The sequence below is a fragment of the Pygocentrus nattereri genome, chromosome 2, assembly GCF_015220715.1.
Source record: "Pygocentrus nattereri isolate fPygNat1 chromosome 2, fPygNat1.pri, whole genome shotgun sequence".
Taxonomy (NCBI): domain Eukaryota; kingdom Metazoa; phylum Chordata; class Actinopteri; order Characiformes; family Serrasalmidae; genus Pygocentrus; species Pygocentrus nattereri.
This window is the reverse complement of record NC_051212.1, coordinates 8,052,701-8,124,541: the sequence shown is the minus strand read 5'-3', so window position 1 is coordinate 8,124,541 and position 71,841 is coordinate 8,052,701. Positions and strand designations below refer to the sequence as shown.

General features: G+C 43.7%; 3 protein-coding genes across 3 annotated transcripts; 1 reads left to right on the top strand and 2 right to left on the bottom strand.

Moving 5' to 3' along the window:
- Positions 1-11,044: 11,044 nt before the first annotated feature.
- On the bottom strand, positions 11,045-17,621 carry LOC108441961 (gastrula zinc finger protein XlCGF7.1-like). The gene is made up of 2 exons (XM_017721760.2): positions 17,531-17,621; positions 11,045-12,648 (listed from the first exon to the last, which is right to left on the bottom strand). The coding sequence occupies exon 2, from the start codon at positions 12,524-12,526 to the stop codon at positions 11,636-11,638; it is 891 nt and encodes a 296-aa protein (XP_017577249.1). The 5' UTR covers positions 12,527-12,648; positions 17,531-17,621; the 3' UTR covers positions 11,045-11,635.
- A 3,531-nt stretch (positions 17,622-21,152) lies between these two features.
- LOC108441962 (gastrula zinc finger protein XlCGF26.1-like) lies at positions 21,153-45,476 on the bottom strand. Its single transcript, XM_037534157.1, has 3 exons — positions 45,319-45,476; positions 40,282-40,957; positions 21,153-22,620 (listed from the first exon to the last, which is right to left on the bottom strand). Exons 2-3 carry the CDS (start codon positions 40,851-40,853, stop codon positions 21,756-21,758), a joined length of 1,437 nt encoding a protein of 478 aa, XP_037390054.1. The 5' UTR covers positions 40,854-40,957; positions 45,319-45,476; the 3' UTR covers positions 21,153-21,755.
- A 523-nt stretch (positions 45,477-45,999) lies between these two features.
- On the top strand, positions 46,000-65,030 carry nom1 (nucleolar protein with MIF4G domain 1). The gene is made up of 12 exons (XM_017721762.2): positions 46,000-47,240; positions 48,760-48,872; positions 50,404-50,541; positions 52,356-52,413; positions 52,635-52,961; positions 54,537-54,647; positions 56,342-56,512; positions 57,237-57,358; positions 59,486-59,618; positions 61,599-61,730; positions 62,080-62,189; positions 63,811-65,030. Exons 1-12 carry the CDS (start codon positions 46,167-46,169, stop codon positions 63,986-63,988), a joined length of 2,667 nt encoding a protein of 888 aa, XP_017577251.1. The 5' UTR covers positions 46,000-46,166; the 3' UTR covers positions 63,989-65,030.
- Positions 65,031-71,841: the final 6,811 nt, after the last annotated feature.

The window sequence follows — 71,841 nt, the reverse complement described above, 5'->3', positions numbered from 1 at the left end:
GGAAATGGAGTGGCAATTACAATAACTACCAACTCTGCTGCCATTAAGCTACTGTAAATTTACAGAGTCATTTTACAATGTAGATAAAACTAAAAGATTAGGCCATTAAAGACAATGTCAAAGAATGGTACAAGATGAGGATGAGGTTGATGCTGTGTCTTTAGAATATACATTGGAAGGACTTAGATCTCTGTTGATGAACTTGTCCCACAAGGAAAGTGGGCTTGTAGCTAAGAAATCCAAAACAGAAAAAGCTTGAAGAAAAAGAACATTATTTTGTTATAGGAGAACAATGTCATTTCCATAATGTGTGTCTTCTTCCTCTGAGCTGAATGGTGAATGATGGGATTACTGAAGAAGGCTGAGGAGGATTAGGGATGCAGAGGCATGAGCAGAACAATAGGGGCTACTGTACAGAAATAAACCAAACCTGCTTTTATGTGGCGTGGGGGTGGGGGGGGTGGGGGCGGAAGCAATCCAAAAATGGAGAGCAGGGAGTGGAGATGGCATGCATTTGGCATGATGGTTGCATCAAGCGGCTTATTTTCACTGAAGAACACGCAATTTATTACATTTAGGGCTTTAAATCTTTGGTCTGGAATTGTGGGCCTTTTTTCAAAGGTAGGTTTGTATTACAGCAAAGACAGATTTATGTCTTTGATTAGGGAGCTGCATTATAAGTTCATCTTCACACGAAGAAAAAAATAAAGGTTCTCAATGCCAGTGCTGAGGGCTTGAACATATTTTATTATTAACGTGCCCATATCATGGAAAAATGAATTGTCCTCCTTTTTTACATTAGAGAGTTTATTGTACAATGTAAACACTGTTAAAGTTTCAGTCTCAGGCCAATCAGTCTGCAAAAGCTCCAAAAACTGCCTGTTTTGAATTTCTATTGAATTATCAGTATTCATAATGGTATAGAGGTGCATTAGTGCATATGTACATTTGTGAAGGCACCATTAATGATAAACAATATATACATGTTTTGGCAACTGTGACCATTGGCGGCTCACTCTCACCGGTCCTGTTTTCCCGAGCCGTCAGGTTCAAAGGCAGCTCTCCTAGGCTTTGACAACAGCTTTGAGAACAAAACCCAGGTCCACATGCTGGGGACAGCTGGCGGGAACATGGCTCCAGCTCACCTAGACGAAGCCGGCCCCATAAAAAGTGCCGGCAGAGGATCAGCCGGTGAGTGGTTGCCATTCCAGCGGCAGTGGCTAAACTAATGCCTCTTGGTTTCTTTCCCTTTTTTCATTCTCTCTCTCTTTCAACCTTCCTCGGGAACTGAACCTGCCGGGCTCCCTAGGCAGACCCGCCGGAGACTGAACCGCTGCCCCCTGCTGCAGCAGTAAAGACAGAGCTGGCTGCATGTAAACAGACTGAATGGCCTCCCTGTAGGGATCCTTGATTTGATTTATTTTTTTGAGAGAGTATAATAAAGAATTAACAACCATTTGTCACTGTGAAATTAAACCTCTGCATTTAACCCATCCGTGCAGTGAAACACCCACATACATGCACGCTAGTGAACACACACACTAGGGGGCAGTGAGCACACTTGCCCAGAGCAGTGGGCAGCCCTATCCACAGCACCCGGGGAGCAATTGGGGGTTAGGTGCCTCGCTCAAGGGTACTTTAGTCATGGACTGTCAGGGAATTGAACTGGCAACCTTCCAGTCACAGGGCTGGTTCCCTAACCTCCAGCCCATGACTGCCCCCAGGCCAATTGGCCCAGTGCCGCCCTGATCTGAATTTTTCTGTGAACTCGTGTTGTCCCTCTTGGCAAACGCCCCACACAACATATGCTGCCATCCAGACAACGTCTTTTTCAGGGAAGGCCTTGATTATTTCAGCAAGACAAGGTAAAACCATGTTCTGCGTGTATTACAACAGCATTGATCCATATTAAAAGAGTCTGGGTCCTAGATTGGCCTGCTTGCAGTCCAAACCTGTCACTACTGAAAACATTTGGCACATTATAAATGAGAAATACGACAAAGGACACCCTGAACTGTCATCAGAGAAACGCTTTGATTTCTTTTTCCTTTTCATTCTTTCCAGGATTTCCTGATCTCTTCAAGATCCATACATAGCTGTCAAATAAATCCATCCATCCATCCATCCATCCATTTTCTATGCCGCTTCTCCGTCAGGGTCGAAAATCCAGCGTTTTAAATTGATTCCTGATGTTCTCTTTGAAGACAGATGGTATTTTCTCCAGTCTGATTGCTTGATTGTGTTTTAACCTTTACTTGGAACTTGCACTTATGAAATTAGTGATCTGTTTCTCAATCAACTCCAGGCCACCTCTTGGTGCGAAGAATGCAGTCTATTTGGATTTGCTCCATCTGATGATGTCCAGGTGTACAGACATCATTTTGGCTGCTTGAGGGACGTAATATTACTCATTGTACTCGCAAAAGTTGACAACTCATTCTCCTGCCTCAAGGTCATGTTGTCCAGCTGCATTTCCCTCCTCCTCGTTTCCCATCTTACATTCCAGTTTAAAATCAGCAACACTACATCTTGATTGCAGGTCTTGTCAATTTCAGCCTCAGTTTGATCATAAAACTGTTTGATTTCTTCATCAATTCTGTTGCTTGTTGGGGCTAATATTAATCGAAAATTACAATTATTTTTCAGCTGGACAGGATTGTGCCACCCTGACTTGACCCACGGGCCAACATCGAGGTTCAGCCATAGCTGAAGGGCCTGAAATCGGATGGATGTTAGTCGATCATTCAGTATTGTATCCAATAACAGTACTGGTGACATCCTTGTTGACAATGAAAGCCACTCCATTTCTTCTCTTTTGTGCAAGTTCTAGGTGGATTGATGGGTAGCACTGTTACCTCACAGCAAGAAGGGCCTGGGTTTGATTTCCCAGCCATGTGACTAGGGTGGAGTTTGCATGTTCTCTTAACCTGCAGTCAGGTTAAGTGGAGATGCTCTATTGCCCCTAGGTGTGTGCGAATGTATGTGTCTGCCCTGTGATGGACTATCAACTGACCAGGGTGTTTCCTCTTCTTCCAGTGTTAACCTTTACTCTGAGCATTCACATCAGAAGTCAGATCCAGGCCATGTCTTTGTAAATTAAATGAAGCTCTTCCATCTCTTGGTGCAAAGAATTTAGTCTATTCCCTCTCGGCAAACTCCATCTGATGATGTCCAGGTGTTCATATGTACATTTTGGTTGTTTGACAATCGCATTAGTCATGAAAAACCCATTGTACTCGCAAAAGTTGATAACTTCGTGTCCTGATTCAAAGCCATGTTGTCCAACTGTGTTTCCTTTCTCCTTGTTTATCACCTTACATGCCAGTCTCCAATCACCAGCAGTGCATCTTGTTTGCAGGTCTTGTCAATTTCAGAGTTTGATCATAAAACATTTCGTCACCATAAAAATTTCATCACTTTTGTCCATGACTATAATGTTGAAGGGTTGTGCATCAAATCTGAGGGACATCAGTCAATCATAGATGACAGGCGCTCAGGTGACAGGAGCTGAGGTGGTACTGTCCAGGTAAAGTCCCCCTATTTTAAAGACCACGTAAATGTACCCTTGAAGGTACAACATTGTTCTTAAGGTCCATTGAGAAGATGCACCAGCTCTGCGTAAGTTCAAATGCAGACTAGTTGTAACATAAGTGTTTACTAAGTTCAGGTTTATGCATTACTAATTCACAACAAGTTGCACCACACAAACTAGTTGGAACGTTGAGCTTAGTAGTTACTAAATATTTACTCCTCCCTCTGAGCTGAGCAGGGCTAAGTGTTGGGGAAACCATCAGAAATCACTTGCAGCTCTAATCAGTGCAGGTTTAAACTCTGATTGCTATTGTGTTGGTCAGCCAGAAACTGTTGTTTAAAAAGCTGCATATGTGTTTTTATCAGGTAAATATTAAAGAATTAACAGAGAGCGGCTGTAGATAATTAGCTTTATTCAGTTTAACCTGAACACATCGTTCTCTTCCATGGTGGATATTGTTTACATTGAAAAAGTCAATGAAAGCCTCTCTATTTTCTCTTTGTTCCTCATGAGCTGGGCAGTGTGGTGGGTAGCAAAGTTGCCTCACAACAAGAAGGACCTGGGTTCAATCTCCAGCCAGGTGACCAGGGTCCTTTCTTTATGGAGTGTGCATGTTCTCCTTGTGTCTGCATGGGTTTCATCCCACAGTCCAAAGACATACAGTCAAGTGAATTGGAGATGCTAACTTGACCCTATGCGTGTGTCTGTGTGTCTGCCGTGTGATAGACTGGTGGCTTGTCCATCTGTTTCCCTTCCAGCCAATGAATGCTGGGATAGGCTACAGCACGGTCCCAACTTTCCTATTCCAGTCCGTTTTAGCTCACTGATCCCAGGGTGTTGATGCGTAGATGATTCATTTCCACCTGCTGCCCAATATAGGTTTAGTCGGGCACTGGTGGTAAGACAGTTGAAACTCCAGGCATCATAGCTCTGTGTAGACTAAGTAAAGGCATAGTCAATCGTTCTTGGTCTTTCCCAATAAAAAGTGATAAAAACAACCAAATGGACCAATTTTGTGCAAAGAATTGAAAACTGTTGACATAAAAGTGCTCCAGTTTAAACATTTCAGATATGAGATTCAGAGTCCTTTAAACTTCAGCAACACTTCAGCCTCAAAATCCTCATCATTGACTCTGGCTCTGTTTGGGGAGAGAATCAGGCCTGAGTAATCTCTCCACTGCTGCAGAGCTGCTGCAGCTCCACAGCAGAGCTAGATTTTTAGGTGAAATAACATAAATAAACTCCTTTACTGTAAAATCATTATAACACAGTTTTCACAATAAATGGGCTGAAACACTGGAGTTAATGTAGAACTGCTAATTCACCCTTTAACGCTGAAGACTGACGCGCTGACTGTTGGACACCATAGCAACACAGATAACGAAAGAGAAAGATTTGAGACGAACATCGATAATTTGGAGATGATCGGACTTATAATCAATCCAGCTGGTTTCCTCATTACGTTTAATCCGCAACAAAAGTCGCTTCTTTTCCTCCAGCTTCTCATTCAAATTCTCTTGTTCCACCTTAAATGGAGCAGGACAATCTGGCACCTCAGGCACCATTTAAGATGGAACGGGACAATTCGAGTAAGAAGCTGGAGGATGAGAAGAGACTTCAGCCTAATTCAGTCTAATGTTGAGAGACGTTTTACAAGAAACTCGAAGAGACGTTTCCTGAGATGCGAGAAAAGCAGCTACAGCTGAGCTAAAGGTTAAAGCAGAGCAAAATAAGTCTGCGTTTATATTTCTCACCTATATTAGCACATTAGCACATACTGAGACATACTTACAGCCAAGTGGGTAAAAATGGACATCAAATGTTGTGGTTTCATTTTTGTTGCAATGGCAAAACGGCTCTTGTTAACATTTCAGTTGCGACTCCTGAGCTAAGCTACTAGTAAGGGGTGATCAGCACGTGACAGTTTGCTCAGGCTGTCCACGGCTCAGTCAGGACTGAACCATCGCCACCAGTCCAGTTACTGATCACGTTCCATGTTGTGTTCATATTTTGCCTGTATTGACTGAAGTCTGTGGCACAATTGTAGTGAAAATTAATGCTACAGCTACTAGCTACAAACTTTTGTAGCTAGCTACTCCCCCGTCCCTGTCTGTAACAAGTCTAATAACAAAACCAGCCTGTTTAGTTCTAGGTGATGAGGAGTGGTTGGTAAACGACGGTTTTGGATCATGACTCCACAGAAAGAAAATAAAACGGGAAAGATTCTTTTGCTGAAGAGTGTGGATCAGAACAGAGGAGCTGAGGTGGTTCACAAAGCTTTCGGAGGCTTTTCGCTGTGTGCATGTCTCCTACACATGGATCTCACCTGTGGAAATGTGGGCAGCGGAACAGTGGGCATTTGCTCACTGAGGCAAAAGAGCAGCAGAGAAGTAAACACAACCTTGCTGGAGGGAGAAAGCGTCCCCTGTTGGTTTGTTTATTTATTTATTTTTTGGAGTTGAACTTTATTTATTTGTGAGACTGTGTGAGGGTCACAGAACATCGCCATGACTACCACCACCATCATGATCAGCATCTTCATCATCAGTGTCATCATAGTGAGCATCACCATGAACACTGATGTCACCATAGCAACTGATGCCCAAGGCACATTGAAATACACTACATTGCCAAAAGTTTTCACTCACCCATCCAAATCATTGAATTCAGGTGTTCCAATCACTTCCATGGCCACAGGTGTATAAAGCCGAGCCCCTAGGCCTGCAGACTGCTTCTACAGACATTAGTGAAAGAATGGGTCGCTCTCAGGAGCTCAGTGAGTTCCAGCGTGGTGCCGTGATCGGACGCCACCTGTGGAACAAGTCCAGTCATGAAATTTCCTCACTACTAAATATTCCACAGTCAACTGTCAGTGAGATTATAACAAAGTGGAAGCGATTGGGAACGACAGCAGCTCAGCCACAAAGTGGTCGGCCACGTAAAATGACAGAGCGGGGTCAGCGGATGCTGAGGGGCATAGTGCGCAGAGGTCACCAACTTTCTGCAGAGTCACTCACTACAGACCTCCAAACTTCATGTGGCCTTCAGATCAGCTCAAGAAAAGCGTACAGAGCTTCATGGAATGGGTTTCCATGGCCGAGCAGCTGCATCCAAGCCTTACATCACCAAGCGCAATGCAAAGTGTGGAATGTAGTGGTGTAAAGTGCCGCCACTGGACTCTAGAGCAGTGGAGACGTGTTCTCTGGAGTGACCAGTCACGCTTCTCCATCTGGAATATCTGATGGACAAGTCTGGGTTTGGCCGTTGCCAGGAGAACGGTACTTGTCTGACTGCACTGTGCCAAGTGTAAAGTTTGGTGGAGGGGGATCATGGTGTAGGGATGTGTTTCAGGAGTTGGACTCGGCCCCTTAGTTCCAGTGAAAGGAACTCTTAATGCTTCATCACCAAGAGATTTTGGGCAATTTGATGCTCCCAACTTTGTGGGAACAGTTTGGGGATGGCCCCCTTCCTGCTCCAACATGACTGCTCACCAGTGCACAAAGCAGGTCCATAAAGACACGGATGAGCCAGTTTGGTGTGGAAGAACTTGACTGGCCTGCACAGAGTCCTGACCTCAACCCGATAGATCACCTTTGGGATGAATTAGAGCGGAGACTGTGAGCCAGGCCTTCTCGTCCAACATCAGTGTCTGACCTCACAAATGCGCTTCTGGAAGAATGGTCAGAAATTCCCATAGACACACTCCTCATCCTTCCCAGCCTTCCCAGAAGAGTTGAAGCTGTTACAGCTGCAAAGGGTGGGCCGACATCATATTAAACCCTATGGATTAAGAATGGGTTGTGACACAAGTTCTTACACGTGTGAAGCCAGACGAGCGAATACTTTTGGAAATATAGTGTATGTAAAATTTGTTTTAAAGTTCTAATTTTGTCTAATTTTCGTCACACAGCTGTTGGATTTCTGATTGTTAGATACTGTATTTGTGTGGTTGCTTTAGTCTCTTGGTTGATCTCTACATCTTTTGTCATAACTTGTGATCATATTTATGTTTATTTAAACTCATTCGTCTGAAAAACAGAGCAAAACACAATTTTCCACGTGTAAAAAATGCCACTGAGTGTGTTGTGAGTGAAGGATACTTGTGAAGGTGTTTGTCTCCCTCTGGTGGAGGTGGAGGATAAACTTTTCTACACTACCACCTCGGGAATAAGTCCCCTACGGTAAAAACCATGTAAATGTACCCATGAAGGTACAACATGGTATTTAAGGTCCAGCTGTGTAAGCTAGTTTAGAAGATAACCTATGTTGTCATTTCCAGAGGAGAAACTGCTGAACTCCTTTGATCATTATCAGTTTTTCCCCCTTTGTCAAGTAGAAAAACAAAATAAAAAGCCAGGAGTGAAGACAGAAATGGTTACACTCTCAGATGTAAAGGTCTGAAACTGTCTCTGGGGTACCATTTAGTCAGGGAACATAACTGAACCGTAATCCACTGAAATGATCTGTTCTAAGCTGTACTGACTCCACTCACCCCGCCTCGCCTCCAGGCTTTCATTCTACTGTTCTGTTTGAAAACATTCAGTTATGAAAAGGTACAAATACCAACTTTTCACCTGGAAAAACTCATTTACGGTTCACAACTGGACCTTCAAACCACTGCTGTATCTCTGAGAGAACATGTACATGGTTTGTACCTGCACAGTACCTTTATTTCTAACAGCATCCTAACTGGAGGTACTAAGTGTCCCACCCCGACGTCGTTTGTTTTTTCTGAGAATGAGAAAAACATGTATTTTGATTAATATTGCAATGTGAAATTTTGATTTATGTTTCTGAACTTTTTAAACAATTTAATAATGTATATATATTTACGTATGCTGTCAAAATATAACATGTGCCATCACTTTTGTTGACACTTAAAAAGTCAACAAAACGTCACTGGACCCGGTTGCCAGTTCTTCAACATAGCTATACACTGATGTTACAGCTCAGTTTCTTCTGATATTTACACCAATCAGGCGTAACATCATGACCACCTCCTTGTTTCTACGCTCATTGTCCAGTTTATCAGCTCCACTTACTGTATAGCTGCTCTCTGTAGTTCTACAGTTACAGACTGTAGTCCATCTGTTTCTCTGATACTCTGTTACCCTGTTCTTCAGTGGTCAGGACCCCCATGGACCCTCACAGAGCAGGTACTATTTGGGTGGTGGATCATTCTCAGCACTGCAGTAACACTGACGTGGTGGTGGTGTGTTAGTGTGTGTTGTGCTGGTATGAGTGGATCAGACACAGCAGTGCTGCTGGAGGTTTTAAACACTGTGTCCACTCACTGTCCACTCTATTAGACACTCCTACCTTGTCGGTCCACCTTGTAGATGTAAAGTCAGAGACGCACAGTTTGTGTCGGTCACCCTCTAGTCCTTCATCAGTGGTCACAGGACGCTGCCCACAGGACGCTGCTGGCTGGATATTTTTGGTTGGTGGACTATTCTCAGTCCAGCAGTGACACTGAGGTGTTTATATACTCCAGCAGTCTGGGAGTCTGGGGGTGCATATCCAACGAGCTGAGCAGTGCAGCATTAAAATGCAGAGCGCTGGAGATCCAATCACAGCCAGGTTCAAATTCATTTTAAAACTCCTACAGCGGTCACTGACGTGGTGGTTTTTTGTGTCCATTATTCCATTATTTAGTGTTTATTAACCCATAATTTTCTGATGTAAAATGCTTAATAAATGTACATGTAATACATTTTTCAACTATGCCTCTTTTTTGTGAAACATTTTTCAGTGCACCTACATAAAATTCACTTTAGTTTCTTTTTACCTCCAAAAGTCTGAAAACGTCAGATGGTGTAACTGTCCAACCATATATTTAGATTCAGGAAACGATCAAAAAATGTAATTTAGTTACATAAAAGTCTAAAAAAAATAACTGGCCATAATTTTCATGTTCAAAATCATTCAAATAAACACCATGTCACAAAATAAGGCAAGTGCTCAACTCGCTGAAAAACAACTGTCCACAAGTTCTTTCTTACTCAAATGTCAGGCAGCGCAACCAAAAACTTTGTGTTCGCAACAAAAAAAGGACTTTCGATTTGACGTTTTTTTCAAAGAGGGGCCAGGATGTTGCATCATAAACAAGACCCCCAAGGACCTTCACAGTGTAACGCCAAGGTCAGAAGCTCTTTTACAAAAATGTGATTTTTGAGTCGTGGTCAGGATGATTTGCCATGTCAGGTGGTCTGAGCTCAGGAGACCCATGAACATGAGTAATTACTATAATGCTGTTTATTTATTTGAAAGAAGTGCAAGTATAAACTCAGATTCAAGGACAAAGGTTTGTACGGGCGTAGAAAGTACATGTCAGTTTAATCTGAAATTAGTCTGAAAAGTCAGGTGGTGCAACCAGTAAGTTTAGTGGTACAACCAGAGACAGCACAGTTTAATAGCAGAAATAAGCCATTAAAAGCTCTGATATCACCAACGATATACACTATATTTCCAAAAGAATTCACTCGTCTGTCTTCACACGCATATGAACTTGAATGACATCCCATTCTTAATCCATAGGGTTTAATTTGATGTCGGCCCACCCTTTGTGGCTATAACAGCTTCAACACTTCTGGGAAGGCTTAGGAGTGTGTTTACGGGAATTTCTAACCGTTCTTCCAGAAGCACATTTGTGAGGTCAGACACTGATGTTGGACGAGAAGGTGTGGCTCACAGTCTCCGCTCTAATTCATCCCAAAGGTTTTCTATCAGGTTGAGGTCAGGATTTTGTGCAGGCCAGTCAAGTTCTTCCACACCAAACTCGCTCATCCATGACTTAATGGACCTGCTTTGTGCACTGGTACGCAGTCATATTGGAAAAAACTGTTCCTACAGAATTGGGAGCATGAAATTGTCCAAAATCTCTTGGTCTGCTGAAGCATTAAGAGTTCCTTTCACTGGAACTAAGGGGCCGAGCCAAACTCCTGAAAAACAACCCCACACCATGATCCCCCCTCCACCAAACTTTACACTCGGCACAATGCAGTCAGACAAGTACCGTCTCCTGGAAACCGCCAAACCCAGACTCATCCATCGGATTTCCGGATGGAGAAGCGTGATTGGTCACTCCAGAGAACACGTCTTGCTGCTCTAGAGTCCAGTGGCGGCGCTTTACACCACTGCATTCCACGCTTTGCATTGCGCTTGGTGATGTAAGGCTTGGATGCAGCTGCTCGGCCATGGAAACCCATTCTATGAAGCTCTCTACGCTGTTCTTGAGCTGATCTGAAGGCCACATGAAGTTTGGAGGTCTGTATTGATTGACTCTGCAGAAAGTCGGTGACAGTTGACTGTGGAATATTTAGTAGTGAGGAAATTTCACGACTGGACTTGTTGCCCAGGTGGCGTCCGATCACGGTACCACGCTGGAATTCACTGAACTCCTGAGAGCGACCCATTTGTGTGTGATTGGAACAGCTGAATTCAATTATTTGGATGGGTGCGTGAAAAGTTTTGGAAATGTATTGTATACAAATACAAACATATAGGCAGATGTAAAAATTTGCATGTCCATTTTAATAAGACTTTTAAAAGTTGTCATTTTTGAAAGATACAAACTGAAAAACACTGAGCTGTCACATTAGATGAGGTAACTTAAAACTAGCATTTGTCTGTTTACATAAGACTGACTAAGCCCGAGTCACGTGCGCCATTGTGTTTTTAGTTCCCCTTCTCTTCTCCCGCTCTTATTTGCATACAGAGCACAAACAGGCTCCAGGGAAATTCTGCAGAGGCGTACTGTAGATCTGACTGTACAACGTATGTGCAGTGCGCAGTCTGCAAGAGCAATGAACAAGTTTTGGAAATGTTGATGATAGATCAACATTTGCTCGACAGATGCTAGGTCGTGGTAGCAGTTGGGAGAGTAGAGAATCCCAGATGCTGTCCCCCGCAACTTCCTCCAGCCCATTCCAGGTGGACCCTGAGCCACTCCCAGGCCAACTTGGAGATATAATCCCTCCAGCGGGCCCTAGGACAACCCCGGGGTCTTGCGTCTCAAATGCAGAAGTGAAAACTGAAGAAGAGCCTTCATATAAGAGTGCTAGCAAAGTGTCTCCTACCTTCGCTTTGAGTCACGCCTTGTGACTACGACACAATAACACACGTCACATCCTTTAGGTCAATCATTTCAAACTCGTTCATTATGCATGTGTGTATCTTTAAATGACGCAAATGCCCGAAGCTCCTCCCACACTCTGGGCAGTCATATGGTTTCTCTGCTGTGTGGATGAGCTGATGTCGTTGGAGAGAACTCCCTTTAGTAAAACTCTCCCCACACTCTGAGCAGCAGTGTGGTTTCTCTTCCGTGTGGACACACTGGTGCATTCGTAGGCGACTCTGCTGAGTAAACCTCTCCCCACACTCTGAACAGCAATGCGGTTCATCTCCTGTGTGGATGCTCTTGTGTGTTTGGAGAGTCCTCTGATGAGGGAAGCTCTCGCCGCACTCGGAGCACTGAAAAGGTTTCTCTCCAGTGTGAATGAGCTGGTGTCGCTGGAGGTGACTGTGCCTGGTAAAACTCGTCCCGCACTCAGAGCAGCAGTACGGCTTCTCTCCCGTGTGAATGAGCTGGTGTCTCTGGAGATGGCTCTGCTGAGTAAAGCTCATCCCGCACTCGGAGCAGTCGTACGGCCTCTCCCCCGTGTGAATGCGCTGGTGTTTCCGGAGATGACACTGTCTCGTAAAACTCTTCCCGCACTCTGAGCAGCAGTACGGCTTCTCTCCCGTGTGGATGAGCTGGTGTCGCTGGAGATGAGTCCGCTGAGTAAAGCTCACCCCACACTCTGAGCAGCAATGCGGCCTCTCTCGAGTGTGAATGAGCTGGTGTCGCTTCAGATGATTATCTCTAGTGAAACTCTTCCCACACTCTGAGCAGTCGTACGGCCTCTCTCTTGGGTGAATGCGCCGGTGTTGCTGGAGCTGATCCTTCTGACCAAAACTCATTCCGCACACTGCGCAGTGGTGGGTTGTCTCCATGCCTGTGTTCTTCTGTGGGACACGTTGGTGTGGAGAGGAACCAGAAGACGTTCACTGAAGCTTCCAAAGTTGGAGATTCTTCTGGACGCTGTGAATTTAAACTGTGTAGAGCTCATTCATTTCTGGAGGAGAAAAAGGAAAACCAAAAATAAATTCAACACTAAACTACTAAACTGCAGAACCCAACAGCACATGCGATTCTTAATACAGATGCTTTAGGATTATATTCCTCTCCTTGTACCCAACCATGGAGCTTTCTGCTGTACAACGCTGTGCAGACCTCACCTACACGCCACTGACCCCCTAATAATAATGCTGCGAAATATTTAATCATAGCCATTGTTATATACACAGATCAGGCATATCATGACCACCTCGTTTCTATGCTCATTGTCCATTTTATCAGCTCTACTTACTCTATAGCCAACTGTCCGCTCTAATAGACACTCCTACCTTGTCATTCCACCTTGTAGATGTAAAGTCAGAGACGACAGCTCATCTGCTGCTGCACAGTTTGTGTTGGTCATCCTCTAGTCCTTCATCAGTGGTCACAGGACGCTGCCCACAGGACGCTGTTGGCTGGATATTCCTGGTTGGTGGACTATTCTCAGTCCAGCAGCGACACTGAGGCGTTTAAAACCTCCAGCAGCACTGCTGTGTCTGATCCACTCAGACCAGCACAACACACACTAACACACCACCACCACGTCAGTGTTACTGCAGTGCTGAGAATGATCCACCACCCAAACAGTACCTGCTCTGTGAGGGTCCATGGGGGTCCTGACCACTGAAGAACAGGGTAACAGAGTATCAGAGAAACAGATGGACTACAGTCTGTAACTGTAGAACTACAGAGTGCAGCTATACAGTAAGTGGAGCTGATAAGATGGACAGTGAGCGTAGAGCCTTTTGCTTTCAGAGAGTTTTTGGATTTTTCTGCTTTGCGACAGCAAATAAACTCTGACTTGACCAACTTTTTGGTCATATTCTGAAATCCACTGGCACTAATGTCACCAAGGACCTTTGCATCTGATCACCATCTCGTCTGTTGTGAATTTCAGACGCCTACAATTCCTGGCACTAGATCCTGTATTTGCATTAAGCGATTACATCTGCAGCTCTCAAACAAAGCCTCCCTGACCTGAGTGAACTTCAGTTTGCCCTGTAGGACATCACAGCTTGATCGAATGCCTAATGGCATTCTCCCTGGACAGAGCAGCTCCTTTATGTATTAGGAAAACTGCTATTAGAAGAACTTTGCACCTTCTCTTCATTGTATCTAAATGAGGCGCTGTTTTAAACTCCTATAACTCGAGTTTAAAAGCTCTTAAAAATGTAACAGCAGTGTTAAAAGCTTTTATGATATCCAGTGTTCAGGAAATGATTGGATTCTTTTCCATTAAAACTGTTTCAGCATTTAGAAACTATGATTTTGCTCAAATGCTCCATATAAACCCATTCATTTTGGACTCGCTGTGGAGCGCCCTCTAGTGTGAGTATCCTGAAAGACATTGCATAGAGCGGGAATTCTCTGGACCTGCTCCCTCTGTAGATATGAAGGGCTCATTCTAAGCTAAAGACAACACAGCGATCCCTAGTTGAAACGATGCACTGATGAAGCAGTGTATTTTAGTTTTGTTTACTATAGTTTTGTTTACTCCTTTCCATTTCTGCTAATACACCCCCCTAAATCTCCACCTCTTATTCTCCAGGGTATATTTTGGTTTGTCCATCTGAATTTTCACAACCAAATCATAAGGCAGATTATTCAGTAACTGCATGAAATAAACTAAAATTATTATTTTATTTATTCATGTATTTTTTATAAAAGCTCCCTCAGATTACAGAACATGTGTTTTATGATCTACACATCACTATATGCTTACAATTCACTGCTGAAAGCCAGAAATCTCCGACGCTCTTTGTGTTATTTTCTAAAAGTGATGTTTCCAGAGCAGATCACTGAAGAGACGCCGTCTGTTTATAGTTTAGAGCCCAGATTTGGGGAAAAACGGCTCGACTTTCAGTAGAAAAACAAAGTTCAGCTTCTTTTATTATAAGGGTTTAAAATGACGTCACCGTCTATTAGACTGGAGAGAAGAGCTACAGCCTCACACGACGCCCAGTTTCTGAATGGAGCTTATGGAAAAGGAACGTTATGAAGAACATGAGGAAGTGCGGTTTGGAACCACCGGTGGTCTCAAGGAGCTGAAGAGGTTAAAGAACTCAAGAAAAAAAATCTGCCAAATTTTCCAGAAATGCGCATATTTTACGGAACGTTAACTGAGTAAGACGCAGGCGGCGGCATTCTGAAACAGCTGAAGCTGATTTAAGAGAGACATTCAGACGTGGCAGTAGTCTAATCTGGTAGTTATGAAGGCAGCTGAAAAACTGCAGGGTTGTCTTGTTTGGATGTCCACCCATCCATCAATTTTCTAAGCCGCTTCTCCCTCAGGGTCGCGGGGGGATGCTGGAGCCTATCCCAGCAGTCATCGTGCAGAAGGCAGGATACATTTACAGCATTTGGCTGACGCTCTTATCCAGAGCAACTTACAATTTGATCATTTTACACAGGTAGACCAAGGTGGTGTTAGGAGTCTTGCCCAAGGACTCTCATTGGTATAGTGTAGGGTGTTTGCCCAGGTAGGGATTGAGCCCCAGTCTGCACTGTAGAAGGCAGAGGTGTTAACCACTACGCCAGTCCATCGCAGGGCAGACAGACAGACAGACAGACACTTACACCCAGGGGCAATTTAGCATGTCCAGTCGGCCTGACTGCATGTCTTTGGACTGTGGGAGGAAACCCCGGTCACCCAGCCAGGGAATCGAACCCAGGCCCTCCTCGCTGTGAGGCAACAGCGCTGCCCACCGTGCCACCCTATTTCTGCTCTATTTGGATGTTTCTCTAGCAGTAAAATGCAGTCTTTGAGAAATACTGAAATTACCGATACTGGACTGACATGATTAACTAGTAGAGTTCAGCATGAGGAAGATTCTGGTTGCACAGGCTTCTATATCTTTACGAATATCCTATTATGTGTAAGTGTCTTTGAATATGGCTGAGCTGGCATGTACAGGGGAGTATAATTAGCATAATAGTGAAACGCGCTGCTGCCAAGGGCTGGGGGAGTCTGGAAATCGCTAATGCTCTGACTATTTGTTAGTCTAGATGCAGTAAAAAGTAGGAATGGTGTAGTTCTTATTGTTTTTTGGTCAGATTAGGACAATATGATAACCAAGCAGTAACAAGAGCCTGATGGTAGTTTGTTTCCAGGATATTCTGAAAACCTCCAGCTTGTTTTTTCACCATCTTCCTTTCATACCATTAGGAAACCAACTAGAATCAGCCATTGGTTACATGGTTCTTTGCTTGGTGAAATGGTTCCCTAGATTAATGGAGAATGGGCTGTAGATGGCTCTATGTAGAACCTCTTTGAAAAGGGTTCTGCTGTTGTTACAAGCTTGACATCCTAACAACAAAACCTTTATCGTTGCTACATAGAACCATCTGCATGTGTAAAGGCAGTGGTTCCATGTAAAATCATGACTTCTTTATGGAACCATTTAATGCTTAAAGGGTTCTTTGCTTGGTGAAATGGTTCTCTAGATTGATGGAGAATGGGCTGTAGATGGCTCTATGTAGAACCTCTTTGGAAAGGGTTCCTCTGTTGTTACAAGCTTGACATCGTAACAACAAAAGAACCCATTTCGGTGCTATACACAACCATCCATCAATCTGAAGAACCACTTGCATGTGTAAAGGGAGTGGTTCTATGTAAAACCATGACTGCTATATGGAACCATTTCATGCTTAAAGGGTTCTTTGCTTGGTGAAATGGTTCTCTAGATTGATGGAGAATGGGCTGTAGATGGTCCAATGTAGGACCTCTTTGAAAAGGGTTCTGCTGTTTTTACAAGCTTGACATCGTAACAACAGAAGAACCCTTTTTGGTGCTATATAGAACCATCCATCAATCTGAAGAACCACTTGCATGTGTAAAGGGAGAGGTTCTATGTAAAACCATGACTGCTATATGGAACCATTTCATGCTTAAAGGGTTCTTCGCTTGGTGAAATAGTTCTCTAGATTAATGGAGAATGTGCTGTAGATGGTTCTTTGTAGAAAAGGTTGTTCTGCTGTTGTTACAAGCTTGACATCGTAACAACAGAAGAACCCATTTTCGGTGCTATACACAACCATCCATCAATCTGAAGAACCATTTCGCCATGCAAAGAACCCTTTAAGCATGAAATGATTCTATATAGAAGTTATGGTTTTATATAGAACCGCTCCCTTAGCACATGCAAATGTTGCTTTGAGTTTTCATGGCTCTAGAACCACTCTCTTTACTAAAGAACCCTTGAAGAACCATCTTTTTACAGAACGTACTTGGAAAAATTAAAATTACTATCCGCAACGTTTATTTTCTACATACAAAAAGTGAAGCAATAGAAGCCATTAAGTGTGTCTGTTGGTTCCTGATGGTTTGTAATGTGTTTTGGCTTTTTTTAATGGGTTGATATCACAGTGTAAAGGATGCTAGCTGGTTTATCAAGTGACCACTGGCAGGTTCTAAATCCATTTGATGGTTTGCTAATGGGATCTAAAGGTGTTCTACAGGAAAGTACTGATGTATATTGGAAACCATTAAGCCAATTGCCTTTAGGAAGGAAAACCATTAGGTTTTAATGGTTTCTAATGGCCCTTCTTCAGTAGGGAGCCTTCGGGAGGGAGGAACTCTGGCAGGTTTGCTCGAACGCAAAACAGCACAGTAACGAACTTCTTCTGGAAAAGATCTTGAACACAAACAGACGCAATAAATGCGTTAGATGCGCAGACGGGCTCGTGGAGAACTGAGCGCTAGAGAAAGGAGAGGAACGCAAACGCAGCACCTTTAGCCTCCTCAGATAATCTGGATTGAGACTCTTCTACACTGGATTATAATCCACAGAACCTGCAGTGGACACTCTGACCAACAGAACACACCACTGTCCTCATTTTACCTCCTCCAGGAGCGCAGCTCCTCTTTATCTCCCCAAACAAACCCTGCAGAAGCGCCTGGACCTCCTGCACAAGCTCGCTCCTCCTTCACTGAGGCTGGAGAAACAGCGCCCCCGCCTGGACAGGAGGCTCCACAGTCTCATCTGGAGCTGCTGCTTTTAATCCCACCTGAAGGAGGGTCTCTGAGCTCTACCATTAGAGCCACTAATCCCACCCATGAGTTTTAAGTACAGGCCATTCTTGGGGGGGAAAAAAAAAAAAAAAAACACACCAGGGAACTGGCTTAATATTTACCATTACAGACCATTAGTTTCCTGTTGGACACCTTTAGATCCATCAGGCCCAAAACAGTGAGTGGTGGGTCATTCTCAGCACTGCAGTAACACTGATGTTGCGCTGGTCTGAGTGGATCAGACCCAGCAGCGCTGCTGGAGGTTTTAAACACTGTGTCCACTCACTGTCCACTCTATTAGACACTCCTATCTTGTCGGTCCACCTTGTAGATGTAAAGTCAGAGACGACAGCTCATCTGCTGCACAGCTTGTGTTGGTCATCCTCTGGTCCTTCATCAGTGGCCACAGGATGCTGTTGGCTGGATGTTCTGGTTGGTGGACTATTCTCAGTCCAGCAGCGACACTGAGGTGTTTAAACTCCAGCAGCACTGCTGCGTTTGATCCACTCAGACCAGCACAACACACACTAACACACCACCACCACATCAGTGTTACTGCAGTGCTGAGAATGATCCACCACCCAAATAGTACCTGCTCTGTGAGGGTCCATGGGGGTCCTGACCACTGAAGAACAGGGTAACAGAGTATCAGAGAAACAGATGGACTACAGTCTGAAACTGTAGAACTACAAAGTGGTCAGTGGAGCTGATAAAATGGACAGTGAGCGTAGAAATGAGGAGGTGGTCATGATGTTACGCCTGATCAGTGTATAGTTGAATCTCTATTACTGACTATGCATTTGCACTATTCACTATGTTAATTCTAAAGAATCAAAAAGACCTCAGACGCCGAGTTCTTGTGGAAAGGAGTGAAAGGTCTTCGCTTTATTTGTGCATCAAGTGGCAAGTGGTGTCCAAAGACCCAAATGCAAAGACAGGTTCAGCACATTCCTGTTCATACATCCTCCGGGGTTATACGACCATCAGCCCACCCCTTCTACAAAGTTCCCCACCATATTAGTCCCAATAATCTTTACCTTTTTTTTGGCTACGCCTAAAACCATCATATCTTTTTGTTGCTGTTGTTTTTTAAACTGGTCTGATCCCAAAGGACACCACATCATCCTCTTACCAGGCTGCCCACTCCTTACAAGGTCATCTTTCACAACTTTCCATAGGAGTTCACTACAGTTAGAACTGTCATGCACACAGTCTGTGGCCTATTCCTTCATCCTACACCACCTCTTAGTAAGAGAAACCAGTATGAACTACTGATTATTGATCATCATTGATTAGATGAATATTCAAATTTGCCATCAGTACTGTACATCTTTATGGGGTCATTCCACACCAACCTACCTAACCCACACAGTACAAAATATCCACACAAAATTTACTGCAAGGGTTCTTTACAGAACCCTAAACATTCGAAGGGCTCTTTGCATAAGTAGAGGGTTCTTTGCATAGTGAAAGGGTTCTTAAGATGAATGGAAATTGTGCTGCGGATGGTTCTATATAGGACCTTTTTGAAAAGGGTTCCTCTATTGTTACGATATCAAGCCTGTAACAACAGAACCCTTTGTGTGCTATATAGAACCACATACAGCAGAACACGTTCTGTATCAACCTCAAGAACCATTTCACAATGCAGAGGGCTTTTAAGTGTTAAAGAGCCCTTGAAGAACAATTTTTTTTAAGTGTGTATCTATGAAATATATAAAGAAATGTTAAATGAAAGCCAGTCGAAAGAACAAAATAATAGCTATTTTCAGTAAATTATTATTATTTCATATAAATAGTGATGAATATTAACACCGTCCCATATCTTAAAAAGTGGGGTTTTCCACCCTGAAGCTACATTTAACAAAATCTGTGGTGCTTAACTGTTTATGCAGGACCAAAAGACTTGCAGATGTGATAGAAAAATATTAACACTGATCAGAATATAAGACTAGTGGAGATGAAAGAATCTTCATATTTACTTATGTGAAAAATCTGATTGCTGCAAAACACTCAGCAACAGCTATTTACATGAACACGTGTTGCAAATTAAACTGAATGTCTTGGATGCTGAGCACGCATTTCAACCCAATCCAACAAAAAATAAGCAACCACTGAGGCTCAGAGTGGACATACAAAGAAGCGAAGAGCCAAACTTCAAGAATTCATAACTAACAAAGTGCTTAGAATACACTGTTAGAAATAAAGGTTCTGTGCGGGTACTTTTTTCGTACAAGGTACAAACAGCGTAAAAGTACCCTCAAAGTTCGAGCAGTGGGTTTAAGGTCCAGTTGTGCACCTTAAATAAATTGTTCTTCATAACCGACTCTTTTAAAACAGAACAATAATGTGAAAGAGTCTCGCCTGGAGACGAGACAGGGTGTGTGGAGTCCTTTCTCTGGCTAAAGGTACTGAGATGTACCCTTGAGGGTCCCACCCCAGTGACAAGAAAGGTACTGCCCCAGTAACGGTTTACGACCTTTTTTGTGGAGCTCTGGGATTATGCAAGGTCCCATGAATTTGGATTGTCAGGAAAATCCAAATGAACGGGACAGAACAGGTAAGTAGGTATGGAATGACCTCACATCTTATTGGGTGACTAATAATATTAATACAAGTTAATACATGTTACACTGTTCTTAACATCAACTTGACGGATGTGAATGCCTAAAGCTCTTCTCGGTCACTCTTAGCAGAACCAACTGTCTGTCTGTTTCTTTGCCGAGCTAAATAACTGCCCATCCTGTGTGGTCTGATGCTGTTGCTTCATCTGCCTGCTGCTCGCCAGCCTTCTGGACCAGTTTGACCACCATGAACCTTCCTGCTGTACAACGCTGTGCAAACCACACCCTCATGGACTAACCCTCGTGATGCTGCTGCTGCACAGACTCGACCTGTTCAGAGCTATTGCTTCACCTAATTTAGAATCATAAGAAAATGAAACAGATCAGATCAAAAGATAAACACCACAAGACAGAGTTTTAACTAAGCGCTGAGTTAGAGACGTTTTTAGGTGCTTCTTAAAAGTGAGCACTGAGCTTGACTGTCTAGTAAAAGGTGAACTGAGCTCCACAGTTTAGAAGCAGGATAACTGAGCGAGTCGCTCTGTTCTCTGTATTTTACTGAAGGTGTTCAGAAGGTCAGTATCTGCAGATCTTAGACCTCGTGCTGAACAATAGACAGACACTCTGTGATGTAAGCGGCGCTTTAAGGTCATGTTGAGCTTTAAAAGCTAGTAGCAGAGCTTTAAAATCTATCCTGAATGATACAGACAGCCAGTGCAGCGCTTTTAAAGTGGGACTGATCTGATCTCTCTGCGTTGTTTTTGTTAGGATGCTGCTGCGTTTTGTACAAGCTGTAAAGAACGTATTGTTTTCTTAGGATGTCCAGTAAGAAGACCATTACAGTGATCAACTCTGCTGTGACAAACGCATGAACAAGTTTCTCTGCGTCGCTCTGAGAGAGAAAAGGCTGAACTTTATTGAAATTTCTCAAATGATAAAAAGCCACTTTAGTGACTTTGTTTACATGCAGATAAAACAGAGCTAAGAGTCTAACATCACACCCAGGTTTCAGGTTTGGTATAGGAAGCTAAAGAGCGAGGTTTCTCATTAAGCAGATTTCTCTGAGTTTCTGTAGCAATAATCAATATTTCCGTTTTTTCGTAGAAAGTTCTTTCTGCAGAAAGTTTTGTGACATCCACTGAGAAATATCAGACACCCAGCTGGTCAGTCTGTCTACAGAGTCTTGATCACCAGACGGAATGGAAATGTTTAAGGGGGTGTCGTCAGCACAGCTATGAAAAATTTGTATTATGTTTCCTAATGACGTCACCTAGAGGAGGAAAGCAAAGGCCTTAAAACTGAACCTTGAGGCACGCCGCAAGAAATGCCAGATCTTTTTGTTGAATGATTTCCCATCGAAACCACGAACTGCCTATTACATGAACTGGTCAAGAGGCCGATCCAGCATCCAAGACGCTTTGTGGCAAGGCCTGTTGTAAAAAGCGCTATATAAATAAACTCTGACTTGACTTGTCACACTCTGAGCAGTAATTATGTCTGTCCCGTGTGAACGTTCTGGTGTCTCTGGAGAGTATAATGTCTAGTAAATGTCTTTCCACACTCTGAGCAGTGATACGGCTTCTCTCGAGCATGAATGTGCCGGCGTTCCCGGAGATTATTCTTTAAAGTACAGCTCTCCTCACACTCCGAATGGCCACAAGGCCTCTCTCCTGTGTGAACGAGCTGGTGCTGTCGGAGGTAACTGTGTCGAGTAAAACTCTCCCCGCACTCTGAGCAGTAATACGGCTTCACTCCTGTGTGGATGCGCGAGTGGTTTTGGAGAGTGCTCTGTTGAGTGAAACTCTTGCCGCACTCTGAACAGCAATACAGCTTCTCTCCGGTGTGAATGCGCTGGTGCCGTCGGAGATGACATTTTCTAGTGAAGTTCATCCCGCACTCCGAACACTGATACGGTTTCTCTCCTGTGTGGACGAGCTGGTGTCGCTGGAGGTGAACCTGCTGAGCAAAACTCCTGCCGCACTCCACGCAGTCGTACGGCCTCTCTCTCGTGTGAATGCGCTGGTGTCGCTTCAGGTTGTTCTCAGTCGTAAAACTCGTCCCGCACTCTGAGCAATAATACGGCCTCTCTCCGGTGTGAACGCGCTGGTGCTGCTTGAGGTTGTTCTCCGTGGTGAAAATCTTCCCGCACTCCGAGCAGTCCCGCAACCTCTCTCCTGTGTGGATGCGCTGGTGTCGTTTAAGAGTGATCTTCAGAGCAAAACTCCTCCCACACTCCGAGCAGCGATGCAGCCTCTCTCTGGTGTGAATGCGTTGGTGTTGTTGGAGGTCACTCTTTGCAGTAAAACTCCTCCCACACTCTGAGCAGTGCTGAGTTTTCTCCATGCTTCCTACTTTCCTGTTAGGCTGTTAAATGAAGCGGCAAGAGGAGGTTTGCTGTAGTGAAACTTCCTTTGGACACTATTTCCTCATATGCTAACCTCTCTGGATTTCAGCAGGCAGACAAATTCCTCGACTCCTCATCACGTTCTTGCGGAGGTAAGTGGGAACTGCAGATGTCTGGAGGAGAAAAAAAAGAGAATGAAAAATTATATTCAACATGTTCAGTCAGTATCGGATAAAACTTGAACTTAATCATGATTAACACGACTTAGCAGACAGAACAAAAACAAACCAATAATAACAATTGGTAGTGTCAAAGTTAACAGGTTAATAATGTGTTAAAGCAATAAATTGGCCACAATATTTTTCATCTACCTATTTGAACCATTTGGAGGTGCACCCTGAAGCACAGCTGACTGGGTGCTTCACAGCTGTGGTCATGACTTGAATTTCTTTCTACAAATATTGCTTTTAAATGGCAAGTTCGATTATGCTTCAAACTCAAAAATATAACTTCAGCTAATACAAAACGGAAGAAAGAAAAAACCAAGAATGGTGGAGAAAAGGTGCCATCTTTTATTAAAGACTAAGGTCCTAAAAACGGAAGCGTTAACCTCAGTTTCCTCGGGTTGCACCTGAAGAACACAAAGAAAATACAAGGTGATTCAAAAGATTCATCTGATTTCAAAGCAATCAGATACCAATTGAAAGTTAAGTGATACTTTTTTAATCCCACAAACGGGGAAATTCCACCTCCGCATTTAACTCATCCATGAAGTGAAACACCACATACACACTAGTGAAGGGGGCAGTGAGGACACTTGCCCGGAGCGGTGGGCAGCCCTATCCACAGTGCCCGGGGAGCAGTTGGGGGTTAGGTGTCTTGCTCAAGGACACCTCAGTCACGGACTGTCGGCGCTGGGGATCGAACCGGCAACCTTCAGGTCACAGGGACAGCTCCCTACTCTCCAGCCCACGACTGCCAAAAGGGGGTCATCTAGTTTTTCCCTTCAGTCTGAGAGGAGATGGAGAGCCCTGAGAAGAAAGTGTAAGAGTGAATTGGTCATCACTATGCAGTGCGATCTTCATCAGCAGTGAACGTCTAACAGCTCAGAGCGTTCGTCTTTGGTTCCACAACACTGGATGATCTCCGAAATCGCACTGAAAGAGCCGTGAGTGCAGCGACACCCGACATGCTCAATGGAGCATGGGATGAATTTGTCTATGGCGTTGATGTTGTCTACAGCTGGAGGAGGTTCATATTGAACATGTATAAAACTACATAAACCTTAAGCTCATTTAAACCATTTACAGTTTAATACCATCTGACATTCTGAAATCAGATGAATCTTTCTGAATCACCCTGTACATCAGTTTTTATACACATCTGGGCAAAGCGGGGCTCACCTGTCTCCTCCTTTGCCCTTCCCGTTTTATTCATTTTTACATAATTTGGGAACCCTTTATTCTCAAATTACATGTTTATACTGAATATAAAAATGACCCAATCAATATATTAATTTTGGGCCAGGTCCAGTATAATTTTTCTTGGCCAACGTCCACACCCTTGGCTTGTCTAAAACTCACTTTATCTCCAATATGACAAGGATCTTCTACCATCTAGCCTGCACAGTAATTGGCTATATTTTCATAGACTGAAATCAGAGCACAGTTCATTCTACTATAAATATAGATGTTAAACACCTCCACAAAATCAAACATATTTCCACACATGGTCATCAGTAAAACACACCATGGCAATGTCAGTGATATCTGCACCATTAGTACTGTAGACAAAATGTCATGTTTGATGCTGGTCATGTCATGCTGGCCATAGCAACACAGACAACAATCTCACCTAGCTAGTAGCTAACGAACAGGCAAAGAGAAAGATTTAAGACGAATATCGATCATTTGGAGACGAATGGACTTATTTGCATTTATAAGCACACCTGATACATTTAATCTGCAACAAGAAACTGACAAACACTAAAAAGTCTGAAGTTACTTTTCATCGGAAATTCAAGAAGCTGAAGTTGCTTTTCATTGGAAAAATGGAACCTTAAATGCTGCCTGCTGTTCCATTTAAGATGGAACGGGAAAATTTGAAAAAGAGGCTGCGAATGAGGAGCTGACTTCCATCTCGTAAAAAGTTGAACGTTGAGAGACATTTACAAGAAACTGTTCTACTTTTGAGGAAAGGTTTCCTGCCAGAGATGTGCGAAAAGCGGCTACATCTGAGCTAAAGCTTAAAGCAGAGCGAAGAAAGTCTGCAGGTTTGTTTACATTATATTTGTTAGCCTACACTAGCACATTAGCACATACTGAGACATGTTTACACGCAAGACGGTGAAACGTTGTGGCTCCTGAGGTGGTTTGATTTTTGTCGACCCCTGATCACACTGGACAGTGGTGAGAAATTTAAACAGCGATTACATTATTCTTAACGTTCATTTGAGTGTTCAGTTAATGTGAAAACCAGAATTCATATGATGGAAAAAAGGTTAGTACTTTATAAAAGTAGTAAATAAATTCTTATTTATGAAGTTTAAATGCCCACTCACAACAAAATGCACTGCTTTTAAAAGAAGTATTTTTTGGGCAAATTAACTGTAAAAAAAGACTGTGAGGAAATTCTGATATTCATTTCATCTGAGAGCCCTAACAACCCATTAACCATGAATCTAGTTCAGTTACTACCAGATCTTTCAAACTACAACCCAATAACATAAAAAACTGAAGAGACATTTTCCACAGGAAAGTCTCAGAAATCAACAAAGTTGCAAAAAATATACGCTACATTGACAAAAGTTTTCAGTCACCCATCCAAATCACTGAATCCAGGTGTTCCAGTCACTTCCATGGCCACAGGTGTATAAAGCCGAGCCCCTAGGCCTGCAGACTGCTTCTACAGACATTAGTGAAAGAATGGGTCGCTCTCAGGAGCTCAGTAAATTCCAGCGTGGTGCCGTGATTGGACGCCACCTGTGCAACAAGTCCAGTCGTGAAATTTCCTCCATACTAAATATTCCACAGTCAACTGTCAGTGGGATTATAGCAAAGTGGAAGTGACTGGAAACGACAGCAACTCAGCCACGAAGTGGTCGGCCACGTAAAATGACAGAGCGGGTCAGCGGATGCTGAGGGGCATAGTGCGCAGAGGTCACCAACTTTCTGCAGAGTCAATCACTACAGACCTCCAAACTTCATGTGGCCTTCAGATCAGCTCAGGAACAGCATAGAGAGCTTCATGGAATGGGTTTCCATGGCTGAGCAGATTCATCCAAGCCTTACATCACCAAGCGCAATGCAAAGCGCGGAATGCAGTGGTGTAAAGCGCCTGACCTCAACCTGACAGAACACCTTTGGGATGAATTAGAGCGGAGACTGTGAGCCAGGTCTTCTCATCCAACATCAGTGTCTGACCTCACAAATGCATTTTTGGAAGAATGGTCAAAAATTCCCATAAACACACTCCTAAACCTCATGGAAAGCCTTCCCAGAAGAGTTGAAGCTGTTATAGCTGCAAAGGGTGGGCCGACATCATAATAAACCATATGGATTAAAAATGGAACGTCACTCAAATTTATACGCATGTGAAGCCAGACGAGCGAATACTTTAGACAATATAGTGTTAGATATATATAGTATAGACAATATAGTATAGACCTGTTATCAAATAGGTTCTATATAGACACTTGAGGAACCACTTCACCACGCAAAGAACCCTGGCATCATGGCAGGATTCTATATAGAACCACCCTGCTGGAAAAACAAAGAAACCATTAAGTTAAGGAGTTTCTGTTGGTTCTGTAATGTATTTTGGTTTTTTTAATGGGTTCATACCACAATATAAAAGACCCTAATGGTTTAACAGGTGACCAACTGCTAATTCTATGCATTTAAGGGTTCTCTGATGGGATCTAAAAGGTGTTATCTACTGGAAACCATTAAGCCAATTCCCACTAGAAAGCAAAACCCTAATGGCTCAATTCCAGCAGCATTTTTCAGCTCCCTTTACTGAAGAACCTTTGAAGAACCATCATTTTAAGAGAGGAGAACATGAAGAACACACAGACAGAGGAGCTAGCATTAGCCTCTTCAGCTAATCCTGGAGGAAGGCTGCTCAAGCTGAAAGCATTTACAGAACCTGTCCTTCTGACTTCATTAAAACATGCGTCTTGTTTTACCTTCAGGTCTGCAGAACCTCTTTCAGCCTCTTACAGTTCTGCAGAAACGCTTAGAGCTTCTCCACTTCACTGAGGCTGGAGAACCAACGGTATGGAAACAGCGCCCCCACCTGGGCAGGAGGATTCACAGCCACACTGGAGCTGCTGTTTTTAATCGCACCTGTTTTCAGACTAAACCCCGCCTCCTGCTCTACGATTGGTCAGCAGTTCTTTCCTGCAGTTCTCCGACTGGCCTGTAGGGGGGGGGGGGACTCAACAACATCTGCCACTATTTTTGAGTGTTGCAAGTAAATCTAGGTCTGTAACCAGTCTAGACAGTCACAGTTACCATAAGTCTTTGATTTAGCATCAGTGATGAAATACAAATTACATAAAAATCTTGATTTCTTTCAAAATGTTGCTGAGAAAATCCTCACTGAATGAAAAGAAAACCAGGGGTGAGAAGAGCGGTGAAAACCCTACTTCAATAAAAATACAAACTTAAAAAAGATGGCTCTTCAGGGGTTCTTTAGGACAGAATATGGTTTAATATAGAACCATGAACACTCAAAGAACCCTTTGCCTGATTAAATGATTCCCAGCGTGGTGAAATGACGTCTGATTGACAGTGTGTTGCATCCGGCACCTATAGCACCGAAAAGGGTTCTCTTATTGTTACAATATCAAGCCCGTAACAAAAGAAGAACCCTTTCATGATGCAAACAGCCCTTTAATCATGCACAGGGTCCTTTGAGTGTTCATGGTTCAATATAGAACCACTTTCTTTGCTCAAGAACCCTTGAAGAACCATCGTTAAACGTGTATTGTTGGTGTAGTGATACTCGTGTTCATAAGAGAAATGACTCACGTCGGAGTAAATAAGTTTTTATTGGAAAACTACTTGAGAGATTGAGTTACTTTTTCATATCAGCATTCACAAACTTAAATACACTTGCTTTCCAAAAGTATTCAGTCATCCATCCAAATCATTGAATTCAGCTGTTCCAATCACTTCCATGGCCACAGGTGTATAAACCCAAGCCCCCCTGCAGAACCCGCCTTATAGCAGATATAAAGGGATCCGGCTCTTTATCAGACTTCTCAATCAGATGTCTAGACGTTACAACGAGTGTTGTTTACATGACTGTTTAAATGATCAGATACCTGCAAAAATCTGATTATGATCGGATTATTGAGAGCATGGAAAAGCTCATTGTTTCTAATAAAAAAAGTTATTTATTTATGCTTTAGATTCTGTGCCCCCTGCTCCCCACCTCAGCACCAAAGTGCACTTCGCCTGCGGTAAACAGCGTAAAGTTCATTTAGTGGGCTGCAATATTCTTTTCTCAAAATAATGACGTATTGTAATCTTGCACTTTCTCAAAGAGTAAGAACTTTTGTTAGTCAATATTTTGACCAATTCAATCATTATCTGGAGAAAATGGGTCATGATTTCTACCTAAAGAGTCGCAACTTGAACCAGAATCAAAGGAAAGAAATGTTTTGGCCACATCCCACAGCTCGCACGCCTTCCAGTGGTGGCACTCTACATTTTACACTCTATTTCAGGCACGTCAAACTGGGGACCTTCGGGCTAAAGAGCTGTGGAGATCAGCATTTACCCTCAACTAACAGTTCATGAAGCGAGTTGAAGCCTGCGGTGTTTTGGCCCACGTGGACTGGAGCTTACAGTGGTGTTTTAGGTACAGTTCAGTACACTTGGAGAATAAAGTCGTTATATTTCAAGAATAAAGCGGGCTAACTGTGAGGGGGCTGCCATAACGCGGTGGGGTCTCGATTGCCATACTGACGGAGGTCCACTCACTCCTGTCTCTTTGCGGATATGATCATTTAGATCATCGTTTTCTCCATTTGTGAAACTTCATGCCCTCTTTGAATGGTGCAGAGGTGTGATCACTGATAGCCGTGTACTTCTCCTTAATCAAAACAGACAGACCTTTTCCTCCGAGTCCGTCTGGCTCTTTATTATCTCTAGATAAACACAGTTTCTTGACTAACAGTTACAGCCGTTTCTTAAACTAATAACACTCAGGAGAGACAGGGAGACAGTATTTCTTTAAGGGTGAATCGATATGAAAGTGTAACTCTACCACCTCCTCAACGCCCCTCACTTTAACAGGAGGAGGCGTTGCCTTCCCTTTGCAAAGTCCTTGGGCACAATATGGCGACCTTTCCTGGTATTAATGCCACTTTAAAATTACGATTATTTTCTCAAAGTCTACTAATTTTATTTTTATTGAAAGTGGCCCTAAAACACCGTCCTAGGAGCCGGTGGACACAGGAGGACACATGCTCCATTTAAAGCCGTAATCTGCGGTTTAGGCTTCAGTCTTTTTCCCCGACTTGGTGGACACTGGCTTCCATACAAAAGGAATGCGAGTCAAATGTGGTTTTACTGTGCTGCTCAAATGTTAATTAAGAAGTTCTCTTTGTTCATTTGCATGAAAGTTCTTAGTAGATAAGCTCCGAAATTAGTCACCAGCACAGGCACAACGGATCATCTGACTGTGGGTAATTAGCGCCTCTCTTAGTAAATCTGGTCCTGTTTCTTACTAATGTGAACAGTTATTTCTATACAGGTTAATCACGTCTGAAGCTCTTTCTGTACTGTGAGCAGTAACAAAGCTACTGGGTGGGAATAATCTGTTGTGTTTAGGGAGTATCCTGTGTAATAAAACTCCTCCCACACTCTGAAGATCGGCAAATTTGCTGCATGCCTGTACTTTCCTGTGATTGTCTGTTATACATGTTCATAAGGAGAGGGGACAAGCGGCTGCTCATCGAGCACAGAAACCTCTTATGGACACTACATGACCACCTGCCTAATATTCTGTTGGGCCTCCCTGTGCTGCCAAGACAGCTTCGACCTGTTGAGGCATGGACTCTACAAGACCTCTGAAGGTAGCCTGTGGTATTTTGCACCAAGACTTTAGTAGCAGATCTTTTAAATCCTGCAAGTTGCGAGGCGGAGCCGCTGCAGATCGGACTTCTTGTTCCAGCACATCCCACAGATGCTCGAACGGATTGAGATCTGGGGAATTTGGAGGCCAGTCCAACACCCCGAGCTGTTTGGCATGTTCCTCAAACCACTCTTGAACAACCTGTGCAGTGTGACAGGATTCATTGTCCTGCTGAAAGAGGCCACTGCCATCGGGGAACACAGTCACCATGAAGGGGTGTACCTGGTCTGCAACAATGTTCAGGTAGGTGGCGCATGTCAAATTGTCATCCACATGAACAACTGGACCCAGGGTTTCCCAGCAGAACATGGCCCAGAGCATCACACTCCCTTGAGCGTCTTGTACTTGTCCCATCACTTCCTCAGATGAACGGCGCACACATACCTGGCTGTCCACTTCTTGTAAATGAAAAAGGGACTTGTCAGAAAAGGCGACCTTCTTCCACTGCTCTAAGGTCCAGTTCTGATGCTCACGTGCCCATTGTAGACGCTTTTGGCGGTGACCAGGCACGGTTGGTATGACCGGTCTGCGGCTACGCAGCCCCATACGCAGCAGGGTGCGATGCACTGTGTGTTGCGACACGTTCTTCTTGTAACCATCGTTAAAAATCTCTGTGACTTGTGCCACGGTAGGCCTTTTGTCAGCTTGAACCAGATGTGAAAGCATTTGTTGCCCTCGTGCATCGATGAGCCTTGGGCGCCCAACACCCCGACGGCGGCTCGTGGTTTGGCCCTCCTCAATCCACTTACGGTAGGTACTTGCCACTGCTGACCGCGAGCACCCCACAAGCTTCGCTGTCTCGGAGATGCTCCGACCCAGTCTCCTTGCCACAACGATCTGGCCCTTGTCAAAATCGCTCAGGTCTTCACGCTTGCCCATTTCTCCCACACCCGACAGGTCAACTACGAGAACAGTCTGTTCGTTTATCGTCTAATACATCCCAGACCTTATCATGTGCTGTTGTTACGAGATGATTAATCTCTGGTTTCAGCAGTCGTGTTCCTCTCGTCATCTCATGATGTGCCTGAGGAGGCAGGTTTAACTGTGTGTGGAGTCGTTTATTTCTGGAAAAGAAAGAAAAACGAGAAATATTTTCAGAATTCATTGTCAAATGCAAGAGAGTACAATCAAACAGAAAATGGCCAGTTAGGCTGCGTTCACACAGCAGGCAAAAGAGGCCCAAGTCTGATTTTTCCTTCATATGTGACACAGATGTGTGTCCGTGTGTCAGTGTAAACAGCAAAAACCGCACTGAACCTGACATTTTCAATTCTGATTTGAGACGCTTTCACATGTGGTACGGAATTCCGATCCAAATCTGATCTGTAGTAATGCAACTCCGTCTGAACAGCTGGACCAGAATTCATGCGGTATTTGCCTCAATCTAAGTTTACATTTGTGCTGCTGAGACACATTTGATCAGACAGATTTGACCAATATTTCCTCACATAAATTAGAAGAGACTCATCCAAACCCTCCACGTTTGAAGAGATTTTGAAAGAAATGCCCGAACACGGCCGGAGAGTGAGGCTGCAGCGTCAAAGTATGAAAGCAAAGTTTAAAGAATCCGAGGACGAGAACCAAAGAAGTGACCATGGCCGAATACCGTGACCTTTTCACGGCAAGCTTGAAGACAGTCTGGGTGGTGAGCCCAGCTGTCAGTCAGAGAAGCTTCATGATGGCTCCTGTGATGCTGGTGAAGATGAAGCTGAACCCTCCGGGAGCGACAGGCGTTCGCTGCCAGTCGTGATTGTTTACCTCTGGAAGAGCCGCGTCAAACAGCGTGACGCATTGTTCCTTTGCACATGTGGGTCAGTTTAGGAGCTGATCTGTTGACTGATGTCGCATACAGATCACATTTAAAAGACAACGTGAACAGCCAAACAAAAAAAATCTGATTTGGTGAGAAAATTTGCAGATTTGCCACTTTTACCTGTTGTGTGAACACAGCCTTAGTTTCTGATCAGAGGAGAACAAGTTTGATGTCATGACAAAATAGTAAAATAACAAACAAGACTGAATGAAAGTTACCTTAACAATAAACACCTTAATGAAAAAATAAATAAATAAATAAATAAACAGCAGAAAACAATCATTTAAAAAACAAAAACAAGACTAATACCATCAAAAGAAGATAAATAATATAAAAAATATATAATTATATATAAAATAAATGAAAATCATGGAAATATTAAATTATCAGAATTAAAACAAGAATAAGAACAAATAATAAATAACAAATAAATGGGGAAAAAATATAAAGCAGTAACTAAAATAATGAAAATAAGCCAATAATATTGAGCAACAGGTAAATCAGGTGGTGGTTAGCGAGTAAAAGTTTAAAGTGACTGAGTGACCCAGTGAGCTGAGCTGTAGTGGTTCCTGTAGTGAGGGTCCGGTTCGCTGGTGCTCTGGAACTAAAGGCAGATTTTCTCAGCTCAGTAAAAACACTCTGTCTGGAAATGTGATCCAACCACTGGAGCAAGATTATATTATATTATATATATATTCAATATAGTGTACAGAGCTTACAGATTTATTTGAGTAATTCTTAAACGTTTGATCAGGATAGTAGTGAAGTTAACAGACAGACAGATCGAGATCTCAGAATCACTGTACTGCTCACACTCCACACGATTCATTACTGTCATCTATTGTTTTTTCTCTTGGCTTTGACTTACGAAAAGAGCTCCTGACCACCAAAATAACCATGAGAACTGACCGTCACATAACTTTGCCAAATACAGCACCTACTTGCACTAGTTTGTGCAGAAAGAAGAAAGACGGGAATGTTGTGAGAATTTTGGACTCGTACTCGGACACAAACCTCGTGCGTGCTCCTCTTCTTGTGAGAGAGAAGGACAGCGGAGCCAAGTTTCACACAGCGCTCGAGCGGTCTTCACGCTGATCGTCGTTCTTCAGCTCCCCCCTCGCTGTCCTAGAGCAGCGCTTGCCAACCCTGGTCCTGGAGGCCCACTGGCCGGCATATTTCAGAGCACTCCCTGTGTTAACAGACCCAGTTTAACTCTGTGAGGGCTTGTTGATGAGCTGATTCGGAGGATCAGGGGGCGGGGCAGAGAAAACAGAGAGCAGAGACAGCACTAAAATGTGCAGGAAACAGCAGGAAACTCGAGGGTAATGTTTCCCAGCGCTGGTCCAGGAGGCTCACTGACCCACACACTGTACTGCTTTCTCTGCTCTTAATCCAATCCAACTAATATCTTTATCAATCTATATCTATATATCTATACACACACACACGAGTATCTATTTTAGATGTTTTCTTTGTTCATTTATAATTTCACTATTTTATTATTTGTATTGTAGTATTAGTACCGTATCTTTTTGTTCTAATCCCACCATTAAATATTAAAAATATTAAATCCTGATATTTTAAAATATTTTCACAATACACAGTAGGCATCACGATCTTTAGTTTTTCTGAGATTTAATAGGTTGGAACAGACAGAATATAAGCAATAGTGCCACATATACTCCTACTACTACTACTAATAATAATAATAATAATAATAATAATAATTCTACAACAACGAGTGCATTTACATGAGTGCATGTATATGATTCAATGTTTCATAAACTGCACTGCACCAATCAAACAGGCCTAAATACGCTCACTGTGTATTAAAACGCAGTCAGTAATCTGTAAAGTCCAGAACCAGCTGGTTCCGAGACAGCTTCTTCCCCCGGGCCATCAGGCTGCTGAACTGCCACTGGTGTTGGGGTGTCGGTCTGTAGGCCCGTCACTGCACCTCTGAGTCATCATCTCCGTGGACAACCACCACCTCACCTACACCTCATCAGACTCACTCTGATCTTACTGCACCTTCAATCCAGCAAGTCTGTACTTACGACATCTTCTACATCTTCTACACACATCCTGTCCAGTCTGAAAGATTCTCTGTCAGTATCCTGTCCCTGAGAACCTGCATCTCATTTATTACCTCCCTCAGACTAACTGCACATACGGGAATGTGAACAACTGTATATATCAGTTTTATTTCATAACTTATTACTGTACAACAGTACACTGGATTAGTGCAACACTAGCGTATATTTTGATTGTGTGTATATTCAGAGTCGGTGTGTGTGTGTGTGTGTGTGTACACACACATACAAAGCAATATATATATTGCTTTTTCTTCTTAGATATTTATTTGTATTTAAATTCTATAAGGGGGTTCTGTGCCTAAGATTCTCACTCACTGTCCACCTGTGTAAATGTGATGTGACTATAAACGTGATTTGATTTGATTTAAGCGATCGATCCACGATAAACACAACAACAAAAAAAAAAAGAGTACTGTGAGACAACTTATCACGATAATGATAAAATATCATATTAACCACGCCAGCTCAGTAACTTACTCACATTCACATTTTATCACTAATCCGCTCATTAGGTTTAATTAGTTGTCCTGATTTGTCTTATTAATGTCTCACTTTTCTTTTTATGTCCTGTTTTAATAAAATGGATTGGACTTATTTTCTGTCTTTGCTCCAGTTTTAATTTACCCACTTCAGTCCTTTGTTTTTATGTGATGCTTGGCTACACCGTAAACGAGGGTCACTGTAACCTGAGTTTGAGTAAAGACTGCTTGATTGATTGATTGACTGCTTGATTGATTGATTGATGGATGGATGGATTGATTGCTCCCTCATTAAAGGGTTTTTAGAGTCAGGCCTAAATACTAAACACAGCATCTAAGAAACGTCCCTATGCATTATTATGATGGTCCATCTCTTTATTAGGACACCATGAGAAACTACACAGGCCTGCTGAGCTCAGTGTGGACAGAGGCTGCTCTGTGTTCTTCACACTGACCCTCTGCCAGTTAAACAGGCCTGGACGAAACTACTTCAGCACCCACAACTGCAAAACGTGCACACCACAACTGGAAAACACGACAGCATCTAATTTACTACCTTCAGCAGAGCAGCTCCTCTTCATCTCCCCCAACACTCAGCCCTGCTCCTGAGGATCTGCGGACTGCTCCTCTTCACTGAGGCTGGAGAACCACTGACAGAGAGACACAGGCGCCCCCAGCTGGACAGGAGGCTCACATCAACCTGAACTGGACCGGCTGTTTTTAATCCCACCTGTGTTCAGTGCACACTTCTCCGCCAGGCCTGCAGAGGGGGGTCTGTGGCCTTTTCCCACCATTAGAACCAGCGCTTTTCTCCTTAGATTTATTAGACAGACTCCAGATTCAGAGTTTGGAAAGGTTCTGCAGCTCTGTTCTCTTACCTTTTACTGCCCCCCCCCCCCCCCCAATCTCTCATCCTTTCTTTATCCTTTCTGAAAGAACTGAAACATCCCGTCTTATCAGCACGTTTGACTGTTAGAAATAAATCAAGGTTTAAACATTTTCATCGCAGACTTTACAATCAATACTGCTTTGATTTTATACTGATTTGAATCTATCTACACACTATATTTCCAAAAGTATTCCTACACCCATCCAAACCATTGACTTCAGGTGTTCCAGTCACTTCCATGGCCACAGGTGTATAAAGCCGAGCCCCTAGGCCTGCAGACTGCTTCTACAGACATTAGTGAAAGAATGGGTCGCTCTCAGGAGCTCAGAGAATTCCAGCGTGGTACCGTGATCGGACGCCACCTGAGCAGCAAGTCCAGTCGTGAAATTTCCTCACTACTAAATATTCCACAGTCAACTGTCAGTGGGATTATAACAAAGTGGAAGCGATTGGGAACGTCAGCAACTCAGCCACGAAGTGGTCGGCCACATAAAATGACTGCGCGGGGTCAGCGGATGCTGAGGGGCATAGTGCGTAGAGGTCACCAACTTTCTGCAGAGTCAATCACTACAGACCTCCAAACTTCATGTGGCCTTCAGATCAGCTCAAGAACAGCGTAGGGAGCTTCATGGAATGGGTTTCCATGGCCGAGCAGCTGCATCCAAGCCTTACATCACCAAGCGCAATGCAAAGCGTGGAATGCAGTGGTGTAAAGCGCCGCCACTGGACTCAAGAGCAGTGGAGACGTGTTCTCTGGAGTGACCAATCACGCTTCTCCATCTGGCAATCTGATGGACAAGTCTGGGCTTGGCAGTTGCTAGGAGACGGCACTTCTCTGACTGCGTTGGGCCAAGTGTAAAGTTTGGTGGAGGGGGGATCATGGTGTGGGGTTGTTTTTCAGGAGTTGGGCTCGGCCCCTTAGTTCCAGTGAAAGGAACTCTTAAAGCTTCAGCACCAAGAGATTTTGAACAATTTGATGCTCCCAACTTTGTGGGAACAGTTTGGGGACGGCCCCTTCCTGTTCCAACATGGCTGCACACCAGTGCACAAAGCAGGTCCATAAAGACCTGGATGAGCCAGTTTGGTGTGGAAGAACTTGACTGGCCTGCACAGAGTCCTGACCTCAACCCCATAGAACACCTTTAGGATGAATTAGAGCGGAGACTGTGAGCCAGGCCTTCTCGCCCAACATCAGTGTCTGACCTCACAAATGCGCTTCTGGAAGAACGGTCAAAAATTCCCAGCCTTCCCTGAAGAGTTGCAGCTGTTATAGCTGCAAAGGGTGGGCCGAAATCATATTAAACCCTATGGATTAAGAATGGGACGTCACTCAAGTCCATGTGTGTGTGAAGACAGATGAGTGAATAGTTTTGGCAATATAGTATAAATATATATACAGATCAGGCGTAACATCCTGACCACCTCCTCGTTTCTACACTCATTGTCCATCTTATCAGCTCCACTTACTGTAGAGCTGCACTCTGTAGTTCTACAGTTACAGACTGTAGTCCATCTGTTTCTCTGATACTCTGTTACCCTGTTCTTCAGTGGTCAGGACCCCCATGGACCCTCACAGAGCAGGTACTATTTGGGTGGTGGATCATTCTCACTGCAGTAACACTGACTTGGTGGTAATGTGTTGGAGTCTGTTGTGCTGGTGCGAGTAGATCAGACACGGCAGTGCTGGGGAAAAAAAAAAAACACTAGGCCTGATATAAAATGTAGAATATAATAATAATAATAATATAGAAAATATTGTTGCTGATACTGAGCTAAATTAAAACGATTTACTAAAGTAATTTACAAAGTATAACTGAAGGAAGGAAGGAGAAATTGGTAAATTTGACTGTAAGGGGAAAAATGAGCGATAAAAAAAGGAATTTTATCTATTATTCTGCTTAACCGCCGGTGGGCCGCCCAGAAAACGTGGAGCGCCAGCTCTGCCGTTAGTGGGCTGACAGTGGTCCACTGGTCCACTAACCATCTTGCTGTCAGGGCTAACATTAGCACCACAGCACAGGTTTGATTCTCCACTGACACAAGTTTAGAAAACAAGCACTCCGACTGATAATCACATTTCTTACCAATAAATCTACAGAAGAAGATGTAAATATTAAAACGTCACTGCTTTAAAAAAACACTGGGCCCTTTGATCAGACATCCATCATCTACAACAGGGGTCTTTAATTAAAAGTCAATGAGGTCCAGCTAAAGAAAAATTCAGAACATCATAATATCTGACTTGCATCATGATTCAGTGCCATATGCTGTTTACTGAAGTAGCCTAATAGGTAAATCAGCATCTTATACAGTCAATAACTGAATATCAAGTCCAGTTCAGTCAGATTTCAGCAACATTTTTCTCTGGGTTTCCCGCCTCATCCCTCCCCTGTGTGTGTCTCTCACTGGAGTCTCAGTGCTTATTGTAATGCACAGTTCTGATTGGCTGAGTAGCTTCATGTGTGATATTTACAAATGCGATTGGTCTTCCAGACGGCTAAAGCTACTAAAGGCTAGAAAGTTTATTCCACTTAAAATAGGACCACCCCGTCGAAATGAAACAATTCTCCATAGTTTCTCTAGGTTAAAGGTCCAGGCCTGCATAGGACCGCGCCTGGGTCTGGCCTTGGACCGCAGCCTGCCTGTTAGTGACCTCTGATCTAGAAGATCAAGGATATTCAAATCCTTCATTACATCAAGCACACAGTTGGTTTCGGCGGCTCTCCAAGTGTGTTTTGTTGCCGCCTCCTGGTTAAACGTTGCTCGCTGTTCCTGGGAGATTCACACATGAGCCGACTGAGAGAACGAAAGAAATCAGAGTAAGGGTACACATGCGCTGAAAACCCCCTTTACTGGGCTAAAATCCAGCTGTCATCTTCATCAGATTTCTAGAACTCCAATAACGGCCTTAATTCAACGTGAGAACTCAGAGGACGCTGTTTACATGACCGCTTGGCCGAAATCCAGTAATGACTGTATTATCGGAGGGTATGTAAATGTGCAGGTTGTTAGATTAACGCTTTAACACTTGCTGGTTGGTGACCTGAAAATCTCTCCAGTTTGTATTCCCCATTATAGCCTGTGCCGAGTAATGGGAGGAGGGGTTAAAATTTGGAAACCTATAGGGACGGGGGCGTGTCCAACTTGCATCATCAAGCATATTCATCATTTTTCACATTTTGTAAAGATTCAGGGACACTTCACGACAACGTAGTAGTTTCCTGGAAAGGACAATAACGCATGAAAGACACTTAACCGTTTATTTATTAATCACAGATTTCCATAACGGCTTTATATGATGAATTCAACTCAATAGACAGCAAAAGTGCACAATATAAATAAAATAAATACTGCAGCATCGGGGTGGAGCCACCCGGAATACTTTGCAGATTTGGTTTCTATCAGGTATCACTTCTTTTTATTTCATATACTTGATAAACGAAAGCGTCTCAGTGTTATAGCTTCTTATGCCGAAGGTTAGCACTGGATATATTATATACATGTTTTGGAATTCTCACCTGACAGCAGTTCATATTAAAATTCAACCGTTCAATCTGAAATGCTGACCTAAACAGAGGGATTCGCGCTGGGTGGTGCAACTGTAAGGATTTGCGTTACTGTTGGGAACTCATCCAAGCAACGCCATGACCGAAACAGCCGGCGATCAGAAGGTGTCCATATCACCCGATATTATCAGGCCCTAATGGAAACATCGCCAACTACAATAAAACAGACAGAACTAAGACTCGCCGTTAAGGCACACGGCACACATAATATGGTTGTCTAGTGTAGTGGTTAACACCTCTGCCTTCTACACTGTAGACTGGGGTTCAATCCCCACCTGGGCAAACACCCTACACTATACCAATAAGAGTCCTTGGGCAAGACTCCTAACACCACCTTCGCCTAGCTGTGTAAACTGATCAAGCTGGAAGTCGCTCTGGATAAGAGCGCCAGCCAAATGCCATAAATGTAAATATATGCACTACAGATATCATATAATAATCACTAAATATTACACTCATCACAGACTCACAATGCAAAAGTTTTGGCACCCCTAGTCAGATGAAACATGTTTTATTGATTTCTATAAGCATAACTGTCTACAGTTGACGCGCATTTAAATGCACACTTGCTCTTCATTTCTGATTCATTTATGAGACGGTGGGCTGTGCTAAAGTTAGGGCACATTTCATATCATGCCACTTTTAAGCTGGCTCTCCGTACAGGACGAGAGCCATTCTGCGGAAACGTTCGCTGTTGTGTCCGTAGTGTTTACAAATATATTAAACACGTCAGGCTTCAAATTGACTTCTATTGTCAAAATAAAGCTATTTTAAAATGGCTACATGTAAGTTATTTGAACAATTACACCTTCTTGAGCCTCAATTTAGCAATATTAGATTTTAAATCAGTTATATAGAATTCCAAGCACCACAGAAGAGCTCGTCCCTACGGTCCTGTTTGAAGCGTGAGGCGAGATTTTGAGGTTTAAAAAAAAGCTTTTCATGCTATTTTAACTGCGATAATCTACACATGACTATGGAATATAGAAATGACATGACACAAAGAAAATAAATGCCAACTAAATACTAGAAAGTATATATTCAAAGTCGTTGTCCCCAGGAGTCGTGTCACTAGTGTAACTGTAGAACCAAAAAAAATCATCTTCATCTTCCTTTCCCCTGTTTTCTGAGGATCCATGAAGAAAAGCTCATGGTGAGTCCACTGTGTGTCTCAGTTCTCAGAGATTCTCTCATTCAGCTCATGATCTCATACGAAGCTCTTAGCTGACGTCACTGGTGTGACCGACTTTATGCGGTAAAAGTGGAAAAACGGAAGATAAATGGATTAAATTCCATGTTTTAGCGGACGTTCCAGGATGGACCATGATATGGTTTGATGTTCTGCAGCAGCCGTTTTCTGTAAAATGTGTTCTTCATTAAAAACGTCACCGGTGTTACTTTTCTCGTGTGTGACACCGATGATGATCGGTAACACCGATGACCCCCTATGGACAGACAGAAAAGTGGACGTTCCTGCAGAGCGACCCGTGTGTGAACTTACACGCGTCATTCGACCCGGGGTGTTCAAACTTTTGCTTACAAATTACGAGAAAGAGGACATTTTCCTTAAATTGGCAGCTATTTAAAGCTGCGGCAGCACACGGTTCGTGCTCCTAAGCAACCAGAACGCACGTCGTGACCCGACACTCACGTGTCACGGATTTGCACCTCCGTCTCAACGCACTTATGTATCTTTAAAGTATGTGAATGTCTGAAGCTCTTCCCGCACTCCGAGCAGTAATAAGGCTTCTCCCCTGTGTGAATGCGCTGGTGTCTCTGGAGGTGACTCAGTCTAGTGAAACTGATCCCGCACTCCGAGCAGTCGTACGGCTTCACGCCTGTGTGAATGCGCTGGTGTAGCTGGAGATGACTGTGCTGATTGAAACTCCTTCCACACTCCGAACAGTGATACGGCTTCTCTCCCGTGTGAGTGCGCTGGTGTCTCTGGAGAACGTTCTGGCGAGTAAAGCTCTTCCCGCACTCGGCGCAGCAGTACGGCTTCTCTCCGGTGTGGATGCGCTGGTGCGTTTGGAGGTTACTCTGGACGTTAAAGCTCATCCCGCACTGGGAGCAGTAGAACGGCTTCTCCCCCGTGTGGATGAGCTGGTGTCGTTGTAGAGTGCTCTGCCGGGTAAAACTCTTCCCGCACTCAAAGCAACGGTGAGTTCGTTCCTTGCCTGGCTTCGTCTGCGTTTGTGCCGCGAGGAGAGGATCGGCGAAGGGCTGTTGGGTACTGAAGCTTCTTATGAAGGCCATGTTCACATATTCCAGGCTCTCCTGGATTCAGCGGTGGGATTTATCCCCCTGGCATCTTGGGCTGCGGCTGGAGGTAGATGTAATGGTGTCGATGACGTTCATTTCTGGAGGAAAGAAAGAAAAAACATGGATAACACTGATGCAGACGGTACCAAACGTAGACAACCCTGAGTTTGTTTTAGATCAAACCAAAACCCACAAATCCAGTACTTACGAGACAAAACTACAAACCCAATTAGAACAAAAAAAATGGAGACAGTCGGTAAAACGCAAAACCAAAAGCAGCGATTTATACATGTACTTTGTCAGGTCAAGTCAGCTTTATGGTCAATACTACAATATGTAGAGGACATACAGTGAAAGTGAGAGTGAGGACACACCGACAGCGCATTACTCTCAGACTCCACGGTGTAACAAGAACATTAAATAGACGGTAAAGAGAAAAAGGTGTGAATTTAAAAAGAAACACTAATCGTAAAAATAGAATAATGTAAAAATATATAAATATAAGAAGCTCCTGAAATGAACACGAAAGTGACGTAAGGCACATACAGATTAAGGTCTGTGGGTTCGCCCTGTATTTCAACAAAAACTGTACAGAAAATACAAGATGTGTAATATTTTGTCTCATCAACTTGATTGTTTTCTTCTAAACATGCTCATATTCTGCAAACGATGACACGACTTGTTCCCAAAGTTGGGAGAGCTGCAATGCAAGACTAGGAACATTGTAAAATGTTCAAAAAACATCTTAAAACAGGTGATGCAATCGTATATAATCGCCCTTTGCATGATTAAAGGGTTCTTTGCATCGTGAAAATGTTCTTCAGACTGACGGAAAATTTGCTGTAGATGGTTCTATATGGAACCTTTTCAAAAAGGCTCCTTCTATTTGTTACACACTTCAAAATGATGGTTCTTCAAAGGTTCTTTAGGAAAGAAAATGGTTCTATATAGCACCAAAATGGGTTCTTCTGTTTTTTGCGGTCAGCCTTTCGGGTGCTATACAGAACCCTTTTCAAAAAGGTTCTATCTAGAACTATCGCCAGCACATTCTCCATCAATATGAAGAATGCTTTCATGACCCAAAGAATCATGCAACCACTCCTTCAATGTTCATGGCTCTACATGAAACCACTTTCTTTACTGAAGAACCCTCGAAGAGCCCTCACTGTTAAGAATGCATGATGAGGGGTCTCTTCCAGGATGCCAGCATCCCATGAGGGGCTATTGATTAGGGGTCTAATGAGTGTGATGATGGTGTACATCATACGCATGCAGCCTGTGGAGAGGACAGTGCAGGACGACTCATCTGACCATTCCATTCTTTCCACATCTCTGCTGACCACAGCCTGTGGTTTCTGCACCACTGAACTCTCAAACATGCACTCATCTTTGTAATGAGGGGTTTCTGCACTGCAGCTCTACTATAACGTCCCCTCTGTGTGCAGCTGTGGACGGACTGTTGTTGCCGACACTCCTGCTGTGTGCGCTTCCAATCACAACTTCCATCCCTATTAACTAACGTCTTTACCACAGATCCAAACACTGAGGTCACTTAGTCACCGTTTCTACTGAAACACTAGCCAGGAGAACACTGACTGAACCTCCTGCCTTCTGTGACCCGATAATGAACCCTCCGTTAAAAGGGGAGCTCCAGCGATTTCTAAAAATTCAATATAATTAAAAGGCTGAGATGTTACATGTAGCTCAGAGCTGTTCAGAGTGGTTTGGTGTGAAATGCTCTGCTCTAGATAAATCTGCCAAGTCAGAACTGTTCACAGTGGTGGTGATAGGAACCAGATATCCACCACTAAAAGCTCCTTCATAGAAAGCCATTAGATTAAATGGTTAGGAATTCACTGCTTGATGTCTGAGACTGTGTTTTACGATGGTTTTGTGAGAAAGTTTTGGCTTAAAATGTATTTTAAAAGGTGCCCTGTAGGAAACCAGCGGTCTCTAAAGGTAACCTACAAGAACCCAGCGGTCTCTAAAGGTAACCTACAAGAACCCAGCGGTCTCTAAAGGTAACCTACAAGAAACCAGCGGTCTCTAAAGGTAACCTACAAGAAACCAGCTGTCTCTAAAGGTAACCTACAGGAAACCAGCGGTCTCTAAAGGTAACCTACAGGATACCAGCGGTCTCTAAAGGTAACCTACAAGAAACCAGCTGTCTCTAAAGGTAACCTACAGGAAACCAGCGGCCTCTAAAGGTGACCTACAGGAAACCAGCGGCCTCTAAAGGTAACCTACAGGAAACCAGCGGTCTCTAAAGGTAACCTACAGGAAACCAGCGGCCTCTAAAGGTAACCTACAGGAAACCAGCGGCCTCTAAAGGTAACCTACAGGAAACCAGCGGCCTCTAAAGGTAACCTACAGGAAACCAGCGGTCTCTAAAGGTGACCTACAGGAAACCAGCGGCCTCTAAAGGTGACCTACAGGAAACCAGCGGCCTCTAAAGGTGACCTACAGGAAACCAGCGGCCTCTAAAGGTGACCTACAGGAAACCAGCGGCCTCTAAAGGTGACCTACAGGAAACCAGCGGCCTCTAAAGGTGACCTACAGGAAACCAGCGGCCTCTAAAGGTAACCTACAGGAAACCAGCGGCCTCTAAAGGTAACCTACAGGAAACCAGCGGCTTCTAAAGGTAACCTACAGGAAACCAGCGGTCTCTAAAGGTAACCTACAGGAAACCAGCCGCCTCTAAAGGTAACCTACAGGAAACCAGCGGCCTCTAAAGGTAACCTACAGGAAACCAGCGGCCTCTAAAGGTAACCTACAGGAAACCAGCGGTCTCTAAAGGTGACCTACAGGAAACCAGCGGCCTCTAAAGGTGACCTACAGGAAACCAGCGGCCTCTAAAGGTGACCTACAGGAAACCAGCGGCCTCTAAAGGTGACCTACAGGAAACCAGCGGTCTGTAAAGGTAACCTACAGGAAACCAGCGGTCTCTAAAGGTAACCTACAGGAAACCAGCGGTCTCTAAAGGTAACCTACAGGAAACCAGCGGTCTCTAAAGGTAACCTACAGGATACCAGCGGTCTCTAAAGGTGACCTACAGGAAACCAGCGGCCTCTAAAGGTAACCTACAGGATACCAGCGGCCTCTAAAGGTAACCTACAGGATACCAGCGGCCTCTAAAGGTAACCTACAGGATACCAGCGGCCTCTAAAGGTAACCTACAGGATACCAGCGGTCTCTAAAGGTAACCTACAGGAAACCAGCGGTCTCTAAAGGTAACCTACAGGAAACCAGCGGTCTCTAAAGGTAACCTACAGGAAACCAGCGGTCTCTAAAGGTAACCTACAGGAAACCAGCGGTCTCTAAAGGTAACCTACAGGATACCAGCGGCCTCTAAAGGTAACCTACAGGATACCAGCGGTCTCTAAAGGTAACCTACAGGAAACCAGCGGTCTCTAAAGGTAACCTACAGGAAACCAGCGGCCTCTAAAGGTAACCTACAGGAAACCAGCGGTCTCTAAAGGTAACCTACAGGAAACCAGCGGTCTCTAAAGGTAACCTACAGGATACCAGCGGTCTCTAAAGGTAACCTACAGGAAACCAGCGGTCTCTAAAGGTAACTCTCTAACCTTCTCATTAATCAATCAACCTCGGAGAGCATTGAGGGTGCCCCTCATTTACAGTGCTGCCGAGGTGATACAGGAAAAGGGACTGATGATGAACAAACAATAAAAGTAAATTTAATAATAAAAATGATTCAAATAAAGTCAAAACATTAACAATAAAATACAAAAGTTACATTAAAAATCAGTAGAATATATTAAACAATAATAAAAGCATAACTAAAATGTTAAAGTTAATAAAATAAAAAAGATGAAACAAAAGGAGGACAAGATCAAAAAAGAAAACTAAAATGACAAAAATAGTAATAAATATATATCATAATAAAATAATAATTCAAACAAGAATATAAATAATAATAAACAAACAAACAAACAAATAAATAAGGGAACAAACAAAGCAAAGCCATCAGGTTTAAAACCCCCGATGGCTCTTTTCTGGGGTGCTAGTGATCCTAGATCCCTAGACCTTTAGATCCCATTAGGACATGATCAGATGTATCTAGAATCAGACCTAGAACTCCTGGTTAAACCATTAGAGTCATTTCCACTGTGAGAGTCCAACAGGACAAACACCAGACACCATTACCGACAACTGGACACCAGCAGGAACCAGCAGAAATGGGTTCTGACTGGGTTATATGGTGTTTTTCAGACAGGGTGCTCAACCACTGGAAGGGTTCTAGATCACTGAGCACTGTGTACATCCTAAGCACAGCAGTACCGCAGCGTCTGACCAGGAGAGCCTCAAACGCAGCGTTAATGTCCTGCTCAGCTCGGAGTGACCAGCCCGCGCCTGACCTGCGACTCGAACAGCCAGCAGCGGTCAGTCCGCCTCTCCACTGGGCAGAGCGGGGGGGCCTAAGGAGCTGCTCCTCATTTACCTTCATTAGAGCCGAAGTCCTCTTTCCATCCCCCTCTCTCTCTCTCTTTCTCCATCTCTCTCTCTCCAGAGCCACAGCTGGACCGAGTGGACTGCCTATGCCAGCTGTCGTCCCCTCTCTCCACTTCACTGAGGCTGAAGAGCCGCGCTTACAGAAATCATAGCGCCCCCAACTGGACAGGAGGATTCACACTCCGACCACAGCGGGTCTGGGACGCCAGAGCGCTTTGAAGGATTGATTTGATTGAAAACACAGCGCGGCGAATCTCGACTGTTACTGTAGATCTACAGCTACAGACTGTAGTCCATCTGCTTCTCTGATACTCTGTTCTTCAGTGGTCAGGACCCCCATGGACCCTCACAGAGCAGGTGGATCATTCTCAGCACTGCAGTAACACTGACGTGGTGGTGGTGTGTTAGTGTGTTGCGCTGGTCTGAGTGGATCAGACACGGCAGTGCTGCTGGAGTTTTTAAACACTGTGTCCACTCACTGTCCACTCTATTAGACACTCCTACCTTGTCGGTCCACCTTGTAGATGTAAAGTCAGAGACGACAGCTCATCTGCTGCTGGACAGTCTGTGTTGGTCATCCTCTAGTCCTTCATCAGGGGTCACAGGACGCTGTGGATACACACACATTATATTATATATATATTAATATATATCATATGTCACAGCTCCTGGGCAGCAGGGGGCGCTGTGGGAGCTCCCAGCGGTCAGTGAGCGCAGAAGAAGGGTCTGCGGAGGCAGATGGCGACCCCCATGGTCCACGTGATGGTTGTGTTTGGCTCCAGAGTTGAAGATGTTTTTCTCAGTTTAGGCGCTTTTCCTTAAAACCGAGGAGCAGACATGAAGCCTAAAGGGCGCCTCAGAGGGAAACAGCGGCAAGACAAACTGCACAAGTTCATGATCTCAGTCAACGACTATGTGAAGAGCCAGGCAGGACACGAGGACACGGAGCGCTACGAGCGGATGGGAGGATTCGTGAAGAAGAAAAGTCGCAAAGAGCTGCGCAGAGAGAAGAGGAAGGCGAAGAAAGCCAAGCTGAGGAACCGGGGAAACGCAGGGGACGCGGGGAGGTCTGAGGAGCCCGAGCTCTCCAAGGAGAAGACGGGGAGGTCTGAGGAGCCCGAGCTCTCCAAGAAGAAGACGGGGAGGTCTGAGGAGCCCGAGCTCTCCAAGAAGAAGACGGGGAGGTCTGAGGAGCCTGATCTATCCAAGAAGAAGACGGGGAGGGGTGAGGAGCCTGATCTTTCCAAGAAGAAGAGGAGTGCTCTGAAAGAAAGAGGAGGTGAACAAAGCAGATCCGAGAGAGCTGCTGAGGAAAAGCCTAAGAGGAAGGTTCATTTTGATGATGCGGTGCAGCAGCAGAGCAAGAAGGCCAAGCTGGACATGGCCAGGAGGAGAGCACTGCAGGAGGCCAACGAGACTGAAGACAGAGAGATCAAGAAGCTGGAGAAACGGCTCGGGCTCAACAGGAGGAAGAAAAAGCGGAGTCTTCCTCAGTCCTTCATAAACGACGGGCTGGATTACATCCTGGGGATCCTGGAGCCTGGAGTGTCTGAGGCGCTGCTGGAGGATGAAGAGGAGAAGAAGAACGAGCTGGAGAGGCTGGAGGAGCTTAGTGACAGTGAGGAGGGGGAGGAGGATGGCTCAGATGAAGAGCATACTGGTGCTGAAGGAGATGTGGATGCTGAGGAAGCAGAAGAAGGAAGCGACGATGGGGATGATGATGATGATGATGATGGTGGTGGTGGTGGTGAGATTGAGGATGAAGAGCAAGAGGAAGATGATGATGGTGATCAGGAGGAGGAGGAGGAGGGAGACGATGAAGAAAAGGAAGATGTTCTGGAAGAGGAGGGTGTCAGTAGTGATGGAGAGGAAGGGACGTCTGAAGATAAGCCAACTGACAGCAGAGAGCCGGCAAGTGTTTTTAAATTTAAAAGGGAATTGAATCTGATGTAAACAGAGTCATTCAGAGGGGTTGGGTGTGAATTGGTTGATTGTAGAGACTCTCGGTGTCTTTCCAATGCTGGTGATGGGAACCAGGAGTCGCCATGACTACACCACCAATATAGACATTTTATTTACCATCCAAAACCACCAGTGAACCTCCACCTTCTTCTGAGTGTTGTATGGGTTGTAGGTGATGGTGAAATAGTGGGAAATCTGCAGAATAAGTGTTTAAAATGTAACTTTTCTTTGGGAACTATTTTGCCTCACAACTCCCTGCATGTACCCCTCCACCATTATAGATGAAAGGATTTTAAAAATACCTTTTAGCCCAAAACCTTCACAGAACTTTCATAAAAAAAAAGCCTTGGCCATTACGCAGCCTAAACATAACCATTTAATGTACTGACTCTCTGTGTGGGGCTTTTAGAGGTGGACGTCTGGTTCCTATCACCACCACTGTGAACGATTCTACAGAGTTATTACAGAATATTTAGGGCCTCTTTCGAGTGAATCTCCCTGTAGCATTGACCCTATAGTATTTACAGTTTTTGTGTAGAACAGTGTCTCCAAATGTTGCTGGCGTTTATTGACACTCCTACTGAAATTCAGAACTTTTACAGTGGTCGCTGAATGAGTGAGAAACTCAATGGCAAGTCTTACTGCGTAAATATTAAGTCTGATCTTTCGCAGTGGCAGTATCGTAGCCTATGAGCTTAATCCGAGACACTTGTAGTCGACATTGGCAGTTTTGGGGCAGTCGTGGACTGGAAGTTCACGGAAGGTCACTGGTTCAATCCCCTGAGCTGACAGTAGGTGACTAAAGTGCCCCTGAGCAAGACACCTAACCTCCAACTGCTCCCAGGGCGCTGTGGATAGGGCTGCTCACCATTCCGGGATTGATAAAGGACAACTTGCGTAATCTGTGTCCGTGAGCCAATAATCAGGCCTGTTCCAAAACCTGGGCTGTTAACCAAATAACTGTCCCAGCAACTCATTACAGTCTACAAACTCCAAGAGTGCTTGGTTTCACACAGTGACTAAGGTATTGAAACCCAGTCCCGTGTCTCACCATACAGTTTCAAAAACATGTGCACAAAACATTAAAATCTGGAAAACTTAAGTCCCCTAAAACATCTATGTGCACCGTTAGCTTGTTTTAAGTAATAGTAATGATGCGCTTGTGTCCCAGTTTATGTGCAGCCCTGTTACTGTAACATTCTCAGAAGAGAAAAGCCAGTAATTCCGAGGAAATCAAAATTTCGAACAGGAAAGTGGAGGAGGAGGTAATTCCACTCGGGGTAAACGGATAACAGGGTTGCACACAAGTCCCAAGAAAAGCTATTTCTAGTAAAAGGACTCACAAGTTCTACAAAGCACACGAGGAAAATGGTGCATTTTCTCTTAGTTTGCTTTAGTCCAATATGTACTGTTCATGTTGTTGGTGTTAACTGTGAGACCAATTGTTTCCGGTGTTTCCTTCCTTTAGGATATGGCCACAGTTGGTAAATACGTCCCGCCTCACCTACGTGAAGCAGCAGACAGCAAACGTAAAGCTGAGCTGGAGAGGCTGAAGCGGAACCTGAAAGGTCTAGTAAACCGGTACGTCTTAATAAACCTGTGGAAACATCAACGGTTGCGTTTTCCAGAAGCTTCATATCTTATTCAGAACGTGATGCCCACTGAATCTCACTATAAGCGTTGTGACGTGTTGTGAGATTGTGATTTACGTTTATCAGGCAGCTGATGTTTTGCTTAATAAAGGGTTTCTCCACCACCGGGCCCTGAATCTACACCCAGGACTCTGTAGTGGACCGGTCACAACACCCAGTGGAAACTAATATTCAGTCTAGTTCTAAATCAGATTATTAAGTGTTTTCAGAAGGTAAATGACATGAATAGAGAAGGTCTTGTAGCGACAGCAAGGCTCATCATAGCATCATCGGTTTGAGATGGTGTGGCTGCTGCTGTTGATAGAAACCAGAAGTGTATTTTTTTTCAGTTTACAGTGAACAAAAATGATTTTTGTGTGTTCAATGTTATTAAAAATCTTTGATATCTTGGTTGAATTTAAATGGGAACTGCAATGTTTAACCCAGGGGTCGACAACCCAAACATAAAGAAGAGCCATTTTGTCCTTTCAACAAAAATCTAACCACCTTGGAAGCCACAACATTTTATATCCATTTTATTGAAGTAACGTATTACCGCCTTGGCTGAAAATATGTCTTATGTGCTAATGTCCTAGTATAGATTAAAAAATATAAACGAAAACGCAGGCTTACTTTACTTTAAGCTTTAGCTCAGCTGTAGCCTTTCACTTTTCTCACATCTCCAGCAGGAAACTTTTACAAAAGTAGAACAGTTTCTTGTAAGATGTCTCTCAACGTTCGACTTTTACGAGGCTGAAGTCGCGGCTTTTTGTTCAAATTTGGTACCTGAGGTGTCATGATGTAACTGCTGCACCGTTTAAGGTGGAACGGGAGAATTCGAACAAGGCACTGACTTCAGTTTTGTGACTTTTTAGTGTTTGACCGTTTCTCTCTAATCTGCAGATGAAGCGTATCAGGAAACCAACTGGAGTGATTATAAGAGCAGATAAGTCAGTTAGTCTCCAAATTATCGATGTCCGTCTTAAATCTCTCTCTTTGCCTTGTCTTCAGCTGCTAGCTAGGTGAGATGGTTGTCTGCGTTGGTATGGTGACCAGCGGTGTGCACGCCAGCCTTCAGGTTTAAAGGGTGAATTGGCAGTTCTACATTAACTCCAGCTTTTAAGACCACGTTGTTAAAACTGTGTGGAACGATCAGCAGAGCTTTATTTTACTGTAAAGGAGGATTATTCTATTTTTACCGACAGATCTATTTCAGCTGCGGAGCCACAACAGAGCGATAAACGAGCCCCATGCAGAGCTTTAGTGTCCGACCTTAAGACATAAAAAAGCAAGAAAACTTTAACCTTGAGTTGGGAAATATTGAGGACCTCTAGTATAAAGTGTTAAAGTAGCCAGCTGTGGGGTCAGTACCTTTTGCTGAGTGGCCTATATGAACGTTTTATCTAGCGTAGATCTTTCATAGCTTCTACTGTCATGAGCCTGGTGATCACATGTCTCTGAGTGTGGTTTGTGATTGGCAGGCTGAGTGAGCCCAACATGGGGTCCATCTGTGGGCAAATAGAAGAGATGTACATGAGCTGCAGCAGGAAGGACATGAACGACACGCTGACTGAACTTCTGCTGGCCGCCTGCGTCACACCTGCTCTGATGCCTGACCGGTAAGGCACTGATTTGCACAATTTACCTTGAATGTGGTCGATCTGACGTGTTGGGCATCTGGATTCTGCTTCTTTAGTTTTGGGTTTGAGCCCTCAGAGGTTAACGTAGCTAAGAAGTGATGGAAGCTTCTTGGCCTCCAGTTAGCATCATGCTGACTAGGGCTGAAAGGTAAGGCAGAATGAGTGGTCACCGTATCTGGTCCTTGACCTTCCTGCAGAGTTTAGTTCCTGCGTCCAATAAGCTGCCCCTCTTGCTTAACTCTAATGTATCTGATCCAGCCACTCAGGGAGTTCGGAAGCAGTTGATTCGCAGGTGGTCGTAACTGGGCTCCGCGGAAGCTGCTCGCTTATTTCCGGTAGCACGGTCTGTTTCACACATGACTGAGAAATCCGAAAGAAATCAGACTTTATATCACTGAGAAATGTGATAACTGACCTCAAATCCAGCCTCTTTATCCGATTTCTTCATCAGATCGATAATGATCGAATAATCAGATGACTGCAGAAATCTGATTATGATCAGGTTATGGAGTGCATGTAAATGCACTGGTGCCTTTCGCTTTAAGTGGGGAAATTGAATCTCATAACAGAGGTGAACTGATTATAAATGATTCAGACCAATCAGAAGCTGCACAACCACAAACAACTGCTCAGTGTTCAAACCCCAAGTCAGTAAAAGTGGTCTGGTCTTCTTGGTTAAGATAACAGACCTGGACCTTAATTTACTTGCAATTGAGTGTTTGTCCCAAACTGTTCAGCCCTAGTACCAACTGAACCTCTAAATGATCAAAAACTTACTTGTCAAGTTAAGTGACAAATACGCCTCTGGAAGAACGGTGAAAAATTCCTATAATCACACTGGGATTGACTGGGGTTCAATTCCCTGCCTAGACAAGCACCCTACACTATATCAATAAGAGTCCTTGGGCAAGACTCCTAACACTACCTTTGCCTACCTCTGTAAAATGATCAAATTGTAAGTCGCCCTGGATAAGAGCGTCAGCAAAATGCCGTAAATGTAAAGTGTAAAGTTTGGTGGAGGGGGGATTATGGTGTGGGGTTGTTTTTCAGGAGTTGGGCTCGGCCCCTTAGTTCCAGTGAAAGGAACTCTTAATGCTTCAGCACCAAGAGATTTTGGACAATTTCACGCTCCCAACTTTGCGGGAACATTTTGGGGACGGCCCCTTCCTGCTCCAACATGACTGCACACCAGTGCACAAAGCAGGTCCATAAAGACGTGAATGAGCGAGTTTGGTGTAGAAGAACTTGACTGGTCTGCACAGAGTCCTGACCTCAACCCGATAGAACACCTTTGGGATGAATTAGAGCGGAGACTGTGAGCCAGGCCTTCTCGTCCAACATCAGTGTCTGACCTCACAAATGTGCTTCTGAAAGAACGGCCAAAAATTCCCATAAACACACTCCTAAACCTTGTGGAAAGCCTTCCCAGAAGAGTTGAAGCTGTTATAGCTGCAAAGGGTGGGCCGACATAATATTAAACCCTATGGGTTAAGAATGGGATGTGGCTCAAGTTCATGTGCGTGTGAAGCCAGACGAGCGAATACTTGTGGAAACATACTGTATGTTGAACTCGCAGCCGTTTTGAAGGCTTAATTGAATTTTTAATGCACAATAATTTACAGACGTTACTTCTGTTGTAATTCTAGAAAGATTCCTACTATCTAGTTACTGTGTTATTACACAACAGCTGCCAGGTAGTGGCGCTGTTTTTATTCTGTGTTGGTGCTTTACTGTCCTGTATTTTAATAAACGGAGGATTTGTGAATATTGATAATGCTCCTTTTCCTCGTCAGGCTGCTGATGGAGCACATCCTGTTACTGAGCGTCCTGCATCACACAGTTGGTCTGGAGGTACTTCATCCACATCACCTTCCACCCCACTACAGTCACGCACATCTGCACTGAGGACGTGGCTGAAGCAGCTGAACCGACTCCTGAAGGCTGTAGCTGGCTTTGTAGTTGCGCTGCCAGTCTGATTACAGTAATGCTGTTACTCTCTCTCACTCTCTCTCACTCTCTCTCTCTCTCTCTCTCTCTCTCTCTCTCTCTCTCTCTCTCTCTCTCTCTCTCAGGTTGGAGCTCATTTCCTGGAGACGGTTGTGCGGCGTTTTGATGACTCGTATCTCCGGAGCTCTGATGCGGGTAAAGAGAGTGAGAACCTGGCTCTGATGGTTGCTCATCTCTACAACTTCCACGTGGTTCACGCGCTCCTGCTGTTCGACCTGCTGAAGCGGCTGGTCTCCTCTTTCACGGCGCGCGACGTGGAGCTGGTGCTGCTTCTGCTGAAGAACGTGGGCTTCTCTCTGAGGAAGGACGACCCTCTGGCCCTGAAGGACCTGATCACCGAGGCCCAGCGCAAGGCCAGCACTGAGGGGCAGCGCCTCAGTGACCAGACCAGGGTACGGACGAGTGGAGCGTCCTGCTGTTATCTGAACTCTCGGTTTCTCTCAAGGTTTCTTCCTCTTGACTCAGCTTGCTCACTCGCAGGGGCAGTTGTGAGATGCGCAATACAAACAGGTTAAATTCACTCACAGCTGGAGGGTTTGGTTAGATTTAGAGCAGTTAGACTGGATCCAAGCGTTTGGATAGAGTTGATGGACTATGGCAAAATAAAGAGTTTGTTTTTCTAGTTTTAGTGTAATCCAGCAGAGAAAGACAACAGCACTGTCCAAATAAAAACCTGAAATGGTTTTGTGGAGTATCAGGTCACCTCTGGATGGTGTGGCTGTGTCCTCGTAGAAGTGGTTTGTGTGGGTAACGTCCTCAGATGTGAAGGCGATAGACGGTGCAGTCTCTCAGGTGCCGTCACACCTGTGTTTGGTGAATTTTGAGTGGTGCTTTTGGATGAAACGCCCATCAGACTCTCAGTAACATATGAGGGTTAGGATTAGGTTCTGGGTTGAGGTTAGATTTTGGGTTAGGATTAGGGCCAGCGTGAGGATTAGGTTCTGGGTTGAGGTTAGATTTAGGGTTAGGATTAGGGCCAGCGTGAGGATTAGGTTCTGGGTTGAGGTTAGATTTAGGGTTAGGATTAGGGCCAGGGTGAGGATTAAGTTTAGGGTTGAGGTTATGCTTAAGGTTAGGATTAGTGCCAGGATGAGGGTTAGGATTAGGTTTTGGGTTGAGGTTAGGATGTGGATTAGGTTTTGGGTTGAGGTTAGGATGTGGATTAGGTTTTGGGTTGAGGTTAGGATGTGAATTAGGTTTTGGGTTGAGGTTAGGATGTGGATTAGGTTTTGGGTTGAGGTTAGGATGTGAATTAGGTTTTGGGTTGAGGTTAGGATGTGGATTAGGTTTTGGGTTGAGGTTAGGATGTGAATTAGGTTTTGGGTTGAGGTTAGGGCCAGGCTGAGGATGAGGATTAGGTTTTGGGTTGAGGTTGGGGTTAGGATGTGGATTCGGGCCAGGGTGAATGTTAGCATTGGGTTTTGGGTTGAGGTTAAGGTTAGGGTTGGGATTAGGGCCTGGGTGAGGATGAGGATTAGGTTTTGGGTTGAGGTTAAGGTTAGAATTAGAACCAGGATGAGGGTTTGTATTAGGTTTTGGGTTAAGGGTTAGGATCAGGATTAGGGCCAGGATAAGGAAGAGGATTAGGTTTTGGGTTAGGATCAAGATTAAGGCCAGTTAGTTTTAGGATTAGATTTTAGGTTGAGGTTAAGCTTAGGGTTAGAATTAGAACCAGGGTGAGGGTTAGGATTAGATTTTAGGGTGAGTTTAAGGTTATGGTTTGGATTGTGTGAAGATGAGGGTTAGGATTAGGTTTTGGGTTGAGGTTAAGTTTAGGGTTAGGGTTAGGTGTTGGGTAAGGTTGGTAATGGAAGTAACATTAACAACACATCTAATTAATGTAAGTAATGTATCAACAGAACATCTACTGATATTTTATTGATGTGTTACTGATAATCTGCTAAGAGTTTGTTGATCATCTACAAACGACCACTCAAAATAAAGTGTTACCATGTTTTCTTTCTCAGGTGCGGTTCATGTTGGAGACCATGATGGCACTGAAGAACAACGACATGCGGAAGATTCCTGGTTACGACCCTGAACCTGTGGAGAGACTCAGGAAGCTGCAGCGAACTCTGGTAAGACCCTCTGACCACTAGGGGGCATGGCACACTGGTTCTCTGGTAATCTTTTTCTCTCTGTAAACCAGGGGTAGACCCATGTTGCCTACGCTGTGGAGATGGATATGGATATTATAACCTTAAGTATGGTCAGATACCGACTAAGATTTAAAATGAGCTGTTTTTTATTTGACACACTTAAGGCCAGGACTACACAACATGATTTTTTGCCTGATTTTAACCCTGATTTGTCCCTTGTGACAGTCACACAACACAACACAGTAATGATACAGACATGCATATATATATATTACACACACACAGCTAGAAATATACAAACTACGCTATAAGAACTATCCTGAGATAAAAAAGCTGTGCAATAATGACTGTACAAGGAGACACAGGTAATAGCAGAATATGTGCTCATATTGGTACTGAAATAGAGTGTCTAGGAGTGGAATGGTTCGTTGTAGAAAAATCCATTTTGGTTATGGTCCAAAATGACCATTGATAGTAAATAGAGATGAACCTTCTTGAAGTTCTTGAAGATGAACCTGAAGTTTTCTTTGGGGAACTATTTTGCTTTACAACACATTGCATTTACCTCTCCACCATAAACGCATTGAGAAGACAGGTTCGGTTTAGGCCACCACTTTATCTCAGACATCAGGCAGTGAATTCATAACCATTTCATGTAATAACATTCTGAGGTAACTTTAAGAGGTGGACGTCTGGGGCCGCATTACAGAAAATTCCTATCTTTTTGTCTTAACTTAAGATCTGATGGGTCAAGATAAGATTTTTCACAAATTTGTATTACACAAGTAAATTATTATTATAGTAAATTAAGAATCTTATTTTATCTTACAGCTTCTTTTCTTATCTCAACTTAGGAAATCTTAACTAATCTTAAGTTGTGTCTGTTACCTAGCAACCGGCCGTACGTGCAGAGCTGAAACGTAAACATGTAATCGAGTTAGTTAGCCAGACAGCTAATGTTAGCTTCAGTTATTGGTGTAAATTAAGTAAAATAAAACTAAAGTGCTATAAACTTCAAGTTAAGAATATTGTGTTGGCACGTCGTGCTGTTTAACAGAGTCACCGTCTCCACAGTTTCAGTCTCCATTTCCCAAATGCTTTAGCCGAGTGCGCAAATGTTACTCCTCCTAATAAACAGACACATGTTCAGCTCTGTCTTCTCATATTCAGCACCATCACTGTAATATTTCATCATCAACATTAACGCCCGAATGTAATAACAGGGACAGTGGCGATCGTGTCTGCAGCGTCTGGGGCTTTTAAACACTGTTAGAAAAAAACCCTCACATGTCAAAGCACTGTTTTCAGCGTGGAAAAATTATAGGTTATAGTGAGAAACGGATGATTAAAACAGAAGGTAAGATGCTCTGGAGTTTATCTTAAAGCTCAGAAAATATTTAGCAACTTGAGATGTTTCTGTAACACCGTTTTCTGGAAATGAAATATGATTATAGACTTGAGAACTGTTGTTCTGTAATGTCTTCTGTCCGAACCACAGTCTTAACTGAAGTTGCCTTGACAACAAAGCAGATCTCAGACTCAGACTGGGTGTAATTTAACACCAAACCGCCCCGAATGACTTTTTTTAAACATCTCATTATGCAGAATTGTTTCAAAATCAGTGGAATTCCCATTTGACAGTAACAGCGTGTTGTGCTTGCTGTGTTCTGAAGGTCCACCACAGAGCGAGTGGGACTGATTTGAAGCTCAGAGTGTCTCTGGAGAATCTCCTGGAAGCCGAACGGGTCGGCCGCTGGTGGATCGTGGGCTCATCCTGGAGTGGGGCGCCTATGATCGGTGACCAAGACAGCAAGACGACCCCGCAGCCCGCCAAAGGGGAACGGGTGAGGGAGGTCTTGATGACAGAATGAATATATTGTTTTAAAAAAAATTAGAAGATGGTGTGGAGATTAGAACACGTACACTGTTGAAGGATTAAAGTGTCCCTCCAAATTAATAATAGTATTAATAAGAATGAGTTTAAATTCAATAAGTTTTATTTATTTGTCCAAGCATGAAGTGGAGCTCAGATTTCAAACATCATGCAGCTCTAACTCAGAAACACATTGACCCATTGTTACAAAACGAGTAGGCTTGTAGTTGATGGCAGTCGTAAGCGATCTTCAGAGATTGGTGCAGCTGCATCTCTAGGTGGTGCTGTAACAAGCAAAAAAGTGTTACACAAGCAAAGGTTGTCCGATTGACATGAAAATCGGCTTGTTGCTACAATGTGCTGTCCTGGATCAGGATCGAGGAGACTGAGGTTATATTCGAAAAAACGTGACTGCCATCGGCCGATCAGATTACCAACGTTGGGCGAGCTTGGACCCCTTAAATTGCTGCTTGCGGCTTTTGTGTTTTTCAATGCATTTCATTGCTCTATTCACATGTGTTTCAGATTTAAATTTCAGCTTTGTAGAAATACAGTTTACCAATGAAACACTGACTGTCCCAAAACAATCACTGTTGGAATAAATTAGCATAAATGATTATTTTGAATGTTCTCTAGTTCTACTAAATTCTCCAATGTTATAACACGGTAATCTGTCTGAATTTAAACTCCCTCAGTTCAGTTCCAAGGTGCTGGAACTGGCTCGTAAGCAGCGGATGAACACTGACATCAGGAGGAACATCTTCTGTGTGATCATGACCAGCGAGGACTATCTGGACGCCTTCGAGAAGCTTCTGAGGTTTGTGGGTTTGCTCTGCCTGCTGTTTAGGTTTGGCTGGGAGTTTGCAGTGACGGGGAAATTTCAACTAGATTAGTATTTTTTGTTGTATTTCAGTCATTTTCTGTCTCAGGCACTCAGTGCAGAAGTACGCAGACTGTCTGATGTGAACTGCACGCTAAAATCACCACGGCTCCCAGAATCTCACCTCTCACTGAACATGGAAACTGGCTCTGGTTCTCTCTGCTTCCAAGTGCTATATTTGTCCAGGCATGTCAAACTGGGGACCTTCCCAACCAAAATACTGTGGAGATTAGCATTCACCCTCATCTAGTGCTCTGAATTCAGTGCATGACGGACTTGCTGAATAGCTGATGAGCTGAGTCAGGTGTGTTTGATGAGGTAGCGTGTTAAAGTCTGCAGTGTGAAAAATTCACTGTTTTTCAAGCTGAATTCCAGTAGCAGACAGTTGCATCTCTATAGGTAACCCATCTCTATAGGTAAGCCGTCATGCTGTCATACCGTTATTCTAAAATATGTTTGAAACTGTAGGTAGTCAGTTGCCAGTACTGCAGTTTGTCCAACACTGGTCATTTTTATTTGTGGGCACGTCGCACTAAATGGTCTGTGATTAGATGTTGTGCCGTGTGTTTTCTATTGTGGTTCAGCTGACCGGTAAATTCAAGCCGTGATGTGCTGCGTGGTTCATGGCTTTACAGCAAAAAACCAAAGCCCTGTAAGCTTTTATAGTATCCCAGCCGTCTGCCACCATGAGAGGAAAGAGGCCGAAGAGCGAATAAACAGGAAAAAGCTTTCAAGCATCGAATCCCAACAAAGTATGCTAATTAGACAATCAAACGAAGGGTGAGCTCTGTGGTTTTGATCATTTTTGATTATTGAGAATGGTTCATGGTTGATAATTGACATCGGTGACTGCTCGGTGGGCGGCGCTGTCACCTCACAGCAAGAAGGGCCTGGGTTCGATTCCCCGGCCGGGCGACCAGGGTCCTTTCTGTCTTTCTGTGTGGAGTTTGCATGTTCTCCCCGTGGCTGTGTGGGTTTCCTCCGGGTTCTCCGCTTTCCCCCCACAGTCCAAAGACTTGCAGTCAGGCCAATTGGACGTGCTGAATTGCCCCTGGGTGTGAGTGACTGTCTGTCTGTCTGTCTGTCTGTCTGCCCTGCAATGGACTGGCAACCTGTCCGAGGTGTATTCTGCCTTCTGCCCAATGACAGCTGGCATCCCCTGCGACCCAGAAGGAGAAGTGGCTTAGAAGGGGTGTGTGTGGGTGTGTGTGTGTGTGTGTGTGTGTGTGTGTGTGATGATTGATTCATGCAATCTATTTATGTCTAACTTGGACCTCTTAAGCTTTAGTCAGACAGTGATTGTAGCTAATGGCAGAACGTTAGCAGGACTTTGGTAACTTATGTTCAGTGAAGAGCCTTTTTGAAAAGGGTTCTATGTAGCACCAAAAAGGTTCTTTTCTTCTTACAGGCTTGATGCTGAATGAGCTGCATATGGTTCTATGTAGAGCCTTTTTGAAAAGGGTTCTATGTAGGGCCAAGAAAGATTCTTCTCTTGCTACAATGTCAAGCCTGTAAGAACAGAAGAACTGTTTTTGGTGCTGTATAGACCTTCCTTCAGAGTGATGGAGAAAGAGCTGTATATGGTTCTATATAGAGCCTTTTTGAAAAGCATTCTGTATAGCACCAATAAAGGTTCTTTTGTTGTTCCACTGTCAAGCCTGTAAGAATGGGAATAAATGATTTTAGTGATTTGAAAACCTTTAAACTCATGCAGTGTGCAGGCTGAAGCAGTATTTAAGGTAACGTCTTGGTTTTGCACAGATCAACATCTCTGATCGAACTGACTTTGTCTTATCTTGATTCAGAAGGCTCAGCCAGCAGTCAATGCTCGGGGCACTTCTACTGGGTTTTGCAAATATTTTCGGTATCCTCGATGCTCAGGAAAGCATATAGTAGCGTAGTTTATCAGAGTGATGAGAAATATTGTGGATCAGGCCAGCCCTGGTCCCATGTGTCAGGTAGCTTTGTCTTTGTAAAAGCACACAGTAGGTTTATGTTCAAACATAATATTTTAGTCCTTATTTTTTCTCTTCCCTCCTCCACCTCTGCTCTTCCCTCCTCCAGGCTGGGGCTGAAAGGTCAGCAGGAGCGCGATATTGTCCACGTGTTGCTGAACTGCTGCCTGCAGGAGAAGAGCTTCAACGGCTTCTATGCAGTTTTAGCTGAGAAGTTCTGTGCACACGACCGGCGCTTCCAGGTAACGCAGGAGCACATGCTCCTACATACTTAATCGTGGTTCTTCAAGTGTTCTTGGCATGATTTAAAGCATCCTTTGCATTGTGAAAATGTTCTTCAGATTGATGGAGAATGTGCTGTATGTGGTTCTATACAGCACCAAAAACAGTTCTTCTATCCTTACAGGCTTACATTGTATCAATAGAAGAACCTTTTTAGTGCTATATAGAACTCTCTTCAAAAAGGCTCTCTATAGAACCATATACCGCTCATTCAGTGTGTGATTACAATGCTGACCACACACTAGAAGTCTTTAAAGACTTTTGAGAGGCTGAAGTCCAGCACCCGCTCACATCTAAAGACAGTGTCACGGTTTTTAGAAACTCACTGATTTTGCGAAGACCGGGAATCTTGCAGTGTCACTGTTTACAAGACTGCAACTAGATTTGTGAGGTGATTCCCCATCAGGCACCTGGGGGAAATTTCCAAGCAGATTCCTTCCACTCTGTACAGATGGGAAGCTATATTGGCTGGGTGTGTGAAGATCAGGGGCTCAGAGCAGATCACTGTAGAGCTGTATACTCTGGCAGATCATCACCCAGAATCTTAATTAACCTGTAAAATGTGCAGTTAGTTTATTATTTACCATAAAGATTTACACGTCAGCACAACATGCAGTGATTCAGCATTGCTGATCGGATATCATGAACTAAACCATACAAAACAAACAGTAACAGAAAGCAAGAAAAAAAGGAAAAACCATTGATTCCTCAGTAATGCCGTTCTGTCCTCTGCACATTCGGTTACGCTTAGTGAGCCTGAAATATTAAAGCAGTCAGTTTACGTTTTAAGTTAATATGCTTATTGTATTAAAGTGGAGCAGGTTTGCCTTTGTTTGCAGAGATTTTAGGCAGTCATGTACATTTTCTTTCTCTCCTTCTATACTGCGCCGCACGGAAACACTAACGCGCCCCTGGCACGTCGCTATTTGCACGAGCCAAGACTTCAAACTTACGATAATCTTGACCACCTCATGATGCCACGATCGAGATGACGCGAGCACGACGCATTTACGGCATTTGGCTGACGCTCTTATCCAGAGCGACTTACAATCTGATCATTTTACGCTGGTAGGCCAAGGTGGTGTTAGGAGTCTTGCCCAAGGACTCTTATTGGAATAGTGTAGGGTGGTTACCCAGGCGGGGCATTGAACCCCAGCCTACAGCGTAGAAACTACGGCGACGCGACTCTGACGAGACTTTTATTCCGACATTGGACATCCTGTTCGGTGTGAACTTTTATTTATTTATTTATTTATTTATTTATTTATTTATTTAAATCGAATAAAATTTTTTTAGTTTAGGTTTTTTTTTAGTTCTTAGTTTATATGCGCTTAATAATCCGATCACTACAGAAAATCCGATTTTGTCAGTAATCTGATCAACACAGGCTCTTGAGTCATCAGATAATGGAAAACTCTGGGTCTAAATGAATCAGACAGTAATCAGATTTCTGCTTTACAACCGGCCAATAGACTCACAGAAGAAGACGTGCCGTAAACGTAACTCAAACTTTGTGCCGCATTTTTTTTTTTTTTTTGAACATACTTCATCTGGAAGATGAAGAAAATTGAAATCCCGTATTTCATGTTTGGTTTCAGCGCCTCTCAAAGTGTTTTGCTGCGACGTCGGCCGTCTGATCTCGCGCATGCGCAGACTGAGAAATCAGAGTAAGAGTTTACAGCTCTGAGAAATCGGATTACTGAGCTAACGCTCGGCTCTCGTTACCGGATTTCTAGATTGGGCCATTTGAATAATCGGATAACTGCAGAAATCGGATTACGATCGGATTATTGAGCGCGTCTGTACGTCCTCTCACCAAAAAAGAACATGCAAGAAAAATATATTTTGAATTTCAATATGACTTATATTTACTACACTCATGCAGAATTCCTCTCATGATTGAACCCAGTCTCTTGGTCTGTATTACCCCTTCGCTCTAGATGACGTTCCAGTTCTGTCTGTGGGACAAGTTTAAAGAACTTGCCTCCCTGTCCAGCAGCTCCTTCAGTAACCTGGTTCAGATGGTGACCCACCTCTTACGCAAGAACTCCCTCTCACTCTCCATCCTGAAGGTAGGCCGTTATTACCTGGTGTGGGAGTCAGGCTTGGTGGCTGAGACTCATTCGTTTCACCACATTTAGGTAGTTTTTCCCTATTTCTGCTTAGTTGATATCATTTATTTTTCATTTAATTTCATAATGAGCCTTAATGAGGAATACCAAACTGCTCCAGGATGGAGTTCAAACAACGTTAAAGCAGCTCTTTTGTATTCCAGTCTGGTTATTTATTTAGCATCGTTCTGAAAGCAGGTCTGCTGAGTTGCAGCAATTCCTAGATGTGCCTTTAAATTCAGAAAAGTTCAGTGCATAGCGGATGAAAGTAAATGAGGAGGTTACATGACTGTGTGTCTGTGTGTCCCAGGCCATAGAGTTTGGAGAGCTGGATAAGCCGAAGGTGAAGTTTCTGAAGCAGATCCTCTCCAAACTCTTACAGCAGACCGAGCCTGAGGACCTGGTGCAGATATTTGGCAGGTGAGTTCTCCAGACTGCTGAAGCGAAAGACCCAAATATACATTTATAAACACAGTTGGGTGCGTTCAGATAAATGATGAAGGGTAAAGCTGTTGTTGGAACAAAACCATGATTGTCCATTTCTGTCATTTTCCAGTTTTTGTCATAATTTGACAATTATGACAATTTTTTACATTGTACGTAAATTTCATGATGAATGGACTAAAAGAAACGGCTCAAAATGACTTGGAAAGATGTCTGGTTCCATTGGTTCCGACAACAGGGAGATGTACGTGTGTGTGTGTGTGTGTGTGTATATAATTCCAGTGAAGTTGGGACGTTGTGTAAAACATAAATAAAAACAGAATACGATGATTAGCAACTCCTGTTCAACTTTTATGGACTGTAGATGATGTAGTAAAAGAGTGCGGGTACTAGACTGGCCTGCCTGCAGTCCAGATTCCCATTGAAAATGTGTGGCGCATTATGAAGCGCAAAATACGACAACGGAGACCCCGGACTGTCGAGCAGCTGAAGTTGTACATCAAGCAGGAATGGGAAAGAATTCCACCTACAAAGCTTCAACAGTTAGAGTCCTCAGTTCCCAAATGCTTACTGAGTGTTGTTAAAAGGAAAGGTGATGTAACACAGTGGTAAACACGCCCCTGTCCCAACTTCTTTGGACCATGTTGCAGGCATCAAATTCAAAATGAGTGAATATTTGCAAAAAACAATAAAGTTTATTGGTTTGAACATTAAATATCTCGTCTTTGTAGTGTATTGAATTGAATATAGGTTGAACAGGATTTGCTAATCATCATAGTCTGTTTTTATTTATGTTTTATACAACGTCCCAACTTCATTCAGTGTGTGTGTGTCTGTGTGTGTGTGTGTGTGTATATATATACACACTAAACACACACAGGATGCTCTGGAGTAGCTGCACATCAGCCTAAGGTCACTATGTCCAATGCCAAGTCTAGACTACAGGGCTATGAAGCCCCCCAGCGCTGAGCTGTGGAGCAGTGGAGCTCTAGTGATGGAGTGATGGATCACCAACCACTACCTTTGTGATGAGTTTGTGATCCAGAACTAATCATCCAGCATTAATTCCTGATCTCTGTAGTGCTCCTGCTGCTATACATGCAGTGTAAATCCTCCCCAGAAAAGGGGGAGTCAGACTCCTTTTTAATACTCTTGATTTTGGAAGAAACATTGGATGAACAGGTGTATAAATATATGTTGCTGCTGTGTGAAGAAAACCTCATATCTCCAAAATGATACCTTTACAGGAGAAGAAAACACCGTACTTTACTTTTAATGTAAGTCAATGGAACCAGAATTTTTCCTGGTAATTTTGGGTCATTTCTTGTGGTCCATTCATCATGAAATTAAAACACAGTGTGAGGGCCAGCAGGCATTTTCAAACGATGTCAAAAAAACGGAACATAAAATCTGTTTGAGGAGATTAAAAACTAGCTAGACTTTGCGTGCAGGAAAATAATCTGGGCTGTCTGTCGGTGGACCAGCAATGGCAAAAGAGTGTCGGCCTGATGGAGCCTCGGAACAGTTTTGTGAGGTGTTCTTGTAGAAGACGTTCTCAGCGTGTGAGTGAATCCCTCTGCTTATGTTCTATAATCAGGATTTCAGGGATTCCAAAGCTGGAAATGCTGCGGGAAGGCCTGAAGCTCTTCATCCGACACTTCATCCTTCGGAGCGCCCAGACACAAGGGCCAGCTGAGCAGACCACGCTGCTGACCGAGAGGGCGGAGATGGCCACCAAGGCCATGGAGGCCAGGGACGCCAAGCTCAAACTGTAGAGCACACGTCACACGCTGACCTGAGTGTGGCAGTGACTGCGTTTGTCTCCTGAGCTGCATTGAGTCGAGCTGGGAAAGCCTCCCAGCACGGCTGCTGTCCAGCAGATGGCGCTCTGTCTCTGAGCCAGCGAGCCTCGTGGACTTTTCAGACATCCTGAACGAGAGGACGTTTCTGAGCAGCACATGTAAAAGCTAGTGTGTCAGTTTGCTGGGACCCTTTTCTGATCAGTGGTGCCTTTTCTCCCTTTATAATCTGCCGACATTGGACAGCTTCAGATCATGGACCAGAAAAGACCTTGGATTTGGGAAAGCCAGAGTTTTCCTTCCCTGCTTATGTTGTCCTTGAGCCCTGTGACTGGCTCAGACTTGCTTAAAAAACATGGTTCTCCAGGGGTTCTTTAGTGAAGGCAGTGGTTCTGTTGAGGACCATGGGTTCTAATATAGAACCATTTCATGCTTAAATGGTTATTTGCCTGGTGAAATGGTTCTTTAGATGTATGGAAAATGAGATGTAAATGGTTCTGTATATCACCAATAAAGGTTCTGTTGCTGCAAGCTTGACCTTGTAACGATAAAAGAACCAGTTTTGGTGTATATAGAACCATTTCATGCTTAAATGGTTCTTTGCATGGTGAAATGGTTCTTCACATTGATGGAGAATCTATAGATGGATCTGTACAGCACCAGAAATGGCTCAAGCTTGATATTGTGACAAGTGAGCCTTTTTTGGTGATATGTAGAACCATTTTCAGAAAGGTTCTATATAGCACCAAATATATAGGCTCTGTATAGCACCAAAAAGGGTTTTTCTTTTGTTACAAGCTTACATTAGCAGAACCCATTTGGTGCTGTATAGAACTATTTCCAAACAGGTTCTAGAACTAAATACGACATGTTCTCCATCAGTCTGAGGAACCGTTTCACCATGCAGGCCCATATCGCCCAAAGATGTTTTATTGCTTTTGATCAAAGGTTTTGATGTAATATTAAAACAGTATTGATGTATTTTTAAACCAAGCAATAAAACAGTCTTTTCAGTTCACGGTCTTTGTGATGCAATAAAAACCAACCAACAACCACACACACACACACACACACCCACACACACACACACACACACACACACTGTTGTATGAAGTGTTTTAGCACTTCTTTTTTTTACAGGGCAGCCAATCAGAACACAGCTCATTTACATAGAAATATCAGAGCTCCATAGAAATGTCCTGAGTGGACCTCAAGAAAACCATAGGATATGGGCTCTTTAAATCTGTGAGGCTAGTATAGTGTTGACCCCAACTTTCCTATTATCTAAAAAAAAAAAAAATAGTGGGTTAAAAGAGGAAGCAAGAAAAATAGCCTTACACGCAAGACGGTGACGGCTTTCCGGCTGTGGATCTCTGCTGTTTTGACCAGTAATGTTCCCTCTTACAACCCCAACTTCTTTGGGACGTGTTGCAGGCATCAAATTCAAAATGAGTGAATATTTGCAAAAAACAAATTTTATCCGTTTGAACATTAAATATCTCGTCTTTGTCGTGTTTTCAGTTGAATACGGGTTGAAAAGGATTTGCTAATCATCCTAATCTGTTTTTGTTTTACACAACGTCCCAACTTCACTGGAATTGGGGTTGTAGATACTCAGGCTTTGGAAGAATCTTTGCTGTATTTAAAAGGGGAAAAATCCTGATGTGGGTTTCAAATGGAAAAGTTCGGTTCCTCTCCACTGGAGGAAGTTTGTAGGTTCATTAGAACCTTCAAATCATTTTCAATAAACCGTCGAGCGGACGTTTTCTGACATGGTGTGACCTGCAGGGCTGGCGCAGTAGGAGGGACTGCACTGCTTAGTGCTACATTGCTCAGTTTTGCTTGCAGTGCATATCACAGCATGGAGCTCTGTACATTAGAGCTGTTGACTGCTTGGTTAAATAGTCTGTCCGTCAGCTCTGGAGCCTCATGTTTTCCAGGCTTTTGGGTTTGTTTTGCAACCCTGAGCTCACAAAGGGTTTTAGAATGACCTGATGCTTTGAATCAGGCGTGTTATTGTAGTACAATCAATACCAAACAGTGAAATATTGGGAAAAAACACGATAGTGAGTCTAACCGGTCTGTACGGAGCCCCTGAGGCGACGGAGGTTAAAATAAAAACGAGTGAGTGAATGTTTTGCTCTTTTTAACGCCTCCAAATCAGAATCAGGCCTGATGAGCATCTCTGTCCATTATCACACCAGTCTAACACACGCTTGGCGTCCTCTGCACAGGACAAACAGCATGGCCTGTAGGAGTTATGTGTACTTTGTTAGATTAAAGAGAAAATATAAGCGTAATTTTAAAAATTGTTATGACAAATTTTTAAAAATGTGTGCATGAACTGCTAAACATTCACCCGAATTAAGGTTTACCAGAGGTGGACGAAGTGCACAGCCCATGTACTGGAGTTAAAGTAGAGACCCCCAAGGTAAAATATTCCTCCAGTAAAAGTAGAAGTTCCTCCATTTAGACCTCCACTTGAGTAAAAGTACTAAAGTATTCACCTTCAAATGTACTTAAGTATAAAGTAAAAGTACTAAAAGAGTAATTCTGGCTCTGATCTGGTCCTGTTATCATTTTTATAACCAGACTGGCTTCATGAACTCATTTCAGGTGAAAGTCCTCCAGCGTCTCTCTTGGTAAACCAGTCTTTTAATAGAAGGTCATTAATTAGTGACGCTGACGTCTATTAAAATGATCAGAAGCACAAAACACTGAAGGTAAACTGTTTCCATCAGGGAGAACCGAGTGGCTCTGAAATCACTTTTTACACACAAGCAAAGTTTCAGTTTCAGATTTATTTACAACTTAGTTCCAAGTTTAAGTTGAATAAAAACTGGCTTTAAACTCAGGATCACAGATGAGCTCCTTTACTATGTTGATCTGTAGGCGTCTGTTCATAAACATAAACCAGCCCAAACTCATTTACTATAAAATGAAATGGTGTTTGTAGAAATTCAGAAAAAAGCCGCGTCAGTCTCGACTGCATATGTGGACATATTTCTATATTGAGCTCTATTTACACAAAGTTAGGTTAGTTCATCATTTATGTTGAACAGACTCTCCCAAAGTTTTACGCTGCTGCGCTGACGTTGAACCGCGTGCTGCACTGGGTCGGTATGACCAACAGGTCAAAACCAGCTCTAAACAAAGTGACCGCTGGGCCCTGATTGGTGCTCTGGCTTTGCGCTTCTTTCGTTTTTACCCTGTTCTTCAGTGGTCAGGACCCCCATGGACCCTCACAGAGCAGGTACTATTTGGGTGGTGGATCAGTCTCAGCACTGCAGTAACACTGACGTGGTGGTGGTGGTGGTGTGTTAGTGTGTGTTGCGCTGGTCTGAGTGGATCAGACACAGCAGTGCTGCTGGAGTATAAACACCTCAGTGTCGCTGCTGGACTGAGAATAGTCCATCAACCAGGAATATCCAGCCAACAGCGTCCTGTGACCACTGATGAAGGACTTGAGGATGACCAACATAAATTGTGCAGCAGCAGATGAGCTGTCGTCTCTGACTTTACATCTACAAGGTGGACCGACAAGGTAGGAGTGTCTAATAGAGTGGACAGTGAGTGGACACAGTGTTTAAAAACTACAGCAGCACTGCTGTGTCTGATCCACTCAGACCAGCACAACACACCAACACACCACCACCACATCAGTGTTACTGCAATGCTGAGAATGATCCACCACCCAAACAGTACCTGCTCTGTGAGGGTCCATGGGGGTCCTGACTCCTGAAGAACAGGGTAACAGACTATCAGAGAAACAGATGGACTACAGTCTGTAACTGTAGAACTACAGAGTGCAGCTATACAGTAAGTGGAGGTCAGCCTGAGGTCATCGACTGCTTCTCCTTGCTTTCTCGTTCACGTCTCGTCAGCAGCGGTTTGTGTTGATCAACTCGGAATGTGAAAAGGAGCCGCCTCTGAACATGAGGCCTCGCCTGTGGCCTGCTTCCATCTGACCGAGGGATTATAATCTGCCGCTGACTCAGTTAGATGGAGGATGCAAACATGCGCCCTACATTCACACCTCAGTGAGGCATAGAGGCAGCTTTGTGCTGTGGTTGTTTAGCACCACAGGCCGGTGTTGTGTGCCCGGACGTGGCCCACGTGCATCGCATAGCGGCGGGCTGCTGCTATATTTGATGCCTGCACAGAATTAATTAGCAACATTGGCTTTACCGACATCAGATCAGGCCGCGGCATGCAACGGTCAGTGGGCGAGTACCGGTCAGCTGGGGTCAGACCGCGGAAACATCCCCAGCGTCGCCCTTCCCAAGAGATTTCATTCCACCGATTTTTCAAAAATTCAGTCATTGCGATGTAAACAGAGTCATTCAGAGGGGTTGGGTGTGAACTGGTTGATTGTACAGACCCAGACGTCTTTACAGTGGTGGTGATAGGAACCAGACGTCACCATGACTACAGCACAGACAGCCAAACAGACTGATTGAAAATGTGCTGGAACCTTTTAGAAAAGGGTTCTATATAGCACCTCAAGCTTGCTGCAGTAGCAGAACCCTTTGGCACTACATACAACCATGTACAATGCCTTCTTCATCAATCGAAAGAACCATTTAATCATTCACAGGGTTCTTTGAGTGTTCATGATTCTAAGTAGAACCGTTTTTCTTTATTAAAGAACCATCTTATTAAAGAGTGTAGCACATTTTTACTTTAACAAGCATGACACTGTAACAATAGGAGGACAATTTTGGTGCCATATAGAAACATTTTAAAAAAGGTTCTGTGTAGAACTAGATACAATGTGTTCTCCATTGATCTGAAGAACAATTTCACCATGCAAAAAGTTCTTTGAGGGGTCATGATCCTATATCGAACCATTTCCTTTATTAAAGAACCATCTTTTTTGTAAGACTGTAGCACCGAAAAGGGTTCTTTTACTGTAACAAGCATGACATTGTAATAATAGCAGAACAACTTTTGGTGCAATATAGAACCATTTTCAAAAGGGTTCCGTATAAAACTATATACAACACATTCTCCATCAATCTAAAGAACCAGGTTCTTTGAGTGTTGTGGTTCTAGAAGAGTCTAGCTTAGGGACATCTATGTAAAAGCCAGAGAGAGGTGTGAAGCATCTTTATGCACCTATTTCTACTGTTACGATGTCAAGCTTGGTACGATAGCAGAACCCTTTTTGGTGCTAGATAGAACCATGTACTACACATTCTCCATCAATCTGAATCATTCTGATAGACGCTGGATGTTCTCAGAAGCTCTACATACTTAAAAAGTATGGTTCTTCAGGGGTTCTTTAGTAAGGAAAATGGTTCTATATGGAACCATCAGCACTCAAAGAACCCTTTGTGTGGTTAATGGCTTCTTTGCATGGTGAAATGGTTCTTTGGATTGACTGTGAATGTGCTACAGATGGTGCTATATAAAACTTATTTGAACCTATTTTTACTGTTATGATGTCAAGCTTGGTACAATAGCAGAACCCTTTTTTGGTACTAGATAGAACCATGTACAGCACAATCTCCATCAATCTGAAGAACCATGCTGATAGGTGCTGGATGTCCTAAGAAGCTCTGGATGTCCTAAGAAGCTCTACATACTTAAAAAAGATGGTTCTTCTGGGGTTCTTTAGTAAAGAAAGTGGTTCTACATGGAATCATGAACACTCAAAGAACCCTTTGTGTGATTAACACGTTCTTTGCGTGGTGAAATGGTTCTCTGCATTGACTGAGTGTGCAATTGTGCAAATCGGAACCTATTTCTATTAAATCATTTCGGTTAAAGTGCCAAGCTTGGTACGATGGCAGAACCCTTTTTGGTGCTGTTTATATAGAACCACACACAACAAGTTGTCTTTAAATCTGAAGAACCATGTTGAGCATGTACTGCAGTTCCACAGAGAACCTTTTCTTTACTTTTTCCAAGCTGATATCATTTTCCTCGTGTTGTGCTCCGTTGGCTATTCCAGTTGTTTCACTGAAGTGTCACCTGAGCGCAAGAACCTCCGCCTGCCCTTGGGTTCTAGCGGCCTGTTTGGTCAGTTCGGCGCTCACGGACACTGTTTGGATAAGCAGATGCGTTTTTGTGCGCCTTGTTTTTGATGGGGTGGCTCATATGCTGCTGCTCCATTGATCAAGTCTAATCAGGAGTGTCAGTGCTGGAAGCAGATCAAAAGGCGGAGGTGACGACACATCAGCCTGGCTTTGTTTTTCTCACAGGGTCGGAGAGGGAGGGGGGCCGGGGGGGCCGGGGGCCGTCCGCAGATGGGCCGCGTTTCCACTCTCTGACAAAGACAACATTGTCACCATGTGTGAACACGACCACGTAATGGAAGACCAGCCCACTAAGATACACACAGGTGACCAGAGAGGAACAGAGGGAGAGTCGCACCTTTGGGCTGCTGACCTCGTACTGACCCTGTAATAGGAAGTGAATGTGTTTTTTGGCCGATAGCCGCTCAGACGCGGTGATAGCGGCCAGGACGTTCTCCTTCAGAGAGTCAAAGGGTCCGTGATCTAAAGTAGCTGGAACCCACGCCGAGTAAAGGTGGACTTCAAACTTTCCACAAACGACCTGAGTTGAGCACTTGAAAGAGATGGTTCTTCTGGGGTTCTTCAGTAAAGAAAGTGGTTCTACATGGAATCATGAACACTCAAAGAACCCTTTGTGTGATTAACACGTTCTTTGCGTGGTGAAATGGTTCTCTGCATTGACTGAGTGTGCAATTGTGCAAATCGGAACCTATTTCTATTAAATCATTTCGCTTAAAGTGTCAAGCTTGGTACAATAGCAGAACCCTTTTTGGTGCCGTTTATATAGAACCACACACAAGTTGTCCTTAAATCTGAAGAACCATGTTGAGCATGTGCTGCAGTTCCACAGAGAACCTTTTCTTTACTTTTACCAAGCTGATATCATTTTCCTCGTGTTGTGCTCCGTTGGCTGTTCCAGTTGTTTCACTGAAGTGTCACCTGAGCGCAAGAACCAGTAAAGACAGTGGCTCTGTGTAGAACCATGAACACTCAAAGAACCTTTTGAATGCCTAAATGGCTCTTTGTATGGTGAAATGGTTCTTTAGATTGATGGAGAATGTTGTCGATGGTTCTATACAGAACCTTTTTGAAAGTGGTGCTATATAGCACCATAAAGTGTTTTGCTATTGTTACGGTGTCAAGCTTGTAACACTGGAGGCCTATTCGGTGGTACACTCTTAAAAAAGGTGGTTCTTCAAGGGGTCTTTACTACATAAGATAGAACCACAGAGTGCGGTGGTCACTGATGGCATCATATGCACTGCAGAAATGTGCTTATCAGGTTTGATTGTTAAATATAGTCAATAAATCTAAAATTTCTCCTGTTGACGTTGCTGTGAGCTTCTATCTGCCTGTCTCACTTTCTGTCTATCTGTCTGCTTGTCTATCTAACTGTCTATCTGCCTCTGTCTGTCTGTCTGCTTGTTTGTCTAACTGTCTGTCTGTCTATCTGCCTGTCTGGCTGTCTAACTGTCTGTCTTTCTATCTGTCAGTCTGGCTGTCTAACTATCTGTCTGTCTTTTTGTATGTCTGCCTGTCTATCTATCTATCTGTCTGTCTGCTTGTCTGTCTATCTGCCTGTCTGGCTGTCTAACTGTCTTTCTGTCTGTCTGTCTGCTTGTCTATCTAATTGTCTGTCTGTCTTTCTGTCTGTCTGTCTATTTGCCTGTCTGTCTAACTGTCTGTCTGTCTGTCTGTAAATCTATCTATCAGTCCATCTGTCTATCTATCTATCTGTCTGCCTGTCTGTTTGTCTTTCCGTCTGTCTGTCTATCTACCTGTCTGGCTGTCTAACTGTCTTTCTGTCTG

Coding starts and splice junctions, on each gene's coding strand:
- LOC108441961 (XM_017721760.2), bottom strand. CDS start 12,526: ATGGAGACAACCCACCACTGCGCAGTGTGCGGAATGAGTTTTGGTCAG.
- nom1 (XM_017721762.2), top strand. CDS start 46,167: ATGAAGCCTAAAGGGCGCCTCAGAGGGAAACAGCGGCAAGACAAACTG. Junction 57,359..59,485: donor GCCTTCGAGAAGCTTCTGAG/GTTTGTGGGTTT, acceptor TCCCTCCTCCAG/GCTGGGGCTGAAAGGTCAGC. Junction 59,619..61,598: donor CACACGACCGGCGCTTCCAG/GTAACGCAGGAG, acceptor CCTTCGCTCTAG/ATGACGTTCCAGTTCTGTCT.
- LOC108441962 (XM_037534157.1), bottom strand. CDS start 40,853: ATGGCCTTCATAAGAAGCTTCAGTACCCAACAGCCCTTCGCCGATCCT. Junction 22,621..40,281: donor CATACTTTAAAGATACATAA/GTGCGTTGAGAC, acceptor ACAGCCTAACAG/GAAAGTAGGAAGCATGGAGA.